The sequence below is a fragment of the Thermobia domestica genome, chromosome 10 (assembly GCF_964235325.1).
Source record: "Thermobia domestica chromosome 10, izTheDome1.hap1.1, whole genome shotgun sequence".
Classification (NCBI taxonomy): Eukaryota; Metazoa; Arthropoda; class Insecta; order Zygentoma; family Lepismatidae; genus Thermobia; species Thermobia domestica.
In genome coordinates, this window is record NC_137463.1 from 257,363,738 (window position 1) to 257,435,826 (window position 72,089).

The window sequence follows — 72,089 nt, forward strand, 5'->3', positions numbered from 1 at the left end:
CTTCGTGGAAAGTGTACATAAAAGTTTAGATAGTAAGGAGAAATGTATAGGTGTTTTTCTGGATCTTTCGAAAGCATTTGACTTAGTGTCACATAGAAATCTTCTCTCAAAGCTACAAGGTTACGGAATAAGAGGCATTGCATCCAAATGGTTTCAATCGTATCTGAAAAATCGGCAGCAAGTAGTAGAAATTACATACAATAACAGGGATACAAACCAAGCTACACACTACATATCAGAGAAACAAGAAATAACATGTGGAGTGCCACAAGGATCCGTACTAGGGCCGCTATTATTTTTGATATATATTAACGACCTACCAAGTAATATTGCTCCAGCAGAAGCATCCCTTTATGCAGATGACGCTAATATTATAGTAAAAGGTAAAACAAATGAGGTTGTTGAAGGTAGTGCAAACGAAATCCTTTGTAAAATCTCTCACTGGGTTAAAGAAAATAAGCTTAAATTAAATATTGAAAAGACACAAGCAATTAATTTTCATCACATGCGCAACAAACATGCACAGCCTAGGAACATTATAATTCAAAATAATGAAATAGAATATGTAAACTCAACTAAGTTCTTAGGAATTTGGATAGATAAAAATCTTTCTTGGGATGTGCAAATAACTAAGCTTAGTAAAAAATTAAACCAAATATATTTCGCAATTAAAGTTCTTAAAAATGTTTTAAGAGAGTCTACTTTAAAAACAATTTACTTTGGATTATTCCAATCGAATTTAACATATGGTATTATATTTTGGGGAAATACACACAAGGCCAAAGTCATCTTTACGATACAGAAACGAATAATAAGATTGATGGCAACTGCTAAACCAAAAGATCATTGCAAACCAATATTTAAAAAACTTCGTATACTTCCAGTACCCTGTTTGTATATTTTAAATCTATTGATATTTGTAAAGAAACACCTACAAGGTATCCTTACGCGAGTAGAACAGCAACATGATCATGACACAAGAAACAAAGAAAACTTTTCTATTGTAGAACACAGAACAGTATTATATGAAAAAGGATGTAAATACGCGGGTATCATGCTTTACAATAAACTTCCGAAAGAAATAAAAACTCAGGACTCTGTTGCTAAATTTAAGAAAGAACTCCAGAAATATTTATTACAACATTGCTTTTACTCGGTAGAGGAATACATGAACTGCTAAGTAAATAGAAACGTTACAGGATATACAGTAAATTAATGTCATTACTTGCTTTTAGCATTACATATTTGTTGGAGGGTTTCTAAATACACTGCAAGTAATAATTGCTAAGTTTATTTTTAACAATGATGTCATGTAAAATGTATAGTGTAATAAGATGTAAGAAGTAAGGCTTAATTACTAACCTAGTGTATGTAATTTTCACTATTATTGTTTCTTTTACTTCTGTATTCATATATAAATGACGTGTCCGCTTCATATGCATTGTATTACAGTGCTAAATGTATGAAAAAAGGACGAAATAAATACAATACAATACAACCAATCAGTATGCCTCTGGGATTACTAATCAGCTGAGGATACTTGAATTTTGGTGTGGTAAGTTATGGTAGTTACCTGTACCCACCTTCATGGCGCGTTGTTAAGTTGAAAAGAATATATAATGAGACATCTTACTATAAATAAGTATCAAGTAAGTTGTGTATGTGATAATTGTTAGCAACCATTGTTGCATTCACTTTGTATTAATCTTTTCGTTGAATACGAAAATATTTCAAGCAGTACTTGAAGACTTTGAAGCAAAGGTTCCTCCAATATTATGGGTTATTCATATTATGTAATGCCCGGAGTAGGCAATTTTCTTATTAGTCCCCTCTGTATTATTTTTGAATTTTAACCAAACGTTCTATCTTTTCACTTTGCTTCGGGGATGGAAACATATTAATAAATAATTGGGGTAGGGTCTTGCATACTTTATGCAGGCAGTATATTTTTATATACTTTGAGCGTGACGAGCTCACATGTGCCTAGTCTTTCATTTCATAGTAAATGAAATATTTTTAGTGTTATATTTACACATGTGCTTTTAATATGTAATTTTAATAAAATATAAAATTAATTGCGTACACTATATCATATGTTTTAGTTGTGTTGAATTATTTCGAATATTCTCGATATATGTTTTGTGTTAATATGTCAATGAAAGTACACTTTTGAATTTTATGAATAATATTGGTGTTTCAAATATAATAAATTTTTATGCATTTAGCCGTAAGGAATATTTTATCTTTATGAAAAGTGAAATCATGATATATTGAATTACTTAGTGATATATGCTATTCTTGAGTGATAGTATGTGTTTTATCTTAGAATTACGAAGTATTATCGCAAACTTTTAAGTAATTCAAATTATTTCAAACTTATTGGTATACATTTAGTTTGTATTATTGTGTATTCTTAAATATGGCATTGAATACGATATCTTATTGAATACAATACCTTACCAAACCTAACATGTTATTAAATATGAAGTTTATTCATTAAATATATTAATATGTTTGTGTAATTTAGTTTGAATTTTGAAAAACATTATGAAGTATAATGTTGAATAATGTTTTGAATTACAAATAACTATTGATTTATATTCAAATATTGAAATTATCTTGTGTTTATATTTCAAGGAATAATTGAAATAAATGAAAGATAAACAAATAATAAAAATGAAAGGACTCAAAAGACATTTACGAAATGGCCCTCGCGTTCGTTATTCTTCGAATTTCGCGATCATGTGCGTTCGAGTGAAGCTACAAACTGTTATTCTTCAGTGTGAACGAACTTGAAATGACATTAACCCTCTATAGACTAATGGAGTGCTGTGATTGCTGTTGTGTTGCAATGTGGTTAGGAAGATTTGGATTCCAGGGTTCTTGCCCACTTCTGTAATACCTTCAGTGGACAGTCCGTCGTCCACCATCTATAACAGGATGGATTGGCGTGAATTTTTAAACCAACCCTCGTATTATTCCAACATCAATTCTTGGAAATGAAATGCGACTAATCAACAGTTGGAGAAGAACAATGCTCAGGAATTTCTCACCCAAAAGGTACCTCACTTCTCCAGACAGTCTTGCTTCCTCCCGTCAGCCCGTATTTGGAGGAAAAATTCTGCTACTCTCGAGAGAAACGCCCACGCAGTGAACTCTCATGACGATGACAGAGTTTTACGTGACAATGTAAAAATTATCAATGATCATCAGTTCCACAACTTATTGGAACTATCAGTGTTTTTAATGTGATTTTATTAACTTATGAACCATTCATTATATATTATTAACATTATAATAATGCAAAAACTCAATGCTCTCTACGAACTATATTTTAGTTTAGTCAGTGTATTCTTGCGCTGTGAACTGGCAACGGTGTGATGTGCGAAGAAGAGAGAAGAACGTCACTTCCCACCAAGTACATTGAACGTATTCAAGATGTGCTGGAAATAAGTTGATTTCAAAATTTAAAACGAATGTGAATAGTATTTGAGTTTTGTGTATATCAAATGCATTGTGAAAACAGGAAGCAGTGACAAGTATATAAATGATGTTTCAATAGTAACAAGGAACTTGTGTTAACAAGAATTGTTCTTAAGCACTTCCCTCACCAATGCAGCGATTTTGCAAAAGAATCTTGTTGTCTGTCAAGGAATGGGACAGTCAATTCATCTCTTTCCAGTAATGGATGTCAACTCTTCGGTAGTGTACCAGTGAATTTTATTTCGTATAGTCGCTAACCGATCCATCATTTTCGTTCGGTCGAAACTGCGCGTATTATTTCGGTATCGTCTCGGTACGTTCACCATAGTGATTGGGCCCTTCTTTTCGTCTTAGTGAAATATTGTGTTTTGTGTTTTTATAAGTTTGTAAATGTTTTATATTCCTGGAATTGAGAAGCTAAATATAAGTGATTTCGTAAATATTTCTTTTTTTAATATGCAGCGAGAATAATATTAATAATTTCAAAGTGTGTGATCCATATTGTCTCTTTCTCAGCAAATGGAAAATATTACCTTTTAATAGTGTACATGATTTAGAGTAAAACCAAACAGGTAAGGTACTTCTAAATAGTGGAGAACAAACATTGCTTTCGTCTCCCATTATCCATCTGGCGTCGATCACGCATGGCTGTCATACCTTGCACTTTTTTACAGGTATTGATCAGTGTAACTTGGAGCTGACGCAACAGCGACGGTGGGTATACGGCTCATGCCTCTGATACATTTAACGCCCGAATCCTAGGACCGTGGGAGTAAGACTATTTGTTTACTTGTCAATTCCTTATTGGATCTATTAGTCTTTTACAAATGAATGATGTTAAGGAAGACTCCAAAAGAGATCCAAGGTTCAAATCCCAATATTATTATATCTGGCTTTTGTCACGTAAACAAACTCCTTCATAAGATTTGAATATAGCACTTCCATCGAGTAAATATTTTTGAGTCAGATCATATGCCACTGGAAAGCCGAGCTTCTTTTTGTAGCCATTTTTTTTCAAATGGTTTAATACTATTTAGTGAAGAATGTTTACTTATTGGCGATGTCATAACTGCTTATATGCCTATCTTACTTCCATTGCCCCTGCTTCACACACTTTCATCGTCGTGTTCGTCGCCGTATGTCACAGGTAGGAATTCATCTAGATGATGGGGGACACTCGGTCGAAAAAGTGTAAAAAGCTTCTTTCAGGCCAGCCGTCCTCAATGAGGTTTTCCAGGGTTTTCCTCATTCCCACCAGGCAAATACCGAGAAAGTATCTGACTTATATGTCCCAGGCCGCTTCCTTCCTCCCCTTTCGCCGGATAGTGTCCTCGCCGAGTGACGTCATCCCTCATACGTGACGGGCTAAATGGCCATAGATGCCAATAGCGCAGAAATGTAAACCCTAAATCATCTACATGATGTGAACTACTTTGCTTATTAATAATTATCTCGGAAATGGAAGTCGAACCAATGGATCTTCTTTGATAGTCAGCTTCCTCATAAGCCTGAAATCTTGAAAAGGGCTGAATGTAATTGGCTCACGCCGTCACCCATGATCATTGCCAATCATGATTTTACGTCTGACTTCTTCCATTTCTTTATGATGCTGACATAACTTAATAACCAGTATATATGGTTATTATATATTACACGCATAACATAGATATAAATGGACTACGAGATTCTAAAATTTTTTATAAAAACACTTCTTTTAAACAGTTATAAAAATAATTACTTTCTGTTTATTTCATTAATTAATTGCTGGTTCAGTTTATATCATAGATCTTTTGTTAGCAGCGGGAGTCACGGGGGCTCAGTGGCAGAGCGTTCACTTCCGGTGCTTGGGGTCCCTGGTTCAATCCCAGCTCGCGCCGGGTGGACTTTCTGGTGGAAAAATACCGTGCTCGTGGGTTTTCTCGGGGTTCTCCCGTTTCCTCCCACTTTCTTCATTCCACCATTTCACTCATCTCTCATTATTACCGTCTCCTTTAGCCTAACCGGAATAACCGTGGGACGTAAAACTTAAAGATTTCATTTCATTTCCTTTGTTAGCAGCGAACATATGCAGAACGAAACCTTACAGGTTAAACTGAGATCTCAACTACTGCAAAAGCTGGATGCTGTCTCAGTCATGCGCAGAGGTCTCATACCCAGTCTGACACGTGTCAAGTTGGACACGATAACCTGAACAGGCTTGGTGACCCGAAAGCGGCTGAAGTTATTGAAAACCTATTCACTTCTTTCGTTCTCGGCGTAACATTTCTTAATCAAAGTAGCATGTCTTCCGTGTTTTAAAAAATACGCTTAATTTCATATTTAATCGTCCTCCCATACTGAAATAGAGTGCAGTGGTTTTGATCACAGGCTACGCAAAAATATTTAACGTAACATAGTTTGAACTCAGCAGTATTTCTGTTATACACAACAAGTTTTACAGACTTGCCCAAATTAATTATGTCGATCACTCATAAGAAAATATGTAGGTTTTCATTTGTGTGATTGTCACACGTTTATATTATAGGGTCTAATAGAACTTGTAGTTATCTCTCAATGTAATGGTTTGTCACACACAAGCAAATACAACAGGGAAGAAAATTAGTGATTGATTTAGTGAAAAGAGGGCGACAAAGGATGAGAAGAGGGAGAGACACTCTTGTTTGTAAGTATTACGTTATCTAGACTCATAGATATTCTTCACATAGATGAAGAGTTTCATCTCTGGATTAAACCAGGCTCTAGATATGTCCTGGTGACAGATAACAAATTTTGTAATACGTTTTTTGTAACCACTTCTTCCACAAGGAATCAAAACCGGGACTTAATGCACTAAAGTCACATCTGTTAAGTACTGAACTAATGAGAAATGACATGTAAACGTACTTAAAATTTACTAAAATGTGGTTGTAACTAGGGAACCGTATTAGTCCTATTCGTCTAATAAAACAATTTCAAATAACAATACTCTCCTATGACGTAAGAATTACAAATTACACATAATCATTGTAAGTAGAGGAATCATGTGTCATTGAAAAGATTCCAAAGAAAAGAAAGAATACTTTGTTTCAAACAATGTCACGATCAAGTTAGTTTAATTTGTCGTCTCTTTCGATGTGTGTCATATTGTTAGGCAAACTAAGCCTTGCTGAATATGTATTCTAACTTTTAGCAGATCCTTGTTTTCGGAATGATGGAAAGTTTCCTTTTGTTCCGTTCTGGAGATATTAACCAACCCGCTCCTACGCATTCATACATATACCGAGTTGGAAAGTTTTCCAGAATCCCCCCTCCCCAGAAAGTGTCTTTTTCCACAAAGTGCTTGTATTCATTGTCACATGTTCTCGGAATTTGGGAAGTAATCTCCAGTTATACGCGCAATAGAGAATATGATTGCCTACTCCCGCGAAAAATAACCTTCAGCTAAACCTGAAGCGTAACTAATATCTTTTGAATTGTTAGGTAAAATTTTATTACGTCTGTTAAGTGGTGCGTTTCTAACTAGAAAACAGGAAACATTTTTTATCTAAACTAGTGGCGCTGTGCAATGTGGAAGTGAGTGCAATGATTCTTTTTTTTTAATTTAATCACTTTTCCTTGACCGATTTTTACCCCAACCAATACACATATATATTTGCAGCCTCCAAGGAAAGGCACACAATCTTTTATAAAGTCTAACTCTGTTAGATTTCCAAACTGTGCTAGGCGTATATATACAGAGAGAGAGAGTCGAAACATATCCTAAATATCCTTACTTCTAGATTTGCACATCACTCCCAAGGAAGTTCTGGATCCGACACTAACGTTTTTAATATCCTTATATTTATATTCTTATTGAAACAACTGTTCCATATAGGTTGCAGGTAGAGCAAGGCAGGGACGTACGGAAGGGGGAGGGACACGGGGGACCGGACCCCCCCCCGAAATTTCGACTTTTTAAAAATTTAGCCTAATTTTAGGGGCAATTTTAGCAATTTTAATATAAAATAGCTTCATATTTAGTTTGGACCCCCCCGAAATAAATTCCTGGGTACGCTACTGGAGCAAGGTAAATAAAAGAGTGTCCGGAATCGATTCCCATTCCTGTCTTTTATTATAAAACTGACCATATAACGGTATTTACAGAAAATACTACAATGTTATTCTCCTATAAATTATCGGGTTAGAAATTAGGTAGTCCTTGACCGGGAGGTAGGTAGTCCTTGACTATATATATGTTTTACAATATATATATATATATAAAAGTAGGTCTAAAATTATTTGACATGCGTATTACAAACTTTGTAATTTTACACTAAATAAAATAGTTAATTTTTCCATCATTTTTGAAGTTTATGTCTGCATTGATTTTATTGCATTTTTTAACCACTAATTGACCTACGATAAAAATAGATTGAACGTTTTATATTGTGTTTCATCAATACTGTAATGCTTGACCACCGTAATGTATGCGAAGTACGAGGTTCCAACTACAAATAAAACATCAACGTCAATGACAAATATTACGTAAGTAAAGCATCACTAGGACAAAAACTTGTATTATTATCCGAAACTGCCTGGCACTATTGTTTATGAAGAGCTTTGGAACACCAAATGACACACTTTCAGCGGGATATTACATAGTCAGTGCATCCTGAACTAAGGTCTGTTACAATTTTATTTTGTTAATTTCTATTAACCGTGCTTCTGTTACCATACTTGTAACATATTCGCAGTCAGGAATGTAAGGGAAGAGTTACTACACTTAGTTTCTAGTCTAAAATATTTGATACCAATTTTAAAGTTGAGATTCATCATGCCTAATAGAAGAATTGTGATAGTTAAGAATTTCCTTCCGCGATTTACCATAGAAATAACCAAGAAGAATACATAGAGATCATACTTTAGTATCATTAATTCGAGTGAAATGTGATTCGTTCACTTCTACATGAAATGAAGAATAAGGATTATGTTTATGAAATGAAATGGAATCTTCCATATTAACGTCCAACGATTACACCTGTTAGACTGAGAGAGACATGAGATTAAGGCAAGTGAATGATGATGGAAAAAAATGGTGGAACGAGAATGTAGGAGAAAACGGAAGTACCCCGAGAAAACCCACGGACACTATTTTGTTCCCCACAAATTTACTTGGTTGAAGATAGAACCAGGGACCCCAAGTCAGAGGTACCAGGGACCCCTGTACCACTAAACAACTTTTTTTTTTTGTTTTGTAGTCTAGTTAAGGCCACATTAGCTATATTCTTAACAATTTCTTCAACTTTTCCACAAGTAACTAACGGATTAAATCTTGTCACAAAGTTATCATTTCTTTACTTAGAGAAATGATTTGAAATACTAGAGCCACAACCTACAGTGAGTTTTCTCGGTTCTATTCGAAACCGTGAATTTGGAAAATTATTAAGTATCCGAACTTGTAATGACTTGTTATATTTTTACTTATTAGATTTCCAGAAGGATATTAGTGGAACCAAAATTAAGGTGTTAACTTAGAGACATTCGTTCATCATTTTTTGTTTCACTCTTATAAGTGAAGTTTGGTAAATGATATTGTAAACCTTTGTAAACTTTTGTAAACAGATATTGTAATTTTTTTTTTCATTGGAGAAAATCAGAAATAGTATCTTTGCTTACTAGCTATGGAGCATTGAGAAGTATTCTTTTTTCTTTCTTCTTAAGAGAGTTTATGCTCGATATAGGAAGAAGTAAGAGAGTTTATGCTCGATATAGGAAGAAGTAAGAGAGTTTATGCTCGATATAGGAAGAAGTAAGAGAGTTTATGCTCGATATAGGAAGAAGTAAGAGAGTTTATGCTCGATATAGGAAGAAGTAAGAGAGTTTATGCTCGATATAGGAAGAAGTAAGAGAGTTTATGCTCGATATAGGAAGAAGTAAGAGAGTTTATGCTCGATATAGGAAGAAGTAAGAGAGTTTATGCTCGATATAGGAAGAAGTAAGAGAGTTTATGCTCGATATAGGAAGAAGTAAGAGAGTTTATGTTCGATATAGGAAGAAGTAAGAGAGTTTATGCTCGATATAGGAAGAAGTAAGAGAGTTTATGCTCGATATAGGAAGAAGTAAGAGAGTTTGTGCTCGATATAGGAAGAAGTAAGAGAGTTTATGCTCGATATAGGAAGAAGTAAGAGAGTTTGTGCTCGATATAGGAAGAAGTAAGAGAGTTTATGCTCGATATAGGAAGAGTATGCTCGATATATTATATTAAATCTTGTACTTATGGGATAAAAAAGGGGTTTAGAGGAAATGACTCCAATTTCATTTTTATTAAATAAATACTGTATGTTTGTTAATGGTTGTATCGACTCCTGTGATAAGTCGTCTCCTCCAATTTGATGATAAACATAATATTGACTTTAAATGTTATTTTCCTCCTTCTAGAGGAGTGAAGTGAGTCATGTGCCCTCCAATATAGTATTGTTCCTATTCTTCTGAATCTATTGCACGCGGAATAATCTTTTTGTTCCCTCCGCTCGCTGTATAGTCCCATGTTTATAGCCGCTTATATATAACAAATAAACAGATTTTTCGAGACTCTCATATATTATCAAACACACAAACAATCAAATTATCCATATCTTTTCTCTAAATTTAAAAAAAAAATTGCTGGAAACGGACGACCAACTTTGGAACTTAACCGAAATTCAGCGTTACTATTTTTGGAATAATTGGTCATACCTTTCACGAAATATCATCTTTTGGATAGTTATCATCTACTGAAATTTTATGAAAGATCTACCCACAGTTTGGAACTACTTAAACCATTATTATTACAACAAAATCAGCGCATAGCATCTTGTTTGTATGATATATTATTCTGGAAAGAAAAGTAGTTGTGCCTAAATAGAACAGTTTCTTTTAACTGATAATAGCATTGCTTTATATAACAGAACATATGGATCAAATGAGAATATATTCATATACCAGACTTAAGAGTGTACCTGGAATTGATAATGCTTGTTATGTCGGACATGACAAAATATTTCTAGTTTATGGAATAAATCTAACTGAACAAGTATAATTTACGGCGAAACACAATATTGCAAATGTTTTTTTTTCTATTTTATTATTCTTTAGTTTATAATATCCTACTCAAAGATCTTTATATTCTTACAGAATTTATGATTAAAACTTATGTTTAACTTTTTTTCCATGGGCTTCTTTGGTAAAAGTATTATCCAAACTAAACATGATTTCGAAAGACTATTTAATATGCATAAACTTAGCGAATATTTCTTAAATACTTTATTTTTATTTCATATAATGTATGAACATTTTAAGTCAGTGGGTATTGTTGCTTGTATGGAAAACAATTACCAATGAAAATGTGATATAACTTTCTTTAATCCATAAAGTTAAAGTACAAACACACTTAATGGAACATATGAACCCTATTAACAAATTGTTTTGTTTCTAAGTCACCCTCCCCTTCACTATTCTATTCATATCCGGAGAGGAGGTGGGGAATAACATTTGCAACTTTATCAATATAAATTCTTTTGTACGCGCATAAAAGAAAACATTTATGGAAATATGTGTATTCCGTGCATTTTCACACGGTGCTCATTATCGAGCAATTTCACACGGTCCTGGTTATCGCATTAATCAGTCAGCACGTGTGGTGCATTTTCACACGGTCCATCTGCAATCACGTGATTCACCCTGAAACTCCTTTCACTACAAGGGGAGGGAGGACAGAACAAGTATGAACTAAGTAAGAACAGAGAAAGAGCAAATACAAGTTAAATATGAACAATTGCAATTAATACTAGAGAAGCTAGAAAAAAGAAAAAATTAACAAACACACGTTATAATAAAGAAGAGGAAAATAATTACAAAAATAAAATAAAACTAATAACGAAAATAATAGCAAATTAAAGTACATGAAAATAAAAATTCAGAAAAACAAATAATCTTGCGAAAACAGACTAAAATGTGTTACTGGTTTCCACTCCAAATTGATATCGTCTCTGCAGGTCGACTTTCAAGGCATTCTGCGGCTAAGTTGATCAAGATCTCTATTTTCGGAAATAATGTATGGACAATAAAGTCATTCTCCACAGCAAAGAACAAAATAAGCACTTTGTTAATGAAGTCGGAACCCATTGTTTAAAAATAAAAAGATGAGTTAAATAAACTTTTATTTTGTGATTATTCTTTTCCTGTTACTGCTTAGTTATCTCTGCAGGTGCGTATGGCCATGGTACACCTGTGAATCATGTCATTGGAGGGTGGGGGATAAATAGGGTATAAAAGAATCGCCCTTGATGTCTAATTCCTTAATTTTAGTGTTTTCGTTGTTGGGTGAACATAGTGATTCAACGTAGAAATGGAGTTTATAACAACTAGCAGAGGTAATCGTCTCTTAGTTCCTGCAGGGTTCCAGTACTACATGCAGAGAGAAAACAGGGATCATGGGTAAGAGTATGGGTAAGTATCGTATTAATAGAATTAGGATTTTCTGTAAAAATTCATGTTTCCTTTTTTTATGTTCTTAATTTCTTTTCTTTTTTTGGGGGGGGGGGGGGCGCGAAGGCTTCATATAATATGACTAGACATCGGATTTTTATGCAAATGCATTGTTTGCTCGTATGCATCTCTGTTAAATTTGGTAGGGGTTTCTAGAAATAATAATATAGTCCGAATTTGAAGCTTTGTAGTGCATATAAATGCATATTTCAAAGGTTAGAGCATATATTAGTACTCAAGAGCATATTCAGCACATTTTATGTTTTTATTTCAGATGTCTGCTTACAACATGGAATAAATCCAGTTTTAGTTTATATTTTCAATACATTTACATGCCTATGCAACGGAAGGGCTTTTTGCATGAGAAGGTGGAAGAATTCCTAATTTATAGACGACCAATAATGTTAGAAACCGATCACCAGAGCAGAAATGCCCACAATTACCAAAACGTTAAGAGAAATCTGATAATAATAATGGCATTGTAATATCGTGTCGACATCAATTCAGAAACAAGAGATACGAGTATTGCTACTCAGTGAATGCTTAGCTCTAGTTGGTGAAGTTCGACACGAGAATCCGGTCATTTTCTGGTAAATTCGGGCACTCCTTGAAAAAAAATGACGGATCTTATTGGAAGAAACTCCAACTAAAAATAATTGAAGCCATGGGAAAATATCTCCAAGGGTTAAATTTCAATTTGCCAGAATATATATATATACTACACTTGCTCCTCTGCGTAAATATTGTATAGTAACATCTATTGATGTTAATAGTTCATTTTCTGGCTACAAATGTCATAAACGGATACCAAAAAATGAAGAGAAGCATCTTGTGATACACTGTAAGGCTAATTGCGGGAAGAGTAAACCCTTGAAAACGATTATTATTATTATTATTATTATTATTATTATTATTATTATTATTATTATTATTATTATTATTTGTACAATGGAAACGTGTAGACTCGTATTATTTCGTCCCGGCGGGAGCTCATGTGGTTCGGATTCCACGTTAATAAGTAGGCCCACGTCTCATATAGACTCGATGCTGAACGGAACGTTAAACTCAAAATCAACTCAACTCGTATTATTTCGTGTTAATTGAATCCACTGTAAAATACAAATGTCAAGAAAACCAGAGATCGTGTTATCATATAACTTAATTCCATTATTTGTGTGTGTTTTAAAACGTTAAGAGTATGTAACCTATAACTATTATAAAAGTAAATTCTAAAAAGAAGTCCCTGAAGTTGTATGCATATTTCATAAATTTTAAGTGCATAAAAATCCGATGTCTAGACATGACATGTTCTCGTAATACATGTTAGTTTCTTTTAATGAAGTAGGTTGGCTTATATTGTGGATTTAATACATTCTTAGTTTTCTTGGTGGTTGTTTTCATAAACTGGGCACCGATCGTCTAAGGCACTCGAAAATATGCAATAATGTATGATACCTTACTTTATGATATCTTACATGTATGATGGTATTTTGAAAATTTCGTAACTTTTAATATTTATCTGAATTACAAGAACAGTATCTGTATTACTTTTAATCTTTATCTGAGAGGACAGTATACTTGCTTCTCTAAAGCATAAATATTTTTTCACGTTGTTTTAGTACTTCTAATATAGTAAAGCCCCAATTATCCGCGGAATTTGGTAGCAAGGGCACCAGAGATGGCGAAAATCTCCGATAACCCAAAAATATTTCAGCATAAACACTGTTTTATTGTACGAACAAGACATAATAAAACTTTTAAAATATGTACAATACAGCAGAAAATTGGAAATATTGATTTTTACAATGCAATTTATTTTTATGTATTAGAACATACAGTACATATCTGCATACGGATTGTCATCCCGCAGCGACTCGAGTACTTATGAAAAATAATAGTAGGCGGCTGCAGCAGGGCTTAAAAAAAAGTACTCGCGGATAATCGGAGCTTTACTGTGTTTAAAAATTAACTTTCTTTCATGTGATATTTGGCCTAAACAAATATCTACACATATATAATTGCGTAAAAGGAAGTAATAACACAAATTCGCATGTTTTTATGTTTCATTTTTTAAACAAAAGATACTTATGAATAATAATTTATTTTGTACATTTGTAACCGAGCAAACGCTTTTTTATGTGTGTGTACGTATATGCGAAAACACATTTCAATTGTTTATTTCAGAAGCTGATGTTTTTTTATTATTATTATTTTAGCTATGCATCAACAGACAGAAGGTAAATTGCCATGGCAGGCTCAATCTGCCCAAGACAGAAGATAAAATAGCAGTTGTGGAAAGAGATCATCAGTGTGTACCTGATGTTGCAGTTTGCGAGATACGAAAGCGACTTTCAAATTGCAAGAAGAGAGCAAGAGACGAGATCCTTACACCAGTGTCTGTTATCTTCAAAGAAGAAATGGCTGTTCCAATTAATCAAGGTCTGGGCCTAGTAATCTCCATACCATCGTATGATCAGAAGAAAGGGGGTTTAAATGGTGTTAGAAGGAAATCACTCGGCATACATCAAGGTGCACCGACTCCTAGAAATATCTGCTTTCCCGATTATATGATTCGGTTTGAAGATGGTACCTCGTTTTTACAGTACGACGCACTGGAAGGAGACGGACGAATTCTGTGTTTTGGTTACGAGGGTTTGAAACCAGCACTGAAAGAAATCGAACAATGGTTTTTTGACGGAACGTTCAAGAGTTCCTGTAAGTATTTTTCCCAGTTATACACCATACATGCAGACATAGGAAGCACACATGATAAGACACTGGTTGTACCGGTCTTGTATGCATTGTTGCCAGATAAAACAGAGCGAACATACGAACAACTGTTTACATTTCTTAAAACGTGGTCTGGCCAGAACGAACCTCGAGTGTTAAAAATAGATTTTGAACTTGCTGCAATCAATGCGTTGCGTGCAGTGTTTCCCAATTCACAGGTTTCCGGCTGCCATTACCATTTCAACCAGAGTATCTGGCGGAAGATTCAGAGTATAGGTCTCGTCGAAGAATACCTCCACAATGAAGATGTACGCCATCATGTTCGCATGTGTAGTGCATTGGCATTAATACCAACAAGCAGGATCGATGAAGGTTGGCTCACCGTCATGGAGGACTGTCCATCTGGCCAGAAAATCGAAATGTTCAACCCATTATTTCATTGAACAATGGATGGATAATCCAAATGTTCCAAGAGAAATATGGAACTGCAACGGTCAAAGGCACAGAACAAACAACCCAGTGGAGGGTTGGCACAATAAGTTAAATCGCACCATATCTAAGAGTACACCACATATCTTTGAGCTTGTGAGTGTATTAAAAGCAGTTGCGACAGCTAGTTTTCATGCTTTCGCGAGACAGGGTTTAGACTGGAATTCGGAGAAGCGTAGAAAATTCACTTACATCCGTCTTGACGAACGATTGCAATTAGTCCTGGAGAAGCTAGAAAATGGCGCAGACCTTAAAAATTGCTTGAGAAGCTTGAGCTATCTCCAAAAGCTAAGATAATGGGCTATGAACTGTAAAAATGGGTTGACGACGTACAAAAGTAGAAGGTTCCATCTTAACGACGTGCTGTTCGCTCGGAAAATAACAAGATGACAAGGTTCTTCTTAGAACCGCCTTGGAGTATGGAGCTAATATTGTGTGTTTTACAAATCACAACGTTTTTCTATGCTCTAGGGTGGGCACATTTTTCTTCGATTGTTGAACTACCTGTCTGAATTCTCTGATGTGCTGCTTATTTTATTCTTTATTTATTTTAATATGTGATTATTCTATCTTCTGTCCCTAATTATTTTAATTTTTGATTATTCTTTATTTGTTCTTATTTTCATTTGCTGTTCTTTATGTATTAATATCAATTTCCGATAGTTTCTGTTATTTTTTTTCATTTATTTCAATTTCTTATTGTATATGCTATTTTTCTCTTCTTCTTTACTATTGTTTTTATTTGCTGATTCCTTTGTTCTATCTTGTTCTTTGTTATTTTAATTTCTGCTTACTTTCTTCATTATTCTTTTTGTGAAAGTGAAACATTTTCTAAGCTCTCCTTCTCTAATATTAATTGCAATTGTTCGTATTTAACTTGTATTTGCTCTTTCTCTGTTCCTACTTAGTTCATAGTTGTTCTGTCCCCCCTCCCCTTGTAGTGAAAGAAGTTTCAGGGTGAATCACGTGATTGCAGATGGACCGTGTGAAAATGCACCACACGTGCTGACTGATTAATGCGATAACCAGGACCGTGTGAAATTGCTCGATAATGAGCACCGTGCGAGATTGCACCGTGAGAAAATGCACGTCACCAAAGAAAACACACCCATACGCGCATAAAAGAAAACATACCCATATATCCATATGATGCTATGTAAATATTAGAAACTAGACTAATGGAGAGAAATTAAGGATCACTATCTAGGTCTATAAGCCTATGAACATTAGACATTGCTATATGCGAACTCATAACTCTTGCAACTTTTGGGTTAAAATGATAATGTGTCTGCGTAAAAGTAGTAAGAGTTTTTATTTTTTTTTGTATTTTTAAGAAAGAGCTTTACCTTTACGATCGCCAGGGATTTTAATGAAATTGAAGACTATTACGTTGGGGGCACTGATGACCCCGTAATTATCACGGAGTCATGATGGATACATAATTGGAAATCTTATGGAACACAGGTTCCAACGAGATAACATTTGTGCAATTCCGGCCCTATTCGTAGAAGAAGAAGAAGAAACAATTCAAAAGATATGAAAAATAGAATTTGGGGTACCCTAACAACCCTTTCCGTCACCCTACGCTGACAAAATGTGTAGGCAACACACTTCTGACAATAATATAAATAAATGATAGCAATTGATGTAATACAAAGTGAGAGAAAAATTCAGAATTAAATTCTTATAAAAATACTCTGTATCATTGTTGAAGGACTGTTGCAGATCTTCGAGTTGACGGCACTGGTGATCCCCTAATTATTACATATCACGTACAGCACCAAGAATTTTACTTCTAGACCAATTCAATTAAAAGATACCTTGTCTTTTATGGAACCTTCTGAAAATTAATGTAATTTGCGTAAAAATACTGGAACTTAAAAAATCGGCCAAACTTGGTCCCTTTTCTCCCCATGTATAAGCAACAAGTACATATAGAGCATATTACCATGTTTTTGCTTGTCAGATATGTTACAAGAGTTTGATGTTTCACAATTGCAATACCGAAAACCTTCAGCAGGATGTGGCACCATCTCACTGATCCCTAAATGTCCGTCAATTTCTGGATGAACATTTTCCAGATAGGCGGGTTGGACAAGATGGACCGATTCAGTGGCTTTTATGATTACATGACCTAACACTACTAGATTTTTAGTTATGAATGTTTAGCAAAGGATCAGGTCTACCCAAGGAAACTCACAGACTTACAGCACTTGTAAACACGCATTAGTAGTGTATTTGAACATATCTCCGTTGAGGTACTGGAACGTACGTGGAGAAGAGTCGAATACCGACTGGCTGTTGTCAGTACCACTAGGTGTGCACACATTGACGTGTATGAATGCCGTGCATGAGTAAACCAAACTTTATGAAATATCTTGTCACAAATTGAAAACCGTTTATCATTATCTAGTATAGTTTTAAAATTATTGTTTAAATTTGTAAAGACAATTTATAGACACACCGAGGATTTATGAATTGTATACTGTACCAACTGTAGACCTGCAATTTTGAATTTTGAAAATTTAAAAATATAGTTTCAGTTAACAATAATTAGATAATTTACCTTACAACAATGGTTTTGAGTTTTTAAAATATGAACATCTAATTTCAATTAATATTAAACATACGAGTTCAACAATGAATAACAGAAATAACGTAGCTGCCGTGCATGTTTATATTCTTGAGTTTAGTTTTGAATTAAGTAGGACTTATTTGACTTTTCTCTTAGCGAATATCTTAGAAGACAACGCTTAAGAAGTGACTGTGTCGATTATTTCTGCTGAAAAAATGTTAAATCAGTATTTATAAAATATTTATTTTCGTATTCGTTGTGTTTCTCTTAGTTGTTGAATCACATTAATCCAATGGACAATTTAAGTGCTTCAAATGCGAGTTCTCCAAAAATGGTAATGGTTCGAGTGATGAGACGTGTGTGAATATGAATGACCCTGGGATAGATCCTGCAGAATGCCCTGGAGACATGGAATGCACAATGGCCTTCTTGAAAGTAAAAGGCGAAAACGAAACGCAATATATTTACTGTGTACGGCGTGGCTGCTGGGTAGAAATCTTGAGCATTAATATTGTATATAGAACGCTCAAAGATTCACTAAAATCAAAGAAACTTAAATTTGTCATGGGAGGTACCTGTGAGTGCAAAGGTTCAGAATGGAACAAGCAAATTAAAGAAGATAAGTGTCGTGAAGGTAATCAACACTAGCAGGCAATCCTTTCTTCACAGTGCTCTGTGGGATTTTCGCCTCGTTACTCAACCTTTAATCAATATAACCAATCAAATTCATACTTCAATACACGTACTTACCGATCTCCTCTTATATTTGTGAACCAAATCGTAAGAGACTATAAAATTTACCAATGTTTTGGAGGTTAGTTATCATGATCTTTATGAGTAGAAATGTGAAAGTAGTGTAATAATGAAGTTATCACCAATTAATTATGAAAGAAATAGTACAGAAGATGATAATAAGCACGCTTGTGATTTCAAAATCAATGTGTCATTTTAATGTGGTTCATGTATTTAATATTTTATTCGTTTTCTGGCAAAATTAATAAATAAAGCATGCAACAAATTTGAATAATTTTATTGATCACAAACATTAAACTTCGGTATTGTTGGGGTATGATTAGTACAAGGAGTCCAGAAGCACGTAAAAAAAAAAAAAAAAAAAAAAAAAACAGAAAATTTACAGGAGAAATGAGTGATGCAAGTACTTAGACGTAACATAACGTAACCAGATCTAGCCTAACCTAAGATAAACTAACGTAAGCTAACCTGAACTAACCTAAACTAACGTAATATTGATAGAAATAATCGAAATTCTATCATTTTTTGGAAAATTATGCGGGACTCCTACACTAATACAACACAAACTAAACTAACCTAACGCAACCTAAACTAGCCTAACCTAACTTAACTAACCAACCCTACCCTAAACTAACCGAATGTAAACAGAAATTACCAAAATTGTAACATTTTTTAGAGAAAAGAGCTGAACCCCTTCTGCTGAACATAGGCCGTATTTTTTATTGATTCACTATATTATAATGTCAAAATTTCCAAGTGATGGAAAATTCCTCAGGATGTAATGGGAAGGTCTCTTTTTATAGACTAAAATATTAAACTCATTGGCCTCAGATTCGATTCTCAATTCAAGCTTACCATTTTCAATGTTAATTGTTTAATCAGCATCACGAGACATTAATGGGGACCATCTAAATGCTTCAATACGTTTAGTTTAGTTGTAGACTAGTCTATTTAGTTATATCGTTGAAACGTTAACGATATAATTAACACTTCATAAATATTAACTTCAAGTTCTGTTCAAAAGCTAATCAAAACTCTTACTTCTCTAGCACAACACTTTATAAGTGCAACCAAAACATGTAAAACTATGTTAGTCTGTGTAGCTAGAAAATTAGTTTTACGTAGCAGCTTTAAGTCTTTTAGACTAAAAGATTTGCTTGTTTGGTTATCAAAGTTTACCGCAGTTTTCAGTACCGAGGCCACATGAGATGTAAACAATAAGCTTAAGGTGGAATCCGAAGATAGGGATCAAGAGGATTTAGTGATAGAGATCTTGGTGTATGATGGGTCTGTTCGACCCTAGTTCGTATCAAGTGAAGTTTAGTCGAAAGAAAACATTACATGTGTCTAAGGGAATTTTAAAGATTGCTCTCACTTCTTTCATTCAACGAATTCATTAATTATCATCAACAGTGTTTCCTTTGACCTCAGATCACAATTGTGATACTTTAAACTAGAAATTTCATTTTATTTCGTTTCTTGAAACGACCAAAATATTCTCCCACTTTGAATGGAACTCAGATACCGCGTCAACTGAACGGGTACCCTAATGAACCACTTCCTATATATACTAACTAATGGAAATTATTTTTTTCCCACAATGCAAGAAAAGTGACTCTACGACACTACCGGCTAGAGTTGTAACTATCTGCATCGTCTGCTACTGGCAGTGGCTAAGTGTATCATTGGCTAATTCTATCAGACTCAGTCGCTCTGAATGATTTAATTCGTTCTTGCTTTTAAGTAGTTCGTGATACCCAACTTCCTTGAGTGGTGGCCCCACGGCCTCCACAGTTTCAGCGGGAAGAGCAGCTGAAACCTCTATACTATATAATTTACTCTATAGCCCCCTAGCAACTAGAGTAATGGGGCAAACTTAAGGAGCAATATCTAGATCACCATCTTACGCTGATGAGAGAAAAAAAGATCAGCATCTTCATCATCTTACGCTTTTGCATTCGGTTGGAATGCTATCGTCGTCGTTTTGAAGAAAGAAACGAAACGATAATCGTAATTTTGGAAATATAGCTCACTGGTAGAATTGAGAGGTATCTGAGAAGACAACGAGTGCTTTTAGTTTGTAGGGTATGTGGGTAGAAATAAATAACAACAAATATTATAAATAGAGAGTCAAGATTCTTGGTTTAGGAAAAAAGAAAAGGAAGATTGTTAGGGCGTTTAGGACTTTGGATGTGTGTTCCATATCTCAGTTCCTGGACGTCGACTGGTTGTTTCCATGTCCTAGCCTCTGTACCAAATTGGCGTGGAAGTTGAAATAGATCTCTCCCGCTGTTGCTTACACTCGCTTCTCGTGTACTTCTCCGCTTCTTGGGTGCTTCTCCGTTTCTCGTGTGCTTCTCCCATCTTCCGGGTCCTGGGACGTTTTTATACCAACCAAAGAAGGAAGATGGACGTCGAAATTACGGAAAACATCTAAAGTACGCACCTGTAAGGATTCAGGAAAGTGCAAGATAAATGGAATTCTCGACTTATTTAATAATTTGGCAACAGTTACGGAACAATTCGGTTACATCAGGTTACATAAGCTATATAAATTTACCAAAAATGAAGAATAAGAAATCGTCTGCTGAACAGAATTTTGAAATGTTTGCTGACTGTCTTATTATTCCAAGTTATGACTGTTTCTCATCATCCACAGAAAATAAAGAGAGAAAAAATTAAAACATAAAATCCTTACGTATTAAATCTTGATTTGTCGTATACTGAATACTAATAATATGAGGGAAATCCAATATCTCTACAATAACATTTTTAACAACTGTACAAGTTGTTTTTAATTAAAAATTACTTTACTTTTTATCATATGATCCGAAATTAAGATAGTTATGAAGTTTTATAAAGGTAACCAAGGAAGTTCTGCGCTTTTTGTAAAGGTCTGTTCAATTGGCCCTCACACCGTAAGTTGAGTGCGAATGGACATCAAACGAATGTCAGTTATTGGTGTGGGAATATCTAACATGCTACCTGGTGGTGGCAGTTCAGTTACATCGTGAACACGACGCCAGGACAGCATGAACATGGGACCTCCATAGAGCATGAACATGGGACCTCCATAAAGGGCGTGTATGCTTTACGAGTTCAAACTGGGTTCAAACGCCGCTGCAGCTGGACGGAAAATATAACAGGCCTTTGGTGAGGGTGTCGTGACTACGCGGACAGTGCAGCGGTGGTTTAACAAGTTTAAGGGCGGTGACGATACACTCGAAGACGCACCACTTGCCAGAAAACCAATACATTTACAAAATCAAGATCTTCAGGCAGTAACCAGACATGTGAGGAACTGGGACTACATTTTATTGTGAGTGGATAACCCATTCGGTAGCACTTCCATCAATTTGGGAAGCACTACAAGTTAGGTCGATGGATTCCATATGATTTGACTCTGGGCCAAAAAGCATCGCGAGAAGACACCTGTGTTTCTTTGCTATCTCATCTGAGAAAGGAGCTATTTGTGGACAGGGTGTTAACATATTATGAGAAGTGGATCCTGTACGAAGCTCCACGGTGCCGTCATCATTGGTTAGCATCCCATGAACCGGATCCAAAACAGCCGAAACCAGAACAACATCAGAAGAAGGTGCTCCTGTGTGCTTGGAGGACTACTCGCGGCATCGTGCATCGGAAACTGCTACCAGCTTGTCAGAGTATCAATGTAACTGTGTACTCTCAGCAGTTGAGCTGTCTTCTAGAAAAACTCAAAACTCTGGAGCCAGCATTTTTGAATCTCAAAGAGGTTCTTCTGTTACAGTACAAGTCCCACATGGCTAGTATGACCCAGAACACCATTCTACGCTTTGGGTGGGATACTTTATTGCATCCGCCATATTTCAGGGACATTGCACCGTCCGATCATCACCTGTTTCATTTCATTTACAAACACCTTACACGACGCCAGTTTAAATTCAGTAGAAATGCAAAATGCACTTGATACCTTCTTCGTTTCACGGCCCACCAAGTTCTACCGCGATGAAATCCGTGGCCTTCCAGAACGTTGGTAGAAGGTAGAACGTCTTACGTGACATATCTATGTTCGAAGATTGTGGATGAAAACGTGACAGAATGTTCTTGATTACCTTTAGAAAATTTTTGAACAACGTCCATTTTGCAACAGAATGAAATCTTTGAGTTTTATGTTCCACGGTTATGCCAGCTAGGCTAAACAAGACGGTAATCATTAGAAATGAATGAAATGGTAGAATGAAGAAAGTGGGAGGAAACGGAAGAACCCCGCGGAAATCCATTCACACGGTATTTGTCCACGACAAAGTTCACTTGGCGATAGCAGGGTTTGAACCTGAGACCCCGTGCATCAGAGGTGAACGCTCTACCACCGAGTCACCGCGGCCCCGTCCGTTTGGTAACAGTATGACTAATCCGATTATGATCATACATATTTGTAATATGAATGAACTGACCAAATTTGATTTTAATCCATTCACTTTTAGGGAAGTTACTGTATCCACTATATACAAGAAATTAATTCTACTATTTTAGAAATAGATGGATATCCTGAAATCTCGGCAATAGGTATATTAAAAATCCGAAACTAGCTTATTATAAATCAGAAATTATAAGGTGGTCGCTGTCAAAAGGATTTGATAAAATGATGGTCGTAATAGGAATTAGGTTGAGAAATGCCTTAAGGCAATAGACCACCTCAAGTTGGCTTAACTAATCATATAGAACGAGAAATGTAAGAAAATACCATTTGAAAAAGCTCAGTATATCGTAGATCATTGTATAGGACGCTCGCTTTGTAGTTCCAACACAGGTAGAGATCTCATATTTGTGTATTATGTGTATTGAACTATCCCGGTTTGAAAAATACACACTACTATTCTACACTTCTTTTAGCTCCATAATTGAATTAAAGGAGAGAAATAATGTGGAATTTTTACTTTTCCTAAGGGTATAGTACTGAATTTCGTCAAAAGCGCCTGGCCGACGCCGTTTTCCACGGAGTGTAGAAAGGGTTACTTAAGGGTAGGTTAGCTTGCATTCAGTTTCTATGGCATATTCCACATATTTTACACTGCACCAACCCAACTACGGCGACTCGCAGAGGGGTACCTTGTTACCACCATTCTGTAATCAGTGATCTTCAACACAAATGGTATTTCTACGTTTGCCTGAAATATTAACGAAACGTTCTGTACATTTGTGGTCACACAAAATTCGAGTGCCTTCCAGAAACGTCCAAAAAGTTGAATCTAGATTCTTACATCCCTCAGATCGCCTTACAAAGGAAATATATATTTCCTCCATTCTGAAAAAGAGCAATGTGCATATTCTTTAATAGAAACAGACCATCTGGAAATTGCCTCCAAGTAAATATTCAGGTGACGTATAGAAAATGATCATAATGCATGCCAAAAAAAGAAAGAGAATAAAAGTAAGAAACTGGTATTCTAGATGATACTAGATTAAGACCTGTGGAAAGTACACTGTCAACAGAATAGTAAGAGAAAAAAATGCAAAAAGACAATCGGCATGAGCTCTTCTTGTAGGGGATAATGTAATGGATTCATGTGTTAATGTATATTTTTAACATGGTTTCGAATTCTGGCCAGGAAAGATTTTTTGTAAATAAACAATCTGACGTTATTGACCAAGAGAACTCATGTTTGAATGCAAAAAAATATATATAAATATTAGGGGAAGGGTCCCAAGCCCCGGACGGCACTCAGCCGCCGACACTAAGTAGTTTTACCTATTGTCGACAAATAGCAGATGATATCTGTTATCGGTAGCATAAACTGATATCGTAGATGCCATAATAAAAAAGCTTTTAGCTTCCAGTTCGAGTGGAGCGTTGTAATGAGCAAGAATGTACTGCTTAGTCAGAGTTCAACTGTATCTTTTGGCGGGCAACAAACTCTCAGTGTTAGTTGTGAACTTACTGGTAAGCATTTTATTTTATTATTATTTTAAATATTAAGGTAGGGATGTATTGTGTGTTGATATATATACTGCAAAGGTTAAATTATTCTTATAGGAACAGTTTATAGCATTGTTTGTGGTCATATACGTTGTCCCTAGCCCCGGACAAATGTTTGGCTCCTAGCCCCGGACACCATTGAATATTCTTAGATGTGAAACATAGTGGCCTATGTAATGAATGATTATTTTTATAACATCAAACAAGCATATAAACAAACATTAAAATAGTTTTAAATAATTTACAGGTAAGATGCCACGAACTACAAACAGAGGTGTCTGAAGCGAAGGGTCTATGAACAATGTTCTTGATAAGATAATTAGTGGAAAATTAGGAAGAAGAGAAGCAGCTGCTAGGTTTGGTATTCCCAGAAGTTCCCTGCATGATACGGTTAAATTGATAAGAAATGGAACAGGGGTCAGCCTTGAACCAAAGTTAGAACGTTTACAACAGACTTTCGTTGAAGAGTAACTTGTTCGACACGTCAAAGAGCTTGACAATCGTTTGATGCCTCTCACACGTAAAGAATTCCTTAGCTTGTATATGACCTAGCTAAAGAACTCAAATTTGAGCACAGATTTAATAAAGAGCAGAAGACTGCAGAAAAGCATTTCTACAGGAACCTCATGCAAGATTGGATTCAGTGTTCAATCTACAAGGACTGGGCTCATAAGGCATGTGAAGAAATTGTTCCAAGCAACCCCTACTACAGTTGTGACGTATGTATTCAGACATGTGGATGGAAACAAACAATCAAGTAAACGGTCCGGGGCTACCTCTCCAGATTCGAATTGGAGACATCACCTCACATCCAATGTCAAGTGTGTTGCTCATCTTTGTTCATAGTTTCTGGCTACACCGAGTGGTAAAACAGTGTGGTATACTGTTGTGCTTCACTATGTTTATTATCATATATTAAGATTAAATGTTTTCCTCCAAAAAAGCTTTGTTTTCCATTAGTGTCCGCGGCTGGAGACTCTTACCCTATCACAGCTATGTAATATAGTACATTTGAATATATTATATATTAAACAATTTCACAACGCTTTCTCTTCTTGTCTCTAACGTTTACTCCTGCGTGGGAGATCCATATTCGATTTCTAGCGTGAGCTCACGTTGTTCGGATACAGTAAACAATATCTCCAGAACTTGAAAGGGACTTCCTTCGGTGTTGAAAGCAGCCCAATACAGCAGAATCTAATGTTCACTCCTAAACTGTAAACAATAATAAAAGATGTTCATTATAGAAACTAATTCTTTAGGAATTCACGTAAGCAGTGGCGTCAATTCTGGCGAGCAGGCGGGCAGTTGCCTCTGAGGTTGAGATGAATATAAATTCTAATCAATAATATACTAATGGAAAAAGTGAAACTATGTATATAGGAGAGTCCTGGTTCTCCCAAGTAAAACCTGAAATGACTACTGCAGGCAAAGGGAATCATTGTGTAAGAAAAGAACTGGCCGCTGAATTTTATCAATATTACCAAAAGTGTTCTTCCTGCGTGCAGGAAGATATAATAAACATAAAACCGAAAATCTGAATATTATAGATATTACCTTTCTTTTCACTTTGAAATATGGATTCTTTTAAGGCTGTGTGACATGTTTTTAATAAATAGATTGTGTACCACAGGGTACACCTCCAACTTAAGAAAATCTCAATATTGAGCACTTTCGGAATCAAGAAAGATAAATGTGAAAAATTGTGAATTTCCTTCTTTCCTTCCTTAGAGAAGAGTTTCCAAAAGGTATCCCTTACTTACAATTAAGAGGTCTTTCTTGATTCGGGGAACAAAACAAAGTCATTGAGAGCGAAGTCAGGGCTGTAGGGTGGATGAGACAGTGTTTCCAAGACCTGAAAGGGAAGCGATTCTACACGATCTCAGCTGTTAATTCGGCTTCGACGAGGTCTTTTCACAGCCTTGCGCGCGATGCCTTTCAGGGACCCTATCAACAATGGAAAACACGGTGGCAGCGGTACGTTGATGCCCAAGGGTCATACTTCGAGGACTTTTAGTTCGCTGTACAAAGATGTGTAATACATTTGTTATTCTGAGACCAGTCTTTAAACTTTGTGAACTTGTGAACGCACCCTATATAGTATTTATACATTAACAAACATGCGTAGGAGAAAAGTGCCAAGAACAAAGAGAGCCCAATTGGAGTGGGGCTTTAAAGCGTTTCGCTGCAATAACATATTCGCTTGTTAAAAGTGTTCGTTAGTGTGTGTGTGTGGTGGGGGTTGGAAGTGAAGAGGAATGGATCATTCTGTTGAAAATATGCTGCCTTTTGTTCTGCATTTTGACAAGAGATGTTAGGTAACAATTTTGAGAATTTTTCTCTTATCGTTGCAAGTACATTAAAAAAACTTTGCACTTAGGGTTGGGCACGAGTAGACCTAAAATTCGAGTCGAGTCAAAGGTAATTTTCTCGAGTCGAGTTCCGATCCGAGTCACTGTTTTGAGGTCGAGTTTTGAGTCGAGTCGAGTTTGATAACTGACTCGCTCGTTCAGCTTGTTTTGAAATCATGGCCTGATTGGACCGGAAAGCAAAAGCCATGAGAAATGTAAGCAGTAATGTGGAATATTTTTAGTGTTGGTCACGAGATGGGATACTGTTCGCATCTCGTCTCGTCTCGATTAACGAGAAGACAATGGATTTTTATAACGAGACAGCATCAAACGTCTTGAGCACCAATATAAGTATATACAGTGGTTCTTACCTACACGGTCGAAGGTTTGAGCCCAAGCAGAAGCGGAACCCGGATAGTTAAGTCAACCGGCTCAGCGTGGTTCAACTGAGCGAACAGCTCGAGCCTGCTCTGTTGGGTTGAAGCACCGACTCGACTCAGGTGATCCATCGCCTCGATCCGGCTCGGTTGGGTGAGCTGTTTGGTTTGGCTCGACGGTGAATTAGCTGTGAGGCAAGCCAATCAACCCGTTGAAAATTCTTAACCCGGGATGAGCAGTTTTGAACATGCTTGGCTAAGCGCCCTATAACTTTTAACAATTTTTGGCTCGAGCCTTAATACTTGCTCCTCCAGAACTCAAACCCAGAACCTCGTGAGCGATGTTTTTACTTCCTAGACTTTACGACTACCGAGGTCATCAGTTAACAAGTTTTTAGTATTCAGATACAAACTGCCTATCTTTCACGTTTATACACGGTGTTAATAAGAACAATAATAAGATGATTAGAAAGAAAAAGAAGAAGTTGTAATACTAGTAGTAAGTATCATTGATAATTATATTGTCTATGTAGGATACTTGAAGAAAGTACTTGAACCTACACACAGCATTTGGCTCGATTTGACTCGTTTTGGCCCGACTCAACTCGAAATGAGAATCAAATTCGAGTCAAGTTTTGAGTCGAGTTGAAGGAAAGTTTTCGAGCCGAGTTGTCGAGTCGAGCTCAAAGATGTCTGTTTCGAGTCGAGTCGAGTTTCAATGAAAAGTCGCTCGAACTCACTCATGTTCATCCCTATTTGCACTCAATGGGGGGGGCTCGAGCCAGGTGAAAAGGAACTTTAAATACTCATAACATCATTGACCGGTTGTAGGAGTTACGAATTAGGCGTTTGGTTTGAGACGAGGAGAATTACGTTGCAAAAGCTTGTGGTACTCTGCTTATAGATTGAACCGGGAATTTTTTCGTGTCACTTTAATTAAAATAAGTATCCTAAGGAGAAGGAAATGAGTTCAAATGTGCCAAAATAGAGTATCTCATAATCTCTCATGTTAGAGGTTAGAAACTTTAAATGTAAAGTCATCAAATAAATGGACGTTTCCAGCGCTTAAGGATAATCCGCTTCTAAGGCAGAGGAGAGAAGCAGGCAATTTATGTAATATTTTTTTCAATAGGCCTATACAAAAGCGATATCGACTGTCTCTCTTCACCATCACGGGAAAGTATTTGAACTGTTTCAGATGAATTTTAGAAAGTAGTTAATTAGACTTGTGCCGAACTGGATTATTATTATTTCATTTTAATTTAAATATGGTGGTCCATAACTTTTATTACATTTCATGTATATACATATTTAACTTTAATATGCTCATTGACTATCATCGGTGTTGGTACATTTATGTACATGATGTTTATACTGAACTATTTTTCCATGAAAATATAATAAATAAAAATAGATTCGACATTCCAGTTCACAGATTCGAGATATACAGCATGTTTCAAAACAACATCGACAACGTTTGGGAGGGGATTCCTGACACCAAGATAAGACGAAAAGTATACGCCAACTTGGGTGCACAAATGCTTCCTTTAGGAGTTAAAGGCTGCCGAAAATATGCAAAATGAACTTTAAAGTTCCATAGGACCTACCATAGCCGGGTTAAGATTTCACTTAGGAACTAATATGTGCGCTATCCAAAAATACCCAGAATCCAAAGATACTCACCCAATAGTTTTTATAGAGGGATTTTGGCTAGGAAGATATAATTTGAAGTACTCACAACTATCTCTATAAAAATTGTTGCGGAAGTAGCGCAGGATTCTGAAACATGGATTTTTTGATAGGACACATACTAGTTACTAAGAGAAGTCTAGACCCGACTACGCTAGGCCCCATAATTTTGGAGGTATGGACCTTTAATGTTCATTTTTTCATATTTTAGACATCCTATAAGTCCGAAAGGAAGCATTTGTGCACGAAGCAGAGTGCGTTAGATGATCTAGATCTTCCAGTGAAGAGATCTTTTGATAGGACACATACTAGTTACTAAGAGAAGTCTAGACCCGACTACGCTAGGCCCCATAATTTTGGAGGTATGGACCTTTAATGTTCATTTTTTCATATTTTAGACATCCTATAAGTCCGAAAGGAAGCATTTGTGCACGAAGCAGAGTGCGTTAGATGATCTAGATCTTCCAGTGAAGAGATCTTTTGATAGGACACATACTAGTTACTAAGAGAAGTCTAGACCCGACTACGCTAGGCCCCATAATTTTGGAGGTATGGACCTTTAATGTTCATTTTTTCATATTTTAGACATCCTATAAGTCCGAAAGGAAGCATTTGTGCACGAAGCAGAGTGCGTTAGATGATCTAGATCTTCCAGTGAAGAGATCTTTTGATAGGACACATACTAGTTACTAAGAGAAGTCTAGACCCGACTACGCTAGGCCCCATAATTTTGGAGGTATGGACCTTTAATGTTCATTTTTTTTCATATTTTAGACATCCTATAAGTCCGAAAGGAAGCATTTGTGCACGAAGCAGAGTGCGTTAGATGATCTAGATCTTCCAGTGAAGAGATCTTTTGATAGGACACATACTAGTTACTAAGTGAAGTCTAGACCCGACTACGCTAGGCCCCATAATTTTGGAGGTATGGACCATTAATGTTCATTTTTTCATATTTTAGACATCCTATAAGTCCGAAAGGAAGCATTTGTGCACGAAGCAGAGTGCGTTAGATGATCTAGATCTTCCAGTGAAGAGATCTTTTGATAGGACACATACTAGTTACTAAGTGAAGTCTAGACCCGACTACGCTAGGCCCCATAATTTTGGAGGTATGGACTTTTAATGTTCATTTTTTTTCATATTTTAGTCATCCTATAAGTCAGAAAGGAAGCATTTGTGCACGTAGGCTGGTCAATACTTTTTATCTTATCTTGGTGTCAGGAATCACCTCCTTCATTGTTTTGTTTTGCAACACCCTGTATGTATATTGATCATTGTTTGTGTATTATGTTAAACTGAAACTCCTAATTCATATTAAAGTTATCCAACTCCCTTTTAAAACGAAATCTTGAAAACAAAATGCAAATACAAAATTCTTTCATCGGTAGGCAAGGAACACAATAGCATTAAAGTAACATTATTTACATTTGTAAATATTTAATACAAAGTTTGAGAAAATTGCGTTTAGTTTCGCTTCTCATAAAAGTAGTATTTTTGATAAACTCCACACGTATCTTAGTTACATTTTCTAATGCATATGACTAATCTTCCCTTTGGCTGTTCGTTTCTGCATTGTGAAGTTCAGTGAAGAGATTATTTTGACAATCTCTCTCTCTCTCTCTCTCTCTCTCTCTCTCTCTTCTAATCTTACAAAGAATATCAGATAACTTATTAAGAATCATCCTTTCACAATGTTTATTCAAACTCCTCTTCCTTTCTTTAGTTTTTAGAGAATATTTTGGATACCAAATAATAATACACACAACATGCTTGTTATAATAATTATGTTCCTTGTAGAAACTAAACAAGATCTAAATTTGAAATAAAAATGCTGTGTACTGCATACACTTTTGAAGACTTTACTTCCTCTTATTGCTGAATGGTTAACATGTGGAATTTTGATGTACTTGTGACCCAACGTCGATTTCCTGGGAACTTTTTAACCATTCAGCAAATGGCAGCAGTCTTCCTGGATTAATCTACCAGTAATGGTAGGGTAAACAGTCTTGTTTTTTATCTCCAGAATACATTTGTAGAGATTATTTTCAGCGAAACATTTTCATTTTTTGCATACCGAAACATGCCCAAAATTTGAATATATGTATTTCTTTTGATTGTTAGTCAAGAAATCCTTTACTTGCATAAGTAGTCTTTTGTGATAATTTTCATGTTCCGTGAACAACAATCAACGTAGACAAATATAAAATTTGTGCATGTTCCGATTTGCAAAATGGAAATGTTCATTTTTTTTTATTTTGAAGCTAGCCTCCGCACGTGTCTTATGTTCATATTTGTCTTGCTATGTAATATGCGTCGAAAGATGAAAGAGTGTATATGTGAGGACTTTTTACTTAGTTCTTCAACCACAGGTTTTCCCAGGATTTTGATTTCGGAGGGGGTGTAGATTTTTCCTGGGGGTGTCCCAGTTATTAGACCAAGTTAAATGAATGTAATCAAAAACTCTGCTTGTTACTTGCATAGCCTACTTCTCGGGTTATATTAATAATACAGTGCGTTCCACTAGCTTTCGAACCCGAAAAAAACGTTATAATTTCCGAACAAATATACATAGGAAAATTAAATTCACAATACACGTACCTTGTTTCATGCTGAATACATGACCGTCACAGCAGGTGCTGAAAGTGTTCTTCCTGGACGTCAAGACATTATTTGTACACGGCGTTCCATATTTTGAAAAGTAGGATGTAGAGTCTCCGGTGTGATCTCATGAATCGCATTCTCAATGTTGTTTCACAACTCTTGCAGTGATCGTGGATTATTTCTGTAGACACAACCTTTAAGAAAACCCCATAAGAAGAAAGCAGGTTGTGTCAAATCCGGGGATCTTGGCGGCCACAAACCTTTGGAGATTATCCTGTCACTAAAAAAGGAAGTATGGCATGTTGCTCCGTCTTGTTGGAAATAACCACGACGCAGTTCTTGATCGTCCAACTGATTCACAAATTCACTGAAGATGTGTAAGTAAACTTGTGTGCTTATTGTACCTTCAAGGACGATGGGTCCAATGATACGCTGTCGGGAAATTGCATACCAAACTCCCACCTTCAAGGGATGAAGTGGAATCTCATGGTACACATGCGGATTTTCGGCGGCCCACACCCGAGTATTCTGCGAGTTCACATAACCGGAGAGATGGAACCAAGCTTCATCTGTGAATCAAGTATAGTCTAGGATTCCTGGATTATCACACAACAAAGCTTGCAACCAACGACATCACGCGCTTTTCCCAATCTATAGTCTTCAACTCCTGGACGACTGTAACGCGATATGGAAACAGCTTGGCTCTTTTGGCGGCTCTTTGCACAGTTGACTTTGACATTCCTACCTCTTGTGATAATCGACGCAGGCTCTTCTTAGGGGACTGCAAAAAATGTTGCCGCACATGCTGTACTGTCTCCTCGGACATCCGTGGACGCGCGTCTCCATGTCCCGTAAGCAACGTTCCTGTTGTTTCGAACTTGTTCACCAAATGATGTATTGATGATTTCGATGGTCCTTTACGGCATCCAAATTCACGGCAAAATTCACGTTAAACGGTCTGATACGATCCCGATATCCAATATTTTTTAACAATGAACATGCGTTCCTGTACGGTGTACAGAACCATCCTCGCGATGCAGCGACTCGAGTCACACTAACGCACGCGCACCACGCCAAGCAGCACTTCCCCTGGCGCCATCTATCGTCTTTGTTTTGACGTGTGCGCTTCTGTTCAACCCTTTCTCCTGTTTAGCATGAAACAAGGTACGTGTATTGTGAATTTCATTTTCTTATGTAGATTTGTTCGGGTTCGAAAGCTAGTGGGACGCACTGTATATCTACTCACCGTTAACTTTAAACTATGGCAACTATTAAGAAAACTAGCACTTACCACTTCTGGAAGCAGAATTAGACTTTCAACCACTAGTCATATGCACACATAAGTTCATAAAGTACAGCTTAATACCAAATATACAGGAACTTCACTTTATTCGCAAAAAGGCAGCTAGCAATCCAAACACTAATCACCCTGTTCGTTTGCAGTTTAATCTCATATAAATAAAATAAAGAGTTTGTTTGTCCGTCTGTCTGTGTGCGGTATGCTAACCAGACGAAGGAACCGAGAGGTACCAAATTTGGGTCACGGGTATCTTGGTCCAGACCGCAGATCAAGACGAAGCGTCTTTTTTTTTTAAATTTTGGACAAAGGTGTCTCGGGAGGGGGGCGTTTACCGGAACATAAAAAAGTAGTAGAAAATGACCGATGTTAGTATCAAATCCATAGTTTTCTCGGTCGCTGAGATCAGTGATGACACTTCCATTTCGGTGACTTTGAAACTCAGCCATCATTGTATGGTTCACATGTGGGGGGGGGATACCGAGACATGTAAAAATAATCCGAAATGACCAATATTTGTGTAAAATTCATAGTTTTCGCGGTCGCTGAGATGAATGGTGATAGTTCCAGAGGAGCTGACTTCCAAATAATGTCCACATGCAGAATGGGTATTTCAGCTAGTCATACATAATTTAAGGTTAAAATAAACGAGTTTTCACTTCATATAACTTACCATACTTGCATATGAGTCACCAGACACAGCTAGTATTTTATGTTTGGTTTCTTAAACGAGCCGTTGTGAACTCTCTTAATGAAATCGTTGAATAGGCGAACACTTTATTCATCATCTTACCTTGCATCTGGAAACTTGGGACCTTTGATGGACACTTTCATAAGAGCACACACATGTTTATGAGAGTGTCTTGCTCTTCCAGAGCACAATGTTCTTATCACTGTTGAGAAACATTGCTCCTCAGAAGCTGTTCTAATGGGCAGAAGAACAGTGAATTATCTTTGGCAGTATTGTCGTGATATTTTGGAGGCTATTAGGGGGGTGTCAACTGAAATTATCTTGGAGAGTGTTCTCGTAAACTGAAGGATGTTAGGGGGTGTAGGCAAGGGCGCCGATTTCTCAGTAAATTTTGGGGGGGCTTTCAGATACAGAAGGTATATATATATGAAGATTTTACGGCAAATTGCACTCAAATTATGCCAAATATTTGCATACTCATAATACCACATGAGCTTTGGAGGGGGCTCGGACCCCCGGGATCGGCGACCTTGGGTGTAGGAAAATCTATGCTTCAACATTCTCTTCTTTAATCTTTTTTTTTTAAGTAGTCCCGTAATTTTACCTAGTTTTGTCCCTGTATAACTTAGGAAGGTAATCACTGGGATATTGGCATAAAGTGTTTGCAACCGCTATAACATACATAAAGCGTCATAGCGGCATGATCCAAGGTCCTGAAAATACAACAGCCCTTTGTAAAGAACCTGGGCCCTGAAAAATATTTAAAATTACTGTACTCATCGTCAATAAGTCAATTACGTAATCAAAATGTTATTGCGAATAATTTTCAAAGGTAGTAGGTTAAATTTAAAATTTGATTAAGTTAAACAGTATGCTCTCTAGACGAATGTATAACAGGAAGAATGGACGAACAGACAGACAAATGTCGTCGAAAAACAATTCTTCATTATCGATGGGCCATGAAACGTGTAAATCCGTTGAAATTTCGAATTTCATTTTCCTCGCGATCTATCTTCTCTCCTTTCGCCGCTCGAAAGTAAATATGATTGACGATTAACTTCTCTTACATAGCTGGGACGATTTTTATGATTTCTGGGACGACAATGGATCCTGGCCTAACTTACATTCTTATCACATTAAATTAGCTGAAGAAGTGGGGAAAAGAAGGGATTAATAGTTAAAATTCATTATATTGCGAGCTATCAAATCACAAAGAAGTATTTCAGTATATAAAATCTTCAATAAAGAATAAGGGGACACTTGATCCATCATTTTTGAACATTTTCGTTTCAACAAAAGACAGAAACATTTTCTAAATAAGTACAGTATAATTAAATGTAATGGTGTTTGGCTGCCGACTGCTTCTAGACACCTGAACTGAATTTGATTTTTTTTTTTTTTTTTTTTTTTGTATATGAGATGACTAAGGACTACCTTAGAATATTATCATATTATCAACATGACGGTGAGAACGAGTGAGGAATGGGGATAATTAAAGGATGGTATGTCAAAATAATAGAAAGCGACTGATATCAGTGTAATCCATACTTTTTGGCGTTGTTCAGATAAATAGTGCCCCACTCGATGCCGTTTCAGTACCAATTAGTCCTCCAATGTTTTGAGGCTGAGACTGGAATGAGGATCATGTGAAACTAATTGAAAATGATCGATATTAATGTCCATTCCATAGTTTTAGAGGTCCGCGAGATGAATAAAGATATTCTTGAGCCCCGTTTAAGCCAAAGTTTTGCCCAACAGGCTTCAAAATGAGAAAGAGTGACATTATAGTTCTTTTTAACTACACTTTCATTGAAACACATATCGTAAGGGTAAAATGGATTCAAAAGTTTTCCATTTTCTCCGCTTCCAGAACGGGTATTTCAAGAAAATGAAATGAAACCTTTCAGTTTATGTTCCATGATTATGCCATGGTTTCTAAAAGAGACTGTGATGATGAGAAATAAATGAAATGGTAGAATGAAGAAAGTGAAAGAAAACGGGAGAATCCCGAGAAAACTCACGCACACGGTGTTTGTCCACCACAGAGTCCACTTGGCGCGAATCTGAATCAAACCAGGGACCCTATGCACTAGAGGTGAACGCTCTACTACTGAGCCACAGCGGGCCCCAGTAAATTATAATTTTCTTTTTCAATGAATTCCATTTGATATCATTTCGTTAACTTATCTCTCTTCTTCACTGAACTATTCTAAACACTTTTCCACACAACTCTTAGGTAACCTTTATACTAGGATCCTGTGAGCCGCTCACATGACCTGCAATTACTAGTTTTACATTTGTCTTAGATATACGCTTTCACATATGCGCTTCGGTGCAAGTGAACCGCGGTTCTGAGCTGCGATAAAGATCACCCCGTCAGTAGCTGGCTCGAGCGCTCTTGGCGAGGAAGGAAATAACACGCAGTCTTATGAGAGCTCTTCACGGGTATCCGCTCAAAACAGCGCAAGGACAAAAACAGCGCATACAAATACTGCGTGGACAAAAACAGCACATGAACAAAAACCGCGCTAGGACAGAAACAGAGAATAGAAATACCGCGTGGATAAATACAACGCATGAACAAAAACCGCGTAAGGACAAAAACAGCAAATGAACAAAAACCGCACAAGGACAAAAACAACGCATGCAAATACCGCGTGGACAAAAACAGCACATGGACAAAAGCCGCGAAAAGACAAAAACAGTGCTTGCATATGCCGCGTGAGCAAAAACAGCCATGGACAAAAATCATATATGAACATTTTGTACTAGGCTTGCTCGCGCTCGAGCCCACTTGTTTCAACTGGGCTCGGGCTCACTTACCTCAATTGGGCTACATTTTCTTCCCTCGACTGTTCTTGCAATCACTCGCATTCGCGGTCACTTGGGCTCGCACTCACCTCTATCGACTGGACTCGTAGTCACTCGGGCTTGCACTCACACGAGCGGGTCAAGATATGAATTAGGTTGAGAAACACTTTTATTTATTTATTTATTTGAAGAAAGAAGAAAATGTATATGTATTGGATGTATCCAATATATTCGAGAATATACATAAAAACACATAAACATACAAAATTATAAAAAATAACAACATACAAAATTTTAAGGGAATAAAATAAAAGTATAAGGAAAAAATAACTGCTACAGAAATTTCCTACTTGGAAGTGGTATAACTTCTCCAAAGGAAATCGGACTTCCTAGATTCCCTTTATTAATAGAGTTTAACGTACCCGGTATTTAGAGATGACAGGACTTCGGACTTCCAGAAATCATGTCTATCTTCCGGAGTCGGGGAGATCAATACACTTATTTCCATATTGCGAAATTTTTGTATTTCTTATACAAACAATAAAGAAGAGACAGAAAATGGCTCACATAAGCAAATGCTTGTGTGTGAGCCTGATTCTCGTCTTTTATTTACGGTATTTATTTTCTTACCGTAACATATGAGGTTTATAATTCTTACTTTTAGCTAACAATAGTTTTTAAAATATTTTTTGATTCTTTTAACCACTGTAAAATTAACATTTTATATACTTTAAAATTACTTCCCTCTTTGATTCGGAGTGGGAGTTAGTTATAGATCTTGGGAGTTCTGTATTATGTTTGATATTGATTATAGATTTACTCGTTTCTTTAATTTCTACATTTTTGTTTGTCACATTTCTGCTTATATACATATGTTTTATTACGTCCCATTCGTTACTATCCTTTTCAAAATATATTAATACCTTCTGCAAATATAACTTTGAAAGTGATAACACTGAAAATTGGTCATAGAGTCTATCTAGTCTACTTTCAAGTCCTTTTTTTAAACATATTCTTACAATATTATTTTGCTTAACAATCAAAGGTTTTATATGAGTAGGGTAAGCAACACCCCAAATTAATATGCCATGTGTAAGTATACTATTTACAAGAGCATAATATATAGTTCGTAATATTTTTATGCTTACAATGTTTCGTAATTGAACAAATTTATATAATAATTTTCTTAGTATTGTGGCGATATGTGTAATGTGAGAAGACCATTTTAGATGCTTATCAATAAATATACCTAAGTATTTTACTTTATTTTCACTAATAAGAGGACTACAGTTACATTTTTCAGTATTTTGACAATAATGAAATTTTAGTGATATGTTTTCCGAGCGTCCTGTTAAAGTTGGCGAAAACCAGTTATATACCTGACTTTTTCAGCATTTAATACTAACTGATGAGTATCAAGCCATTGTTTCACTTTCTTCATTTCTGCTTCAGTTTTCTTGAATAAATTTGTCCATGTTTTACCAGTAAATATAAGAGAGGTGTCATCAGAATATTATTGTATATACCCGTCCATTTTTAAATTACACAAATCATTTATGAGTCAATCCATTCTAAGTGATCAAGCATATGCTGCTCGACCATCTCCAAAAAATCTATTTTTTTCATGAATGTTTATCCTATATCAGCGTACTTCAAAACCACAATTATTTTTTTACAACTTCCCATGATGACACAGGGGCTGGCGCCATTTCGCGCTTTTTCAATTTTAGACGTTTACGTTGTTTTGAATACCTCAGCATGTATTTATTCTAACAAACTGAAAATTGCTGGACGTCTCCAACTCGTGCAGAACTAGAACTTTGATCTCTTACCATTTTTTCCTAAACCACTTGAAGGTGTTGAAATCAAGGTCTGCAGTAGCAACATTTTTGGACATGAAAACATGTTTGAGAAGAGGAAACCACTGACGTAGAGGTCTGAATTTGTGTGTGCATGTAGTCCGGGGGTAATGTTAATACAAAAAACATTACAGACCTGTAGCTGCTCATAAAGGTCTGAAAAAAGTCGTAAAGTTTGGGGAATTATGATAATTTAGCATATTTCACTGTCCAATATCTCCAATGAGCCTTTATAGAAAAATCTGAAATTTTGGAAATAATTAGTCCTTTAGTATACCATAACACACCACAAAACGCGTTATGTGCTTTTGAGCAGAAGAGGGGAAAGTACTAAGTAATGACGTCATAGGAGCTGTTTTGTTCATGAAATCTACTGGAAATTTGTTGTTGTGAAGAAAAATGAAGTATGATGAATAGTTAGCAGTCAAGGCTCTCGTGCTCGTTTCTTTCCTCTAGTTGTATCACTGTCTTATCAGACCCACAGCACCACTGCTGAAGAATGCCGCTATCAGCAGAAGTCGAGGAAAGTCAAAATGCACCCTTTACGATTTTTAACAGGCCTTTGGGCGCAACTACAGATCTGCGAATTTTTGTGTATTAACTTATGACCGCGTACTATATGTACTCACAAATTCAGACCTCTACGTAAGTTGTTTCCTCTTCTCAAACATGTTTTAATGTCCAAAAAGATTTTATGAACAAAACACCTCCTAGAGTATGACGTTATTGCTTAATATTTTGATTCCCTTCTGCTCAAAAACACAAAACGCGCTTTGTTGTGTGGTATACTAAAGGACTAACTATTCCCAAAATTTCAGATTTTTTTATCCAGGCTCATTGGATATATTGGACAGTGAAATATGCTGAATTGGCATAATTTCCCAAACTTTACAATCTTTTTCAGACTTGTATGAGCAGCTACAGGTTTGTAAAAAAAAATCTGTATTAACTTATGACCCCGGACTACATGCATACACAAATTCAGACCTCTTCATCGGTTGTTTCCTCTTCCCAAACATGTTTTAATGTCAAAAAATGTTGCTACTCTAGGCAATGATTTCACCCGCTTCAAATGGTTTTATTTTCAGATATTTACTACTTACTATTTTATTTTTATTGTTAATACGTGAATTACTTATACAATTTTTCATCATTTGGATGAAATTCCAAGTGGCACTATTAACACAATTACTCTGTATTACCTAATTGCAGTTACATTTTTCAATTCTTTATTTAATAAAGGATAATCTATAATTGTTGTTTCATATGATATAATCCCCTCTTTTGTATTGTAACGAGAACATTTATACTAATGAGAAAGTGGTCAGTTATATATCTTTGGAGCACAGCTGATGTCACATGTGATGTGACTTTGGTGCTTTAAAAAATATGAACTATACAAGTCTTACTTTGTCTTACAAGTCAACTTCCACAGACTGTTTACAATTTTTATAGACATCCTTAGGAAAGATGAGTCAGGAACAAATACCGCACAAGTCACTTAAGTTTGACAACCCAAATGTCTTTAATGTGTTTCGGGTTGCATAATCGACAGGCACTCTTCATATTTAAATAGATATAAGGACAAAAATAGCGCATGGAAAAAATGCGCAAGAATAAAAATACCGCATATAAATACAGAGTGGACAAAAATCATAGATGAACATTTTGGAATAGGATCGCTTGAGCTCGAGCACACTTCTTTCAACTGGGTTCGGGCTCACTCGGACTCGCGCTCACTTCTCTCAACTCAGCTCGCACTCACTTGGGCTCGCGCTCATCCCCCTCAACCGGACTCGAGGTCGCTATCACTTCTCTCAACTAGACCTGCAATCATTTCCCCAAACTGGGCATGCGATCACACGGGCTCGTACTCAATTTCTTCGAATGGGCTCGCGCTCACTAATTCTAAGTGGGATAGCGTTCACTCGAACTCACTTTCACTTCTCTCGACTGAGATTGCGCTAGTGATAACTTCTCTCAACTGAACAAGTGCTCACTCGGGCTCGCGATCACTTCCCCAAACTGGGCTCGCGCTAGCACATACTTCTCCTGACTGGCCTCACTATCACTCGGGCTCGCGCTCACTTATATAATTGAGGCTCGGGCTCAATTATTGAGCCCGAGCCCAGCTGAGCACGAGTGGGCTCGCCAGCCCGAACTCGTGAGTTTGGGCCACTATGACAAAAACAGTGCATGCATGGCCCGCAATGCACATCCTTTCCCAAAGCAAACGTTGTACAATTTTTGATATCTCAATAAATAGTATTGCGTTTATACTTTTTATATTGTGTTCTCTTTATAGGTCAAGTCATTGGTGCGGTTTTGTATATACATAGCGTATTAGTATACAACCTTTCCCTTCATATCTATTCCGTCTATCAAAACGAAAATTGGTACACTCATTTTTTAACCCCTGTAGTATTTTTCAAGATACATATGGATTTTCAAGATACATTGTTAGAAGCCCCGCAGGGGCTGGTTGGGTTCTGTTTTCAACATAAGTATAAGTAGTAGTAGAAGTAGGGTCAGTAGTAGTAGTAGTAGTAGTAGTAGTAGTAGTAGTAGTAGTAGTAGTAGTAGTAGTAGTAGTAGTAGTAGTAGTAGTAGTAGTAGTAGCAGCAGCAGTAGTAGTAGTAGTAGTAGTAATAGTATGACTATGATTTTCTCTCTGAGAGTGTTGGTGTCTGATGAAGAGGACGTTAGGTCCTTGAAACTGTAACACATTGTAAGTATAGTTTTTAATATATTTCATTCTGCTCTGGTCAGAACTGTGTTTTATTTGTTAAGCTACTTATCCAGAGCCATGGAGTTTGTTGACTATGATAATGTATGTATGGAGATACTGTATCGTTGTCATACCGGTATTTGCATTCTTCTTCTTTCTTTATTTTGTGGGAGGGGGTAACTTGGTACATTGTTGAATGCCAACATGTCATGTTACCACTTTTTCCTAATAAGGTACGGATAATACTTATACCACAACGATATGGGATCTCCACATATGCTAGAATAGCCACATCAGCTTTGTAAACAATTACCGATTTCATTTCATTTTTTTATAACATGCGATTCCGATTCATTATGAACTAATATGAATCGTTAGAATCACTATGATTCGTTAAAAGTCATTGGAGGGAGCGGGCTATACACAATCCTTAAGGTTTAATATAATTAATAATTATATTTAGCTATTACCAAATTATCTTCTGAGCTGGATTTCCCAGTTATTATTTTTAATCAACAAATGATTACTTGTTCTCTCGTTAATATTTTACATTGCAAACATTTTCTGCCTTCTTCTAATAATAAACAAACAAACTTATTTAGGACCCGCTCGGGAGAGTAATGCTCCCGAAAGTACGTTTTCCCGCTCGCTACTCTAGCCAGCTGTTTTACGCGCTATCCTAGCCAGTTGTTTTAAATTGGTCACAAAATTTATATCATGGAGTACAAGGGGAACAAAACGAGTCCTATATCATGGAGTACAAGAGGAACAAAACGATCCCTGCGGGGCTTCTAACCCGTTCCTATTACTACTATTACTTATCTGCACAAAAGTAAGTAAATCACTTTTTTGACTATTATTTTCATATTATTTTAATTTAATAAGTGTTATAAAAATGTAAAAAAAAAATTTAAAAACTTTCCGGGTTTGAACTCACGCCAAAAGGGACTCTCGTTACTAGCATAACGGTTACTAGCCGAGTCCACTCGGCTACGAAGACCGACAACAATTACCGTTTGATTTCTGCTATTTGAATTCAACGTGGCAAGAAGTGGATAACGCCAACCAATCTAAACTCTGTTTTTCGTTACTACTTCCGGGAGCATTACGCTCCTGAGCTAGTCCTACTTATTTATAGTTAAATTAATTTAAATTGCTTTCTTCTTCTTCGAAGGTAGAATAAAGAATTAGATATCAGGTGCAGATCAGAAGCAAGCCCACCTTTCCATAAAACAACATAGCTTAAATCTTCATTAAAATAGAACAAACAAACAAACAAACTTTACACGAACTTTTAGTGATATTTGTGGAGCATAACATGTTGAGCAAAGGTTAATTAGCACTCGATTTCAATAATTCAAAAACCATGTTTTTATTAACTTTTGTTTTAACTGCAAAAGCCTTTCACTTTAAAAAATTGACATAATACAAACTTCTTTTATCTTACATTATGATCTTACATTCCATATTTAAATCTCGAAGTACAGAACAAACTCTGGTTGTTTTCATAACATATTGGGGGGGCGCCTGCAAATTCTCGCCCCGGGCGCTTACAACCCACGCCAAAGTCCTGTCTATATCACTAAAGTTTAGCAGACGGGTTAAAGTAGACTCCATTGGGAGAGTTCCCAAGTTCGATAATCTTTGTTGACTCAGCGATGACTGAAGGACATTCTTTACTCTTGCAAGTGCACTAAACGATCTCTCAGCCTCCGCCACAGACACTGGTAGAATACAAGAAATACAAAGAGCAATTGCGACACTCGGAAAAGTGCTGACTTGTTTTTGGTCAAGAATTGTGTTGAGCAACTGAAATGGTGTCAGAGCAGCATTGAAGGTGGCAGATAGAATCGCTTGTAGATGAAATTTCATTAATGATATCATCTGATATATCATCACTGTATAGTTCTAACCACGTTCTTACTTTTCCCTCAAGTTCATCATTGCTCAACGTTGGATACTTCCACAAAAAATCGAATTTCGTGTTCACATCATGTATTGCCTTTTAGTGGCTTTTAAGGTTGGCTGTACCACAATCCAGAATAACAACGAAAACTAACTGTTTGAAAATTTCTTCGGGGTTCTTTCTTTCTTGTCCTTCAACAGTTCCGTGTGCTTACAAGATATCAAGGTAAATATGTCTTTAAAAATATGAAAAATATTTGTAGTAATTTTCTCTTTAGCTCAAAAGGGTTATAACACTTTTTAAATTCGCCGGGCCGCTCAGCAGTCCGGGCCACAGGGTAAAAGCCCCGGCTCCTCCCCCCTCTCGTCGGGCCTGGAGGTATGAGCCCGGACGCACTTACCCCCCCCCAGGCCATCCTCTGAAATAATACATGTCTATAGTGATCGCGAGAAGTCGTGAAGCTTGTCCTAGATCAGCATTCGTGTATACTCTATAGGTTGTTTCAGTGGAGTCACTGAGGACGAGTCTGGTTGTGTGACGTCATCGTTTAAACATTAGCAGCAGTTTCTCCATCGACTTTAAGTTTTCAGGATTTAGATTCCTGGGCTTTCAGCACCTAAGGTCATTTAGCCCGTCACGTATGAGGGATAACGTCCCTTGGCGAGCACACTATCCGGGGAAAGGGAAGGAAGGAAGCGACCTGCAAATTATAAGTTAGGTACCGCCCCAGCATTTGTCTGGTGTGAATGACGAAAACTCTAGAAAAAAACTCATTCAAAATGGCTGCCTGAAAAAGCTTTTTACACTTTTTCGACCGATTGCCCCCACCGGGAATCGAACCCGGGACCGCTCGCACCGAAGGCGAGTGGTTAGCGACGACGCTACGTAGGACCATTCTGTCGAGTTCAGTGAACTGATGCAAAAAAAAAAAGAAAGAAAAAAGAAGAGCCTTCCTAGTTGCTTTTACATTATATTCGGCACTTCTTTCGAGAAAAGGTAGAACCAAAATATACAGGTTTTGATTCATGTATGGATATTTATAGCCTATGAATTAGGGTCCTACCTCCATCATATCACTCTAATGAAATGGTACTCCAAAAGATTAGGGGTAGTGAGCACGTAGGGTGAAAAAATGAAATGAAATGAAATCTTTGAGTTTTACGTCCCACGGTTATGCCGGTTAGACTAAAGGAGACGGTGATGATGAGTGATGAATGAAATGGTGGAGTGAAGAAAGTGGGAGGAAACTGGAGAACCACGAGAAAACCCACGCACACCATGTTTGTCCGCCACAAAGTTCACTTGACGGTGGCTGGAATCGAACCCGGGACCCCGCGTAGGATGAAGTTGAAGGCCAGTTACGAATCATGGGGTTAAAAGGGACGTGGGAATAGGATTAAATGAGGTCTGGTATACATATCTGACTTTGAGATTATCATATCCAACAAGTAATTAAAAATTGAAACTTAATAATACTACATAACCAAAAAAACAAAAAAAACAAAAAAACAGCAGCGAACAAAAATTCGCAAACGTGAGAGAAAATCAATGGGAAAGTAGAACAGCCCAAGGTTTATGATAGTGAACTTCCCAGTTTTCTGTTTTGTATTTACGCACTTGATTTGTGTGTCTTCACGATGCCAGGAAAGCAATAAATATGAATTAAAAGCTACATTTAACTTTAGGATTACCGCTTGTCACACAGGGATTTACCCAAATGACTAATGTTCAACGTACTTCTCGCCGTCCCCTATACTTGTTTCTACAATGGACTTGTTTTTTTAATTTTCTCCTCTCGCTTTAAGTAAATGAGCCTTCACCAGTTCTCGCGATGAAATACTTTTCTCTCTACAGCTTTCCTGAAAGCTGTAACAAAAATTTCTTATCTTTAAATACTATCTTTGTCCCTATGTTGGAAACGTTCTTAAGGACATTGCAACATACTTTCGTAAACTTTCGATAATATTATAACAGCACTAGAATATTATTTCTAAGGATTTAATCTTCGATTACCATGTGTGATCCTTATTTCCATATTTTAACACTAAAACTACTTTACATATAATATAAAGTCATAAATTATCACTTTGGTCTAATGAAATGAAAACTCTTAATTACCAGCAACGAAAAACCTCTTAGAGTGCTATGGTTAATTAACTTATTGACAGTACGTTTGTTTTATCTTGGCACACTTCTCGCCAATGCACTTGGTTGGCCTTTCAAGTATTTTCTGCTGGCACTCACGTGAATGTTTTAATCCAATAGACGTCTTATTTGTTTTGTCGTGTAGCTGACGTTAGTTGTCAGCCAGCCCATCAAATGATGTCATTGCTATTTGGCGGGTAGTTGAATGCTTAGTTGCCACACGTGAACAAGTGTGTTACAGTGATTTTTAAGTGGCGTAGCCAACGGCAACGATTTCTCTGTAACTTTGGAGGGGCACATTCATAAAAAAATACATATAACAATAAAAAATACATAAAATACATATTCAAAAAAATACATGGGTGCCCGGGCCCCCCTCCCCCCAGGATTGGCGCCCTTGGGTGTGGCGTTTTGCTGTGTTTCCTAGTGTATTGCAACTCTCAACTTAACCATGGCGTGGCAGCAACGCGTTGCAGAAAGATCCATCCTTTAGGCGGGAACCGTGCCAAGATAAAACAATCATACTCTAGTTGCCGCCCCGCGTGTAAACCCTGTGTACTTCACACACACTTCCTTCCCACTTATTGGTAATAGCGCTCTTTGTACTGGTCTTATCCGTAACGGTTAGCGTTAACTCAACACATACTTTGTTTTTGGTCCCATTGTTTGCAATAGTAGACGTAAGAGTTACCATTGATTTTTTTTTTTGCATGAGAGGCGCTGTGGCCCAGTGATAGAGCCTTCATCTCTGAGGCGTGGTATCGTTGGTTCGATCCCAGGTTCGCCTCAAAGTGGGCTTTATGGTGTGAGTGACTTTTATCGGGATTATCCCGTTTCTCCCACTTTCATCATTCCACCATTAAATTCATTCTCATACACTTCATAAGTGTGTGACGTAAAACTGAAAGATTTCATTTCTTTTATTTGTCAATGATTTGCATTTCATTACACGTTCCGCAATTAAGCGAAGGCTTATATGGAATAAGTCGCTATATTCCGTTCTGGGATTTCAAATGCAACGTCAATTTTTCGACGTAATCTTAACTAATAATAATAATAATAATAATAATAATAATAATAATAATAATAATAATAATAATAATAATAATAATAATAATAATAATAATAATATAGTAATAATAAGTTGTAGTAGTAGTAGTGTTATAATTATATTGTCTATATAGGATACTTGAGGAGAACACTTGAAACTACACAGGATTTGGCTCAACTTGGCTCGTTTTAGTTCGACTCGACTCGAAACTTTACCTCAATTCGAGTCAAGTTGGATGAAATTCTTCGAGTCGAGCCCAGTTTCAAAGAAAACTCACTCTTCCCCTACTTATTAATACGTTGTATTCTTTTTTAGATGTTCGATCGAAAGTATACAACGCTAAGCACCACTATTCCTTCTCCTCATTACAGGTCAGTATCTTTTATTCCATTTTCCTTATTTTTGTTTTATTATCGTAGACGTTATTATTTAGTTTTCCTTGATCATCCATTATAATTCTTATTTCTTCTATAATAAATTGATTTTTATCTTATTTTCTTCCACGTTTAAAACATCCTTTCAGAGTTTAACCTAGGTTGATGCCGCCCTTAGTTTTTTTTTTTTTTTTTTACTCGTGGAAAGGGTAAGCATGTGTTAACTTTATCTATGCACTTACAAGAACCACCACTACATTGACTTCTGATAGATTGTAGAACACTGATAGATTGTAGAATACTAATAATTTTGAATAAAGAATATTTTTAGAATACTGATAGATTGTAGAATACTGATAAATTTTGAATAAAGAATATTTTTAGAATACTGATAGATTGTAGAATACTGATAAATTTTAAATAAAGAATATTTTTAGAATACTGATAGATTGTAGAATACTAATAATTTTGAATAAGAATATTTTTAGAATTCTGATAGATTGTAGAATACTGATAATTTTGAATAAAGAATATTTTTAGAATACTGATAGATTGTAGAATACTGATAATTTTGAATAAAGAATATTTTTAGAATACTGATAGATTGTAGAATACTAATAATTTTGAATAAGAATATTTTTAGAATACTGATAGATTGTAGAATACTGATAGTTTTGAATAAAGAATATTTTTAGAATACTGATGGATTGTAGAATACTGATAATTTTGAATAAAGAATATTTTTAGAATACTGATAGATTGTAGAATACTGATAAATTTTAAATAAAGAATATTTTTAGAATACTGATAGATTGTAGAATACTGATAAATTTTAAATAAAGAATATTTTTAGAATACTGATAGATTGTAGAATACTGATAATTTTGAATAAGAATATTTTTAGAATACTGATAGATTGTAGAATACTGATAATTTTGAATAAAGAATATTTTTAGAATACTGATAGATTGTAGAATACTGATAGTTTTGAATAAAGAATATTTTTAGAATACTGATAGATTGTAGAATACTAATAATTTTGAATAAGAATATTTTTAGAATACTGATAGATTGTAGAATACTGATAATTTTGAATAAAGAATATTTTTAGAATACTGATAGATTGTAGAATACTGATAAATTTTAAATAAAGAATATTTTTAGAATACTGATAGATTGTAGAATACTGATAAATTTTGAATAAAGAATATATTTAGAATACTGATAGATTGTAGAATACTGATAATTTTGAATAAAGAATATTTTAAAATACTGATAGATTGTAGAATACTGATAGTTTTGAATAAAGAATATTTTTAGAATACTGATAGATTGTAGAATACTGATAATTTTGAATAAAGAATATTTTTAGAATACTGATAGATTGTAGAATACTGATAAATTTTGAATAAAGAATATTTTTAGAATACTGATAGATTGTTGAATACTGATAATTTTGAATAAAGAATATTTTTAGAATACTGATAGATTGTAGAATACTGATAAATTTTGAATAAAGAATATTTTTAGAATACTGATAGATTGTAGAATACTGATAATTTTGAATAAAGAATATTTTAGAATACTGAAAGATTGTAGAATACTGATAAATTTTGAATAAAGAATATTTTTAGAATACAGATAGATTGTAGAATACTGATAAATTTTGAATAAAGAATATTTTTTAGAATACTAATAGATTGTAGAATACTTATAATTTTGAATAAAGAATATTTTTTAGAATACTAATAGATTGTAGAATACTTATAATTTTGAATAAAGAATATTTTTAGAATACTGATAGATTGTAGAATACTGATAAATTTTGAATAAAGAATATTTTTTAGAATACTGATAGATTGTAGAATACTAATAATTTTGAATAAAGAATATTTTTAGAATACTGATAGATTGTAGAATACTGATAGTTTTGAATAAAGAATATTTTTAGAATACTGATAGATTGTAGAATACTGATAAATTTTGAATAAAGAATATTTTTAGAATACTGATAGATTGTAGAATACTGAAAAATTTTGAATAAAGAATATTTTTAGAATACTGATAGATTGTAGAATACTGATAAATTTTGAATAAAGAATATTTTTAGAATACTGATAGATTGTAGAATACTGATAATTTTGAATAAAGAATATTTTTTAGAATACTGATAGATTGTAGAATACTGATAATTTTGAATAAAGAATATTTTTAGAATACTGATAGATTGTAGAGTACTGATAGTTTTGAATAAAGAATATTTTTAGAATACTGATGGATTGTAGAATACTGATAGTTTTGAATAAAGAATATTTTTAGAATACTGATAGATTGTAGAATACTGATAAATTTTGAATAAAGAATATTTTTAGAATACTGATAGATTGTAGAATACTGATAAATTTTGAATAAAGAATATTTTTAGAATACTGATAGATTGTAGAATACTGATAAATTTTGAATAAAGAATATTTTTTAGAATACTGATAGATTGTAGAATACTGATAAATTTTGAATAAAGAATATTTTTAGAATACTGATAGATTGTAGAATACTGATAAATTTTGAATAAAGAATATTTTTAGAATACTGATAGATTGTAGAATACTGATAATTTTGAATAAAGAATATTTTTAGAATACTGATAGATTGTAGAATACTAATAATTTTGAATAAAGAATATTTTTAGAATACTGATAGATTGTAGAGTACTGATAATTTTGAATAAAGAATATTTTTAGAATACTGATAGTTTTGAATAAAGAATATTTTTAGAATACTGATAGATTGTAGAATACTGATAATTTTGAATAAAGAATATTTTTAGAATACTGATAGATTGTAGAATACTGATAAATTTTGAATAAAGAATATTTTTAGAATACTGATAGATTGTAGAATACTGATAATTTTGAATAAATAATATTTTTTAAGAATACTGATAGATTGTAGAATACTGATAATTTTGAATAAATAATATTTTTAGAATACTGACAGATTGTAGAGTACTGATAATTTTGAATAAAGAATATTTTTAGAATACTGATAGATTGTAGAATACTGATAAATTTTGAATAAAGAATATTTTTAGAATACTGATAGATTGCAGAATACTGATAATTTTGAATAAAGAATATTTTTAGAATACTGATAGATTGTAGAATACTAATAATTTTGAATAAAGAATATTTTTAGAATACTGATAGATTGTAGAGTACTGATAATTTTGAATAAAGAATATTTTTAGAATACTGATAGTTTTGAATAAAGAATATTTTTAGAATACTGATAGATTGTAGAATACTGATAATTTTGAATAAAGAATATTTTTAGAATACTGATAGATTGTAGAATACTAATAATTTTGAATAAAGAATATTTTTAGAATACTGATAGATTGTAGAGTACTGATAATTTTGAATAAAGAATATTTTTAGAATACTGATAAATTTTGAATAAAGAATATTTTTAGAATACTGATAGATTGTAGAATACTGATAATTTTGAATAAAGAATATTTTTAGAATACTGATAGATTGTAGAATACTAATAATTTTGAATAAAGAATATTTTTAGAATACTGATAGATTGTAGAGTACTGATAATTTTGAATAAAGAATATTTTTAGAATACTGATAGTTTTGAATAAAGAATATTTTTAGAATACTGATAGATTGTAGAATACTGATAATTTTGAATAAAGAATATTTTTAGAATACTGATAGATTGTAGAATACTGATAAATTTTGAATAAAGAATATTTTTAGAATACTGATAGATTGTAGAATACTGATAATTTTGAATAAATAATATTTTTTAAGAATACTGATAGATTGTAGAATACTGATAATTTTGAATAAATAATATTTTTAGAATACTGACAGATTGTAGAGTACTGATAATTTTGAATAAAGAATATTTTTTTATTTTCCTGCCTGATATTCATTATGATTTATAGCGGCTGAGCGAAGCTTTTGTGTTAAAAATTTCCAAATCACTAATATTTTTAATAACAGTACATAGCTTCAAATATCTCACGCTTAAACAAAATCAAATGTACTTAATATGTAATTGTTTTGTGGTTTTACCTGGGTTTGTAGTGTCCCCCTGAACAAAAGGTTATATGAAAGAACAAACAAAAAAGTTGAGGAAGAACAGTTCATGTCCAGGAGAGGTAAGGGCACTAAAGATGCAATTATATTGTTAATAGTGACCGAAGATAGGGTTATAGAAAATTTGAAAGAGGTGTATGTGGTATTTACTGATCTGGAAGAGATTTTTGTCCGCGCGAATTGGGAATTGTTGTTGGAAGTGCTCAAGAAAGTTGAGTTAGAATGAAAAGATCAAAGACAAATGAGAAACTTATATGTGAACCAACAAGTAAGTGTTAGAATGTGAAGAGATTCAGTAGGAGGTAGAATGATAAGATGTATACGATTTGCAGATGGTATGGTGCTTGTTCCAGAATATGAAGAGAAAATAAATAAGATGTTAGAAAACTTGAGGTTGGGCTGCGAAGAATATGGGATGAAAATAAATGTTAGCAAGACAATAGCCATCGAGATTGAAACGAAAAAGTCACTGTCAAATATAGACGTAGGAGAGGAGAAAATGAAACAAGTGACTAGTTTTCGATACCTGAGTACTATTATTAAGTATGATAAGAAATGTGAACCTGAAATAAAAGCAAGGTTAGGATTGGCCAGAGTATCCGTTAGGAGGAAGAAAATACTATTTTGTGGGACCTTGAATAAAAAGGTGAAAAAAGACTCATAAAATGTTTCGTGTGAAATATTGTATTTTATAGATCAGAGACATGGACATTACGCAAAAATGATTAAAAACAAACTTGAAGCTTTCGAAATGTGGATGTGGAGAAAAATAGAGATAATTAGCTGGATCAAACGGAAAACGAATGAGAAGGTGTTACAAATGGTAGGGAAGAAAAGAGCAATTTTAAATATTATTATGGAGAGGATTAGAAACTCACTGGGACATTGGCTAAGAAGGAACTGTATCATGAGGGACGTGGTAAAGGGTATGTTGGCAGGAAAGAGAGGGAGGAGACGAAAGAGACTATAATTAATGGACGATATCAAATCAGGAAAATCGTACGTGAAGACAGAGAGGTAGTGTAAAGACCATGGAGCATGGAAACTTCTCAGTTGCAGCAAGTGACCTGCCAATAATGGCATTTGCCCAAGACGAGTATTAGCAGTGCTCCAGTATTGATAATATATAGTAATTTTCTAAAAATTATACTAATTTCAAATATCGTTGTAAAATGTCTGCCGATAATCCTTTGGAAAGCAAACCTCGTTGAATATTCTTTTTTCTTCTTGTTCTTCTTCTGCATCAAGTGCCATAATTTTAACTCTTTTCCCCAAGTCGAAATTTTAATCTAGTGTATTCATGTGGAAACTGCTATAGATTGAGAATAAGAGGCAGATTGCATAAGTTCTCAAAGACATAAAAGAATTAACATTAAGTCAATATTACAAAATACGAACTAAATGTTACAAACAAAACGAAGCAACAAATAAAACATACGCTAAACCAAATAAACTGTAATTCATAGATGTCAGGTAGGGCAGTTTACCTTGTAGTACTGAGTCCTCCCAAAACTTTTAATCTGTCAAAAAAAAAATCTGTGTGCGCGCCTGTATCAGAGACAGCTACTAGTAGTGCCTGATGCAGCCAAATGTTTTTACTTATTTCGCGAAACTGTCAGAAGATATTAGTTTCTTATTCAGTGATTAGTTTTTCTTTATTGAATTATGTTATATAATAAGCAAAGCTGAAAAGGCATTACTCAGGATCCTTCATCTTAATAGCTAACAAGGCTATTGTGGAGGTTCTGCAAACTACACATGAGGTTTTATCATACTCCCCCTACACCATTTGCTCACGGTTGACGAGGCTTATTGAGTATCACATGAATCGTATAGTCGAATACGTAAGAGATTTATGAGAAGTAACATGTATTCCATGTTTGCATACTTTGTTTTGTGTTACACACGCTAGTAATATTGTGTTTGTCCTAAACTGTAGAAGCATGATAATAAAATATATATATATTTTAATTGACGTTTTTACTACTTTAATCTTGACCATTTAAATAATACTTGTTTCTCGAAATAATAATAATAATACATTCCTAAAACCGACAAAGTGACCTAGTCAATACCGACCAGGCGGCCCGTGCTCAATTTCCAGTCGGAGGTGGAAATTTTCTATATCTATTCTCGTTCCAACGTGAGTCAGAGACTCTGAAATGAGTATCTGGGGCAACCAAAGATTCGGTCATATGGTCATCACATACATAATCGTGCAAAATCACCCTGTGAATGTCGTACGTCACAACATAATATTAAGGACATCTATCAAAGAGAAGTTAAGGCACTCATTCGATTGGTGCTTGAAGCATGGTTCATACAAGTAAGGTCAGGTTTCAGGTTCCTTGCAATGATCCGTCCAAGGAAGTGCTACAATATTTACAAATCAATACTTTGTTTGAATATGCAAATTGTTGCAATGTTATGTAGAATGTGGACAACTGTTTTGTGGCATACGTCTACACGAGAATAACTCATATACTTTCCATGTATAATTGTCAGTTTTGGTACTTTTATTGTCCGGAACACTTTCACCGATCGAGCCACTTCTCGTCATCACATGCTTCATGTAGACCCTAGAAACAGTAATGTGAGCTTCGACTAAGCAATTAAAGTTGAAAAACAAACTACAAGAGAATTACTTAAATTAAGAGAAACACAGATAAAACCAAATGATCATTTCCAATTACACATAAAGGAACCTGCAGAATAAATACAGGGTATCATGAAGAAAAAAGAACATTCAAAAAGCCACATTTACTTACGTTGTTTTAGACGCAATTTGTTAAATTTCACCACTTTGTGGTCACTACATTTCACACGAAACGAGAGAAGTCTATTCAAATTTCCGTTGCAACTATCTCCAATAGTGAGCAACTTATTAATGAAAAACCCGGGTTTGATTTGAGGTGGAACACCCTGTATACGATACTTGCACTATTTTAGTGTTGATCAATTCTAGATGTGAAAGCGATATCTTGATTGGTCGGCAAGGTCAGTCAGTGCTCAGTTGTCATCTATGCGGAAAATTGTTTCATTAGTAGATCATGTTCCCTGCGGCAGACAGAATGATGGAAACGGATTTTGCCAGCAGCAGCAAAACAATTTGTTCAAATTAACGTTTATCTAGTTAAAGAGTTTCGCTTATTTTTTACGTCTTTTTTTCCGTGGCGTACTCCGCCAACAGTTTACACTGTTTCAGATATATGAGATACAAAAGTTTGAATATGTATACGTTTCAGTAAAAATGTTCTCTAATGGAAGGAAGGGACGTTTATTATTTTTTTATTTCCTTTCATCATGTCAAAAACAGTGGCAGTAATGACATTCCTATGATGACATGTGCACTGTCCGGAAGAGATGTAACACCAATGCGTGCTGAACTAATTAATACCTAGCACTCCAGCACACATGTGGTAACTTAATAACGGTAACGTATCTATTATTTTGTGCCTACAGCTGTGTTTCCTTCTCCCTCGAGGGTTAGCTGAGGCATGATTTATCGGGTGAGAAATTTTCCATCTGGAAAGGCATAAACAGTTAAAATATTGCAATCAGCGAGTTGCTTTTTTTTCTTTTCTCCCCTTGTGTACAGAGATCTATACTGTTTGAAAACATGTATGCATGATCACAACAATGTGTGTTGACATATATATATATATACGGAGCCAAACACCGCGCTTTTTGTCACTCAAATTCTAATTAAATCTAGCCGAGGCTAAATTTCTATTATTATCAGATTTGAATTCTAGTTTATTACGCCTCTAAACAAAAGTTCTTTTAAATTAATGTATGTTATGATTGATCATATTACCTGCATTGAGCCTTGCACTACATAGGTATTTTTTGTAGCACGAACTACCAAAAGGGGAGAGTCATTTTGTTCCCACCTGTTAAGATTAAATACATCTCGCAAAAGAAACAAAGTGGAAATTCTCACAAAAATTCACAAAGACTGAGAAGGTACACGGAACAAGGTTAATCGTCAAATTCAGAAAAAGTGGGGTACAGCTGTTTATTATACTGCCATCTAGGAGTGACACTTCTAAACGTCAGTCAGCTCCTTCCAACAAGGTGGGGAGTATTTGGTGTCCACTAACGTTCAATTTCCACCACGGAAGGTATATGCTTACCTAAAGTTGTTGAGCAATAACATTTTTTTATACAATTTTTTAAAAAGACGTTCAGAAGAGTAACTACAAAAAGCATACTGGGATGGACACAAAGTACACCCCCTTAGTAGTGCGAGGGTTAGATATCTTTTGTTGAAACAAGGAAAATTTTCGAAAAAAAAAATACTGAAATGAAAGTTTCTATTTTTTTATTTTTTTATTTTGAGTACTTTACAAATTTGAAAACAAAAGCTATCACATTATATTTCAAATGTTGAACTTCCGATTTGCCTTCTAAGTTGAAAGTCTCTCCTTTAGTGGATCATTTATAATTATAGTTAGTATATTATTTAATACTAGATGAAAAGTGCAATCTATCCCAGCTCACACCAAGTGAGCTTTGTGGTGGACAAACACAGTGTGAATGGGTTTTCTCGGGGTTCTCCCGTTTCCTCTCACTTTCTTCATTCCATCATTACATCCATCATTTCTCATCATCACCGTCTGTTTTAGCCTAGCCAACGATTTACGACTTACTGTTGACAGTTCAATAGGAGTTCGTGTCTGTAATCAACACTTGTATTAGATCGACTTCTTCGTAAATGCACATTACATAGTACATGAATCTAAGGGGTCGACTGGCTTAATCGTTTGTGAATTACTAGTCATTTCCAGTACATTTTAAGCCAAATTTAGGTCAAATTTAGATCGTTTAAATTTAGGTCAAAGTGATGAATTATGGTTGATGCAAGATAGAACATCACCGCATGGCTCAAATAGGACTACAAATCTTTTGAGAGAAAAGTTTGGGAACTACTTATTTCTATGAGATCAAGTGTCGAATGGCCACCAAGAAGTCCACATCTTACACCATGCAATTTCTTTTGTGGGGATTCCTAAAACAAACCGTCTATCAAAAATAATGTAACAATGTAGATGACTTAAAACCGAGAATTGTCCAGGGTGTAGAGATGCCGATGCTTATATTCGAGTAACACCTTAATAACAAAGCTACATGGATAATATGTTACACTCACAAAAGATATTCAGATATTCATTTACAGTAAATTCAAGATTTAACAAAAATAAAAACAATTTTTCTGCAATAACGGCAAATTATATATTAATTATAAGACATGATTACTTTCTTCCTGTATGTCCCTGCTAAGGATTTTTATAGTGAATTTTATGCGATTTTTGGAAGGGGGCCTTTAGCCTCATATCAGTCACTAGGACATGCAAGAAGCATCAGAATACTAGTTATGTAGCATTTATCATTAATCTGACACTCACTGGGATTTCCAGAATACAATTTTGAATTTTTATAAACATCGATCACCTTATTCTTCGCTCCCTGTGCCCCTCTAAGTCGATGCGTTAGCAAAATAACATACCGTTTCGCCACAATAACGCCAAATTTCACATTAATTGACCCAAAAATAGTTTTCATCTCGTATGTTCCTGCTAAGGATATTTATGGTGAATTTTTATGTCATTTTTGGAAGAGGGCTATGGCCCATATCAGTCACTGGCACATGCTATGGAAACTGGAATATTCATTCTGAGAAATTTATGATTAATCTGACACTCACGGGTATTCCCAGAGTAAAATTTGGAACTTTTATAAACATCCATTATTTTACGCTTTGCCCCCTGTGCCCCGTAAGGCGGTGCATTACCAAAATAACACCCCATATTAAAAATACATACCTTTTTACTAAAGTAAAACAAAATTTCACATTAATAGATTTAAACAATAGCTACTTCCTGCATGTCCCTCCTAAGGATATTTATAGTGAAATACTAATGTGGCTTTAGGAAGTTGGGCTGTAGCCCCATATCAGTCACTGTTACATGCAAGGAGCATCGGAATATTAATTGTGTGACATTTGTGATTAATTTGATGATAGCGTTTCCAGAATAAAATATTTCATTTTGGTAACCCTCTGCCCCCAAAGGGAGAGCCTTACCCAAAATAATGTTTGAGACGACTCCACTAGCATTGCTGATGAATATTATTGCATTTTGTATCAATTAATACTCATTTGCTACAAAATCTTTTGCAATAACTATTGGAGAAAACTGCTTCCAAACATTAACATTTATTTTCCCATAAGAAAAATAAACTTTTGTGTTTACATCCCCCACAAAAGAAGGGCTAAACAGTGATTTTCTCTCATTTACTTTTACAATTTGGAAAATTCAGACATTTGTCAATAAGAATTCCAAATTTCACATTAATAGTGTAAAAACTTCATCTTTTTCCAGTGCTGTACAAAATAAAAACGATTTATGAAACAGTCTGTATATCTATCTATCTATCTATATATATATATATCCTCTCCCCTTCCCCCTAAGTTATATCGTCAGAGTGATATGATAAAAACCAACCCACGACAAAACCTCATCTATGTTGAAAATTTGATCGAGATCGGTCTTGTGATTCAAGAGTAATGAAGCCAGAAAGACCGTCACTTTCATTTTTATTTTTATTTTTTTTTATGTATACAGAGTATTTCAAAACAACACCGACAACATTTGGAAGGTGATTCCTGACACCAAGATAATACGAAAAGTATAGACCAACCTGGATGCACAAATGATTCCTTTCGGAGTTACAGGCCGCCGAAAACAACAAAAATGAACTTTAAAGGTTCATAGCTTCAATACTATGGGACGTACCGTAGACGGGTCAAGACTTTATTAAGAAACTAGTATGTGCCCTATCCAAAAATACGTGTTTCAGAATCCTGCGCTACTTCCGTAACAATTTTTATAGAGGTAGTTGGTGAGTACTTCAAATTATATGCCCTTAGTCAAACTCTCTCTACAAAAATTGTTGCGCGAATACCTTAGGATTCTGAAACATGAATTTTTGGTTAGCGCACATATTAGTTCTTAAGTGAAGTCTTGACCCGACTACCGTAGGTGCCATATTGTTGGAGCTATGGATCTATAAAGTTAATTTTTTTCAAGTGTCCGGCAACCTATAACTCCGAAAGGAAGCACTTGTGCACCCAGGTTGGTCTATACTTTTCGTCTTATCTTGGTGTCAGGAATCATCTCCCAAACGTTTTCGATGTTGTTTTGAAACACCCTGTATAACTCCCCTACCCCCTCCCTAAGTTGTACCGTCAAAGTAAAGTGATTCCAGGCCCAAACATCATCTATGTTGAAAATTTGATCGAGATCGGTCGGGTGGTTCAAGAGCTATTAGGTTTTATTTATTTATATATATATATCTCCCATCCCCTCCCCCCTCCTAAGCTGTACCGTCAAAACGATATGACAAAAATCACCCCAAGTGCGAACATCATCTATATCGAAAATTTGAGATCAGTCGGGTTGTTCAAGAGTGATGAAGTCACAAAGACAATAACTTTCATTTTTATTTTCTTTACATTTATCTCCCTCTTCTCCCTTCCCTACGTTGTACTGTAAAAGGAAAATGATAAAATTGTCCCAGGTCCGAACCTCATATACGTGGAAAATTTGATCGAGATCGGTTGTGTGCTTCAAGAGTTATTAAGTTTTATTTATTTTGACACACATACATATTATATATATATATATATATATATATATATATATATATATATATATATATATAATACCGGAATACAGCAAATTATGGACGCGTTAAAACATTAAATAATGCTTTTGATAAAGTGGACAGTTTCAAATATCTAGGATCAATATTAACAAACGAAAATCATATTCACGGAGAAATTAAATGTCGACTAAAAGCAGGGAATTCGTATTACTATTCGGTTCAAAATCTCTTGTCGTTGAGAATTCTGTCGAGAAATTTGAAGCTTAAAATATACAAAACGGTAATCATGCCTGTTGTTCTGTATGGCTGCGAAACATGGTCGCTTATTCTGAGGGAAGAACATAGACTGAAAGTATTTGAGAACAAGATCCTGAGACAAATATTCGGACCCAAGAGGAACGGGAATGGGGAATGGCGGAAACTTCATAACGAGGAACTACATAATTCATATGGTTTACCCAACATTGTTAGGGTCGTGAAGGCTAGGAGGCTTAGGTGGGCGGGTCATGTAGCTAGAATGGAAGAAAGTAGAAACGCTTTCAAAGTCTTGACTTGAAGACCAATCGGAAAACGACCATTAGGAAGACCTAGGCGCAGATGGCAGGACAATATTAAGATGGATCTCGCAGAGATTCGAATACAAAGTAGAAACTGGATGCAGTTAGCTAAGGATAGAAGTCAGTGGAGAGCTTTTATGAACGCGGCATTGAACCTCCGGTCCATAGGCCATAGAGTTATATATATGTATGTATGTATGTATATGTATATCCCCTCCCCTCCCATTCGCTTCACCTACTTTCTACTCTAAAGGTGAAATTATAAAGAAAAAGAAAAAAAAACTTTCCAGATCCGAATTTCATCTCCTTTGAAAAGTTAAATGAGATCAGTCTTGCGGTTCAGAAGTTATTAAGTTCTATTTATTTTTTGCTATTTTCCCCCTCTCCCTCACCTAAGTTCTACCGTCAAAGTGAATAGCTAGAAACATTCCCAGGTCAGAACCGCATCTACCTAAAAAAAATTGATCGAGATCGGTCGGGCGGTCCAAGAGATTAAGAGTCACAAACATAGTCATTTTCAATTTTATCATATAGATAGTATGTCGGAAAAATAACGGGACTTTTTAAATTAAACAAAACGAATTTGGTATTATACCAACTGTAGTTGTTTTTATTCAAAATACATCACTTCCGCATTAATACATTTCTGAGCACATTCAACCAATGATAGCATAGAGTTTTTTAATGTCCTTTTTCGGAATCGCCTCAATGACCTTCGTCACGGCAGTCTAGACTCGTCTAACATTATCATAATAAAAGGTTCCTTCCATGGCCCATTTTAATTTTGGGAACAGGAAATAGTCACATAACGATAAATCAGGCGAATATGGAGGATGAAGAAGCACACAGATTTGTCTTTTAGTCAAAAAGTCACGAGCTGCGATGGTTCTGTGACATGGTGCATTGTCGCGCAATAAAGACCAACTGCCTGGCACTCTTTACTCGGGCTTTACGCGAACGATTCGCTTCCACTAACGCTCCCCAACATCCAGCTAATATTCACCATTAATAGTTTGGGGACGAATTTCCCAGCTATAATACCTTTTGAATCGTAAAAACAAATTAGCATTGTCTTCTCATGTGACTTTTGAAAACGCTATTTTTTCGCTTTCTGAGAATCTGAGGACTTTCAGGTGCCACTTTGGCGTTTAGTTAGCGGTCCAAGCACCAAGTCTCATCACCAGTTACAATCGATTCCAACAATGTTCTGTTCTGTCTGGGTGTTTTAACCCTGACAATAACACTTTACTAAATTACTGCTGCAGATATACTACACTTTTTCAAGACGTGTTACCCAAACTGTTCTTTGAAAATGTTGCATCTCGGTCAGCAACATTCTCTAGAACTAATTCGTGCCAGCAGTAATCATTTTGAATTCAATTACCTCAATTTACGACAAAATGAAAACATTTAAATAAGTAGAAAAATTGGTTTTGGTAGCTAATTTCATTAGCACTGAGGTAAAAGGAATTCTGAGACAGAACATCTGAAAAGAGTTCACGATCATTACAACCTGCATCAACAATCATTTGCTTTCTTTCTTCTCTGTTGTTCTACATTTGTATATTTCGGTTTCACAAGTTCATTAATTATTGAAAAAAATAACAGTACCGTTGTCATAAATGGCTATAATAAGTCAATCTACATTAGGCAAACAAAATATAATATCAAAAATATAAACAGAGCAAATTACTGTATTATGGCTAGTTGTTTAGAAATATTAGAAGTAATCTAATCTAACGGGCAAGGAATACCAGTAGAGACAAGGACTCCATTCCTTTCGCTTTGATTCTGGAAGGAGTTGTTTGACGCAACACGTTAGAAAAGCGTAGGGTGTTATCGTCAGGGTTAATCAGGTCCTTACAATGTTCAACACGATCAAGTTTTTGGTTAAGTTGTTAAGTTGTGCGGAACAAATCAAGTACAGACTTTCTGTTTCTTAAGTCCTTTGTCAAAATTTCATGAATCATTTCTTTCGTCATATTTAATTCCTCCGCCATCCTTCTCACAGTCGACTTCGTATCGTGGGCGATCATTTCACGTACTTGTTTCATCAGCTCCTCGCGATTTTTGTTTTTCAGTCTGCCTGGCTTTGGGTCGTCTTCCAACCGTCCCAAAATCGCCTATACCACTCGAACACACGTGTACGACATAAGCACTCATCGCCATACACTTGTTTCATTATTTCCAATGTTTGTTTAAATGTTATACCTTGCTTGAAACAAAATTTAATATTGGCCATTTGCTGAATCGTGTTTGTGTGACGAGCTGACACCAAATACACTCACTTTTCATGCTATAATTAGAAACATCGTTAATCGTTTCTCATGATTGTGGCCTCATTTTGTTGAGCAGATATCCAGCTTTCCGATGTGTTGCATCAACAAATGGAGCTAGTACTTATCGGTAAAGAACATAGTTTCGTTACTTTTCCTACATATTATATATATATACGAGGGTCACTACGAACGTTTTGAGATGTGAAATAACTTACATACTTAAAATCAATTTAACACTTACATTTTCTCAAATTATTCACCATTACATTGTACACATTTTTGCATCTTTGAAAACCACTTTTGGAAGGAGTGTTGCCAGTGTTGAAAGTTCAATCTCGTAAGCCACTACAGCTTCTTCAGGGCTGCAAAATCTCTTCTCTCGCATGCGATCTTTGATATCCTGGGGAACAGAAAAAATCACAACGGGCCACGTCAGGGCTATATGGTGGATGAGTCATAAGTTTGACCTCCGTAGATTCTAAAAACTGAATTGTGATGTTGGCCGTGTGTGCGGACGCATTGTCATGATGAAGCAGGATCCTACGCAATCCAGTTCTTGGACGCCGTTCCCGAAGCTTCTGGAACACTTTTGTTAGGCAAACAGTGGTGTACCACTGAGCAGTAATAGTCCTTTGTTCTTTAAGTGGAACAGTTGCAACATGGCCAGATTTGGAGAAGAAAGTTGCGACCATCTTCTTCCCCACACTTCGCGGTCGCTTCACTTGCTTGGGTGGATTTTCGTCTGGAAAGACCCAAACTGTAGACTGGTGTTTATTTTCAGAGTCAAATTTATATATCCAAGTGTCATCACCAGAGACGCGTCGAGAATTGCCTCCATCAAATCTTGCAAGCATTTCTTCACACCATTCCACATGCACGCGCTTCTGCTGTTCAGTCAAAGTGGGAGGCACCCAACGAGATGAAACCTTCCTGAGCCGAAGATGATCATGAAGAATTTTTGTTACTGCTGGCGATCCAATTTGTTCACTGTAGATTCAATGTCCTTGAAAGTTGTTCGAGGATTTTCTCGAATCATTTGTTCCACAGCGGTAATGTTTTCATCTGACACAGCTGTTACCAGACGTCCAACTCTCTCTTCATCTTTAAGCGATGTCCGGCCTCTTCTAAATTCACCAAACCACCGAAAAATTGTAGCACGGGAAGGAGCAAGTTCCCCAAATGCCTCCTGGAAACGATCAAGGCTTTGTGTCTCGTTCAAACCACTTTTGAAATCGTAAAGGATCATTGCCCGAAAATGTTCCCTTTCGAGCTCCATTCTAGACAGTCGAATACTGCTCACATCAACAAACAAGTGAAGGCGATACGCCCACGCCGATAAGCGAGGCGAGTTGAAACTTGCTTCGCTTCTTCGCTCTGGATACCACTACCGAACGCAATTGTTGGAATTCAAATACTGTGCCACAACAATGCGTACCTCAAAGCTTTCGTAGTGACCGTCGTATATATATAAACAAAAGCAACTTCTTGTGTATCATATTGCCTTATATTCATAGTTCACGGGGTGTTTGCCCCTTTATTCCCCACGTTGGCAGATATAAAAAACACGCATGTCTTATTTTCGATTCCTTTATTCACTGTAAAAATTTCAAGTAAATCGGAGTGTGACACTTGGAAAACCTTGTTTGTTAGTATTTTTTAGTTTAAGGAAAACAAAACGTCCTAGGCCTACGGTTCTTCTCGGTTTGACACAAATACAAGTATTCCTTTAGAAATATGCATCATACCTGATTATAAAAGAATACCAAAAAACCAAAAATATGTTTTGATATCCCATTTATATGATTTCAGTTAAAGATTTCTTGTTAAAGAACGTTTCAATTTACATTGAAAAATTGAAGTCAAAACATCTTTTGATAAATAAGTTTCAATATAAGTTACATAAAATTGATTTTTTAAATAGGTGATATTGAAAGAGAATTTTGCAACGTGTAACTGATTGATAAAATAAAACTAGTTTTCTTTTTTTTTTTAAGAAGAGAAACTAGGCCTGAATTTCTCCTCAGAGTGTATCAAAAAGTTTCTTGGTATTGAAAACACACTACAACGTATATTCTTTCTTCTCTTTGTTCCTTCACAAACTGGCGCTCAACTGAATAAGAGTCTTACGCCTAATTAAGTACTTCTTCAAAAGGAGAGAGAAGAAAAATGAACGAGATACTGTATCACTGTTTAAAGACTCTGCTCCGATTCCTTACTCTTTTGTTTCTCCCTTTTTCGTGACAAATTACCTTTCTTTTCGCCAAGGAAAACGCGTTCAAGCGAATTGCTTTCTTTCTGTTTCTTTTCTTTTCTTTCTTTTTTTTTTTTTTTTGTAAATAGAGAAAGATGAAAAAAGTATCTTCTTCACTCCTTCTTCGCAGAATAGATGTGTCCCTCCCACCCAGCTTTTAGTCTATCGTACTCGCTTCACTGGTTTTTGAAACTCTGTTGCAGGGCATTTAACTTCTTCTATAATTATTTTACGGAAGAACAAGTCGAGGATTTTTCCCCTCAACTACCTAAATATAATAAATACTTTAATAGCTTTTTTATTATTTGTTGGGTAAAATTAACGTTTCCAAAGAAACGAAGTTGACAATTAAATTTCATTTGTTTTTCTCTTCTTTTTCTTCTTCTTCTTCGTTTTTCAAAAGAGGCGTACACTTCTTTAATTCATGTAGCAAATGATAAAACTCACGGTTTAATTGAAAGATTCTGGGATTTTAATTATATATATAATATCAGATTTCTTGGAAAAAAAATATTAGTATTTCAAGCATACTGGTCAGAGAAAGAGATGTGAAAATATATTGCTTTTTAGGCTGTTGGATTTTTGCCGGCCATTCTAGGTTCAGAAAGTGACATAGAACGTACCATGTTCAATTTTATAAATGTAGTCTAGAATCACTTGCTTAGCTCTGTAGAAATACAGCGGTAGATAATTCTTTCTCCACTCGATTTAGTTGGATTGAATTGAAATTTTTCAACTTAACGCCCTACGATTATGCCCTTTAAGCTAAGGGAGACAGATGATTAAGTCGAGTCAATCATGATAAAAAGAATTGGTGGAATGCTAATGTGTGAGTAAGCGGGAGTACCTCGAGAGAACCAACGGACACGATATGTTCACCATGGGTTGGATTTGAGTTTAGCATTCCGTTCAGTAGCGAGGCTTTATGGGGCATCGATCTACAGCTTAATTCAGATCCGAACAACGTAGATTTCCGTCTGAAATCAAAGTCTCCAGTGTATATCTCGCGCAACCCTTTTTCTGGTCAATAAACAACCATTAAGGCTAGTTCGAGTTAACAGAAATTATTGCATAAAATTTACAAATGTATGTTTTTTCTTATGCAACCCATATTACTAGAGAGTATTGTTGGTTGCATATATATCAGCTAAAATTTAAATACAGTAAAATATTTTAACTTGTCCAATTGCCTAATGTTGCCTAATTTTTCTAAGAAGTCTGGAGTGTCTCATAAATCATGTAGTACTTATTCCTGTTAGTTGGCTGCTATCTTGTGCAACCCATATGGTTGCACATATATGAGACAAGCACAATTTTACATAGGTACAGTAAAACATTTTAACTTGGTCACGAGCCTAATCTTGTTTAATTTTCCTAAGAAGCCCTCAATTTCTCATAAATCATGTGGTACTTATTTCTGTGCTAGTTGACTACTTATTTATCTTAGAATTGGTTTCCTCACATGTAATAATCAAGAACTGCGAAACTACAATGATGTGCAGAGAAATTCGCTCGCTATTTTAATTCAGTTTACAGTAATGCAAGAGCGCATTATGACACAAATAGCTTAATGCCTGATTGGACTGCTGAAGAAACGTTAGATGTTTTTTTAAGTGAAATAGCTCTAGAGAAAGTTAAATTCCAAAAAATCTTGCAAATCGGATGGCACATCATCGTACATTCGTAAGGCATGTATATACATTCTTAAACATTCGCTACTTATTATTATAAATATGTCATTAAAAGAAACGTGTTTTCTTTAGCTATAATTTGTTCTATCCCTAAATCCAGAGATGTAAGGAATTTTAGGCCTATCTATATTTTGTCATCATTTGCCAAGGCGTTTGAGCAAGTAATATTCAAGAGGATAATGTATCATGCAAAACCCTGTAACGAAAAACACCCTTAATCCCCCCTTCTTTTTCAGAATGACCACCCCGGGCCAAAATCCGTACTTGAAAAGAATGAAAGAACAACACACATCTAGCCTTCAAAATACAGACCCGCCCACCGGGGAAATAATCCTGAAAAAAAGCGAGGAGAGCTTTCGCCGGTACTGTATTAAAAGGCCGCGTAGCGCACCCAGATAATGTATATGTATAATTCTCACCTTTAATTTACGAAATTCCAAGCAAAATTTCTCAGTTGTTTTAAGGAAGTTCATTAGCAATGACAAACCTACTATTTCAATTTTAACAAGGATAAACAGTTTATTATAACAAAGAAAAAAATAATAATAATAAAAATAAAAAAACAAATAGTACACAAAATATTAACAGTTGGATATTAATAGTAATAATAAGAATAAACAATCTTACTGTTTCTGATAGAAAAACAGCCTAGCATACATTAAAAAAAATCGCCATTCCAACATGGCCTACACCAACCTCTAATTTTCGTCTTTCAGTAATCTAATTTTTCAATCAGCAATATTTTATACTTGCTCGTGACTAAATATGACAATCCAAAAGCATTTTATCATTTTTCAAATACATTTTTGCATACTCACGAAATTTCCGATGATAAATTTCTTACCAATTTTCACAAAAAACAATAATTTAATTTAACAAATTATAAGGAACAAACACTACGTAACTCGAACAGTGACCAACTGACGATCTACGTCAGTTGATCCATGGCTTCCATTCCGGGTTCAAAACCAACCAATCACAATCCGGATTTTACATCACGAGGACCTCGTCATTTTACCTTACCAGCTGGTACCAGATCTTCGAATATATTTTCTTACTACAACACAAACCTGATTTTGAGACCAAAAAGATAGGATGGAAAAGGGCCAAGGGAGAATAAGGTCGTATGTCTCCATAAAAATAAAAGATGGCGCCATCTACTTCCTAATAAATCCATAATAATAAGTGACCTATTTATATATATATCACCCAAATCCACATTACATATTTGTGACGATCCACGTCGTCACAACCCGTTCTATCAGTATACCAGCATGGCTTCTCAAGGAATAGATCATGATCCACTAACTTAGCCATTATTACAGGCTTTATTGCAAATAAGTTGGATGAGTTGGATAGAGGGGGTCAAGTACATACAGTGTGCACTGGCTTATCAAAAGCTTTTGATTTGGTAGACCACGATGTACTGCTACAGAAACTAACGACTTTTAATTTCTCTATCCGAAAGTTGTATTTGCAAAATCCTAAGCAGGCCGACATGTAAATTATCAGTATATCATTCTCAAAAAGACTGAACCTGCAGTAAATATACTTCAGGTAATTTTCAAAGATCTCAGGGGTCAAAGTTGATTGAAAATAAACACAAGATATAAAAAAATTCTTCACAAAATTATATTTTAGTTCAATCTACACACATTCACTTACAAGTTCAACATCAGACCTCTGATTCACAATAACCTTTCTTCTTAGTGCTATCAGAGATTCATTATCTCTTGGCACAACTTTCCAATATACGTATAATCTGTCGGCTGTAAAACAGATACATGTGTCTGGGAAATAATCGTAGTTCTTATATACAGTATATCGGACAACCAGGTTTCTGTTACCGCAATCATAATATATTTGACGCAGAAATAGTGGGGTAAAATCACTTATCTTAGTTTCTAGTATACGAATATTTTGGTTCCAAAATTTTAAGATTCATCATATGTAATGGAAGAATTGTGATTGTTAACTTCCTCATGATCCGCAATTTACCATAGAAAGGCCCAAGAAGAATGCCTGTAGATCACACTTTAGGATCATTAGTTCGAGTGAAATCTTTCGTTCACCTCTATTTGAAGTGAAGCATAAGAATTGTATTTATAAAATTAAGTGAAATCTTTGGTTTAACGTCCCACGTTTATACCTCTTAAACTAAGGAATACAGATGATTTAGGCAAGCGAATGATTATGGAAGAATTGGTGGAATGAGAAATTGAAAGGAAACAGGATTGCCTCGGAAAAAAGTCAAGTACATGAAGGGATCGAACCAGAGACCCTACGCACTCGGGGTAAGCTCTCTAGCACTGTGCCACTCTGCCCTACAAGAATTATTTAGTCTTTTGTCTAGTGCAGGTCATTTTAGCTATATTGAGTTTTTTAACAATTTTAACTTCAGAAACATCTAATGGATTACACCCTGTCAGGAATAGTGATTTTATTTTGACTTAGAGAAAAGATTTTTATTACCTGAGACACAACCAACAGTGAGGTTCCTCGTTTCTTTTCGGAAATATAAATTTGATAAATTATTAAGTTTTCAAACTTGAAATGGCTTGTTATTTCTTGATGTTACATGAAATCAAAATGAAGGTGTTAACTTAGACGATCGTGCATCTCATTTGGCTTCCTCGTTATCAGTCAAATTTGGAAAATGACCTTGGTCATTAATATTAGGAGTCATTATAACATCTAGTTCTGAGTAATACGTTGAAGTTGAAATTTTACGGGTACGCATCTGTTCAGCAACTAAGATTTCCCTTAACAAATAATTGCCTTACTTTAAATTTATAATTTCCTTTCTAAGTTCAAGGTATTCATGAAACATTTCACTTGTGACTTTGTTTACACTTCACTCAAGTAATTTCCATATAATTTTAATGGCTACAGAAGAACCTTCACAACAATATAAATGGTCATATTGTCTCAATTCACTATCTGAGGTACCTAATTGCCAATTACTGAATAAATTATCGCAAATACTGAACTTATCTTCCTGAACAAAATCGTTACATTTAAACTCAATTAACTGAATATGGTTTTTCTTATTTAGTTGTTCGAAATAAGCAGAGTAAATTTTTACTTTGATATATCGGGTGTCCATAAATTATGTTTACAGCCTCAAACTATAATACCATTAAAACTTAGATAATAGCAAGTTTTCAACATGTGACATGATAACTTATAAAGTTCGTTTCATTATCAAGGTCATGCAGATTTGAAGAAAATGTAGACCCCACAGTAGAAATGCTGACAAGTAGCCTGTTTCATAGGGACGAAATTTGATACCCAAATACAACAAAGAGACGCCGCCAAAGTACGGCAGACGTTTGCAAGAAGTCTGAAAAATTTGTTGCATAAGGTAGCTAGAGAGTTGGAAATGAAACTATCAACTGTGCACAAAGTCTTGCATAAGAGGTTATGCCTTTCTGTGTACAAGATGCAATTAATTTAGCCACTAAGGCTTACGGAAACCTTTTGCAGTGGATATACTATAAAGAACGGCTTTTTTTTTAAAAGATTCATTTTCCAATTAGTAAACTTTTCACGTATTCATCAAACTGAGTCGACATAACGCTCGTATATGGGGATCAAGACGTCCTCGTATTACACTGAAGTGGTAAGAGATAATCTCAGGGTGAATATCTAGTGCGAACTTGTGCTCAGTTGCATCATTAGTCCATTCTTTTTCATTGATTTTACCGTTAACAGTGATGTTTACTTAGATTTATAATAAGAATATGCTGTGTCACAATTGGGGCACCTAGAACCTGACGTCATATTCCAGTGCGATGGGACAGTGCTTCACTGGTCCTTAAATGTCTAGTGATCCACGTGAACTTCTGGATGAAATTTTTTCCGCATAGGTGGATTATACGAGATGGTAAGATTCGTTGGCCGTCACGATCACTTGGCCTAACACCATTATATTTTTTCTTATGGAGTTTTGGAAGGGTCAGGAGTGCTCGAGCGAAGTTAGAGGCTTGCTGGACTTGAAAACACGCATTCGGAATGTGTTTGAAAATGTTGCCGTAGACTTCCTGAAGCGTATATGGATAGAAATTAAATACCGTTGTCCGTGCCACTAGGACTGTACACATTTACATGTATTAATATCGTGCATGAGGAAACAAAACTCTGAGTTATTTTTCCACATACTAAAAACCATTTGTTATTATCTAGTATAGTTTTAAAGTTATTAAAGTCTTAACTTCAAAAGATTTATGGACACTCTGAGGCCAAATGACTTAAATATTAGTATACGCCTGCAATTTTGAATTTTGAAGATTTGAAAATATAATTTCAGTTAACAATAATTACACAATTTATCTTACAATAAGATTTGGAATTTTAAAAATTTGAACATCTAGCTTCAATTAATATTAATTATACAACAATGATTAAAAGAAGTAACGTAGCTACCATACATGTTGATATTGTCAACATTAGTTGTGAAGAAAGCCGGATGTATTCAAGTTTTATCTCTGCACACATCTTAGAAGAAACGCTTAAGAAGTAACTGTATCTATCATAGAACTGCAGGAAAAGATATTTATATCAGTATGGATAAAATATTTGTTTTCGTATTAGTTGCCTTTATTTTAGTTCTTCAACCATATAAATCCTATGGAAAAATTAAGTGCTACAAATGCCAACACACGCAAAATAAGAATAATCCGAAATGTGCGAATTTGGATAACCCAGGGATTGATCCAATCGAATGCTCTAGAGATAAAAAGTGCAAAATGGCCTTCGTAATTGCAAAAGATGAAAATAATACGCACTATATTCATTATGCAGAGCGTGATTGCGGGAAACTAATTTCAGAGTTTAAAATTGCCTTTCAGTTAGCAAAGGAAATTCTGGATAAAAAGTTTGTCAAGGGAGGCTACTGTGAGTGCGATACTTCGGAATGTAATAAGCAGATTAAACAAGATGAGTGCCGTGGTGCTACTTATGCCTCCATCTCCACACTAGTAGCCAATCCTTTCACCATAGTGCTCTGTGGGATCTTCGAATGGTTGCTCAACCTTTAATCAATATAACCAATCAAATTGGTCTGTTCCAATACACATGGACTCACCGATCTCCTCTTATAATTGTGAACCAAATCGTAAGAGGCTATAAAATTTACCAATGTTTTGGAAGTTAGTTATCATGATCTTTATGAGTAGAAATGTGAAAGTAGTGTAATAATAAAGTTATCACCAATTAATTATGAAAGAAATAATACAGAAGATGATAATAAGAATGCCTATGATTTCAAAATCAATGTGTCATTTTAATGTGGTTCATGTATTTATAGTTTATTCGTTTTCTGACAAAATTAATCAATACAATATGTAATAAATATTAATAATTTTATTAATCACAAACATTGAACTTCAACGTTTTTTTTTTTATTATTATTATTGATTCACTATTTTATGTCCAAAATCGCTCTCTATTTCCAAGTGATGGAAAATTACTCAGGATGTAGTAGTTAGCTTTCTTTTAATAAACTAAAATGTTAAATGTTTTCGGATTCCGGTTTGATTTTCAGTTATTATCAATATCATGCTGATATAATTAGGACCATCTAAGTGCTTCAAGAGTGTAGTTTGGTTGTAGACTATTTGCTTGAAAATTTGACGAGATAATTAACGCTTCATAAATATTACTTAACTTAAGGAGATACAGGCCTGTTCAAAGCCTAATCAAAGCTTTCATTTCTCTAAAATAACACTTTATCAAGTGTAACCAAAACGTGTAAAACTCTGTTATTCTCTGTAGAAAATTAGTTTTACAGGTTTGAGTATAGCCCGCTCCTCCCAGTGATTTTTAACGAACCATAGTGATTCTAACGATTCATACTACTTCATAATGAATCGGAATCGCATGTTATAAAGATTTAAGATGAAAATCTTGTGGTAAGGAAGCTTTAGTATAAGTAGTAGTAGTAGTAGCGGTAGTAGTAGTAGTAGCAGTGCAGTAGTAGTAGTAGTTAGTAGCAATAGTAGTAGTAGTAGTGGTAGTTAGTAGTAATAGTAGTAGAGTAGTAGGAACGGGTTAGAAGCCCCACAGGGGTTGGTTGGGTTCTGTTCTCGATATAAGTAGTAGTAGTAGTAGTAGTAGCAGTAGCACTAGTAGTAGTAGTGACTTTTCCAGTTCCGGTGACAAAGAACTGGGGGGAGCGGGCTATACACAAGCCGTTTTACATACCACGTTTACGTCTTTTAGGTTAAAGATTTGTTTGTCTGTTTGTTAAAGTTTACCGCTCTTTTAACTAACGAGGCCACATGAGATGGAAGCACACATCTTCAGGTGGAATTCGAATTTAGTGGTAGAGATCTTGGCACATGGTGGCTCTGTACGACCCCAGTTCGATACAAGTGAACCTTGGTCGAAACAAACGTAGTATGTGTGCAGGGGAGTTCTCCCGTTTTCTCTCACTTCCTTTATTCAAAGATTCCATTCATTAAAATCAAGATAGTATACATAGGATGGATAAAAAGTACTGGCATCCCTGCCGCACGCGCCATCTAAGTGACGGAGAAGCGCGAGGATGCAGTACCTGCGAAGAGAATGTCTGTTGAGGAACTGAGGTGAGTGAGAATGCTGTAGTGTCAGTCAGTCAAAGAGGGTAGTAGCGTAAAATGGGTATCGCGAGTGGGCGTACTGTAAACGATGTTTACTAAACAGGAACAGCGCTCATAGATCAAAATTGAAGTGACACGTGGTCGTAGTGCATGAGAATGTTATCAGAGACTGTGCGAAGCCTGTGGTGATGTTGCGTTGCCATATCGCGTCGTAGCGCGATAGGTAAAGTGTTTCGTGAAGGCAGGAAGAACGTGGAAGACTGCCAACGTTCTGGACGCCATACTGCACCATGCTGTACCAGAAGGGCAAACTGCGAATGCCATATTACTGCAGTTTTTTTTTTTTTTTTTTGTAGCAACATCTGCATCCCGTACTTTGGAGAAAGCGCAATGATCTTTTGATACGGACCCCCATCATCTTGCATGACAATGCACGCTGTCACACAGCCAATGTTGTAACGAATCTTTTACGTGAGTGGCAATGAGAGATTCTGGAACATCCACCGTATTCGCCGGATATGTCTTCCTGCGATTACAACTTTCCTGCCAAAATGAAGAAACCACTTAGTGGACAAAGATAACACCAGGCAAGCC